This window comes from Cryptomeria japonica, chromosome 4 (genome assembly GCF_030272615.1).
Source record: "Cryptomeria japonica chromosome 4, Sugi_1.0, whole genome shotgun sequence".
In the NCBI taxonomy this organism is placed as follows: Eukaryota; Viridiplantae; Streptophyta; class Pinopsida; order Cupressales; family Cupressaceae; genus Cryptomeria; species Cryptomeria japonica.
In genome coordinates this window covers 652,768,736-652,840,824 of record NC_081408.1, presented here as the reverse complement: position 1 = coordinate 652,840,824, position 72,089 = coordinate 652,768,736, and the positions used below count along the sequence as shown (strand labels likewise).

Below are 72,089 nucleotides of genomic sequence, written 5' to 3'. Positions count from 1 at the left end.
TATTTCAAAGTTTTGAAGACTGTATTTAAATAATATTAATCCATAAATTTTATTGAAAAATAAGATGAACAATTTAAATGAGTCATTTAGGCAAATCAAAATTTAAAGTGTGTTGTTTAAATATTGTATTTACACAGAGAATCAATAAATATCAGAACTAATCTTATAAATTTATGATTATATTCTGAATATCTTGCATTCTAGCATAAAACCTCAAACTTACAATCACTATCTATATTTTTCAATGACTCAACCATCCAATCCAACCAAAAGGTCAAGACAAAATAATCTTTGAATAAACACACCAAATCTCAACCGAAAGTGATAATTTTCACATATCTTATTAATCATGCCATGCTGCTGTTCTTCAGCCGCCCTGATTCCATTATCAGGAGCATTCTATTCGTGTTGCCTGACGTCGTTTCCTTTAATTAGAAAATGACATGATAGTGCACTCAAAAACCCCACTAACACCAAAAGAAATGAAAAATAGTCTCCTACCACGCTCATGGCACACGCCACAAGATTTCCCACTCAACCTCTAAATCCCGTTAGAAATTCAAAAAAACCCTAAAAGACAAGAGATTAGGTGTGAACAGAAGCTAAGAGTTTATCCCTTCTCTGGTAATGGAAGTCAACATCAGTGTCCCCAGAGGAAACGACAAGTGCCCTACATAAGGAGGGCTCAACAAGCGTGGACAACACACTCTATCCTTACATTCTCAAAACTTCACGTAGTTGATAGAAATTGGTATTTAAAAAATGGATGAGAAAGCATTCAGCCCATCTTCTTCTCAGTTAGAATCCATGGAACTGAAGAGAAAGATGAAGGAAGAAGAAGGAGGGCCAATTGTAGAAGTGTCTACACTTCCAAAACCTCAAAATTCAAGTGTTTTCATTACCATGACTTCTTCTTCTCCAAAGATTGAAGATGAGGAAAACATAGATTATCAGAATAGAGCGCAGTGGCTTCGTGCCGCAGTTCTCGGCGCAAACGACGGCTTGATCACCACCGCTTCGCTTATGATGGGCGTTGGCGCGATGAAAAAAGACTCAAAAACGATGGTCATGTCGGGACTGGCGGCGCTGGTGGCGGGCGCATGTAGCATGGCGATAGGCGAATTTATTTCCGTACAAACTCAACGGGACGTCGAATTGGCCAACCTAAAGAGAGAAAAGCAGGCCAAAAAATCACTGAACGAAATGGGACAATCGGGCTTTAGAGGCTCGCCCTTTTCGGGTAGAGCAAGAATGAGCACAATGCCTCCTGGGTCTCCGTTGGTGATTTCAAGGGAAGAAAAAGAGGGGCTTCCAAGCCCAATTCAAGCTGCTTGTGCATCAGCCCTTGCTTTTTCTGTGGGAGCACTGTTGCCCTTGATTTCTACTGCTTTTATCACTGACTATATTATTAGGGTTAGCGTTCTGGCTGGTGTTTCGAGCTTGGCGCTCTTTATGTTTGGCGCCATTGGAGCTTACTTTGGGCGCTCTTCTATTGTGAAGGGGAGTGTGAGAGTGCTGATTGGAGGATGGTTTGGCATGTTAGTCACTTATGGTTTGCTCAGGCTCTTTAGTGCTACTGCAGGAGTTTAACTTCTATACCATAATTTCAGTGTAGTATTTTAAGTAAAAGTTCTAACTTATAATAATGTATAAATAGTCTGTGACGAGAATTCTGCATATAAATTCTAAAAGCAGATTCCTTTTGTGCCCAATAAACTGGTTGGCTTCACATATGCCAACAATTTGTAGGAAATTCTCTACTTTTGATTGAAAAACAAAAAAGTTATGCCTTGTGCCACCTTCTACCTTGTACGAAATCACTCTTTTTGTTTTCTTCTTCTTGTCTCTTTGAATCATATTCTTGCAAGCAGTCCCTTGCATTGCAACATCTGTTTTCTTCCTATAATGCAATGGCATAATGGATGGATGTGTCCGTGCACTGTAAGATTTGCTTCTGGGTTGTGTGGTGTGGATTGGCACTGGAGCTGTGGATAGAAGAAGATAGATATGTAAACAGTCAATGTGGAGAAAGTTTAAAGTGAGCAATTCTTGCCTTCTCACCCATGCGATTCTTTGTTGTTTGTTAATTATTTTTTATCCTGCATGGCCAGTTGCAATTTATAGGCACAGAAGCCTGATATATTCTATTACTGTGCTGAACAATACACTATAAACTATTAACATATATAGCTCGGTTTATATGCTTGATAAGACTATTGTATTATTGTAAGGGTGCTATCTGGATACCATGCTAATTGCCATTTAGTTTTGGATTCATTTGGATGGAATGTCATATATAAATAATATATTATAATATTATATAAACATAAGTTTATTCGTAGTGATAATTTTTTATTTTTATAAATATATTTTTATATTTTTTATCTTATTTTATCTATTTACATATATTTTTATAACTTATTCTTAAGCATATTTTGATATATTTATATTTATTATATATTTAGTGATGCATAAATATTTATTTATTTATTATTCACTTTGATTTTATTTTTTAATGTCTTGTGTCTTTTTTTGTGGGTCCATATTTCACATTCATGGATTTGGCTTTCGAAATTTTAAAATTAAAATTAAAATTTTGGTTAACTTCTAATTACTCTTTTACATATCTTTACATAATTTATTAGTATGTTATTGTATTTAAAGGCATATGATTGCATTAATTTATCATCTTATGTCATCCCATCTTATTTCATCCAATCTTATCCACTCAATCATTCACAAAATGCATGTTAGGAACACTTACGTTGGAGCACTAAAATGAACCTAAATTTGCATTACTCATCCTAAATGCATTTGCATGATGAAATTTGTTTTTTTTGTCATTGAAATCACTATAAAGCGGGTCCTTTTCTAGGAGTGGACCTTAGAGACCACTTGTAATCTAGAATCCTACTAAAAGTATTTATAAATATTTTCAAACCAAATAATAGAGCAGAGAACAACAATTTCAATGACTTTTAAGAACCATCACTATGAACTATATGGGATGATTACCATTGGAAGGGGTCATAGCTATATTTGTGGAAGTGAATTAAACCCACTCAACTAATTATAATTTATGTTTTTTTTTTAAATGATTTTTATCTTTAATTGCACAACTTCTTTTTGTCCTTGATATTCTTATGATACATTTTTCTAATGATAAGGATACATCTTATATTAATGAATATTTTATTCTATCATATCTCATCATTTTATTTCTTCATAGAGTTCATCAGTGATCATACATGCCTATTAGATACACTTATGTCATGTATCCAAGAATTGCATGATGATTGTATGGCTTGTAACCAATGATGACCATCTACTTAGCAATGACTCATCATATGCTAGTATGTATCTAGTATGATGTTTATTGATGATATCATACCTAGTCTCTCACCTATCTATGACATTGTAAAGATTTTCTTGATATATCTCTTACATGTCATGTTGGTCCTATGTCCATATATTCATGTGTTTTAAATACACTACCTTCTTTTTGTGTAGGGGAAAAAGCGAGCCTAGGCTAACATACCCTAATCCTACCTTTTGACACACATTGCGGAATACGAAAGAGCCTAGAGGTATCACACAATTGGCTACTTCTTTTTGTGGAAGAGAGAGCCACGGGCTACCTATTAGGGTTTCTATTCCTTTGTTGTAATTGAAAGATAAAATGATGCAAGTCCAATTCCTAACCCTAAAGTGCAAGTATGAACAAGATTGCAGAATTGAGATTAAACAATGGAAAGCTGTAAACACAAGGACAAGATAAGAATGCAGATGTGTACCCGGAGTTAAAATCTGAGTGGAAATGTTCGGGACAGGGGCGCAGGTGCCACTGTCCTGATTCTGCCCCTGAAACTGCTCCTGAAACTGTTGTTTTACAACTGTCGGAAATGCTGAGAATTGTTGTCTGACAGAGGGACCAGGGTGCCCAGCACCACTGTCCCAGGGACCAGGGCACCCAGCGCCCCTATCCTGGCAGGACCAGGGCACCCCACACCCCTGTCCTGGTCTTTTGCCTTGAATTTCAGTGTATAGCTCAATTTATGTCTGCTTCCGTCGGATCTGCAACTTGCGGCGTTGTCCGAATCTCGAAATCTGCACTTATATCTGAAAAGGTATGGTGGGTGGCTATATAGGGTTTTGCCTTAGTCAAACCCCCCCTTTGGTGATTTCCACCTCCACGAATAGCCAAGTTGTATTGTAAAAGTAGTGTGTGTGCAGACCTTGTGTGTGTGCAAGATCCTAAAATGCAAGTAAGCAAACTAGAGCAACCTAGAAAGTAAACCCTAATTGCTTGTAAATGATAATGTAAATGCTCTAAATCAATATGCAAAGTGATCTAAAGCATGAATACAAATGATATAATGAGGCCTATGCAAAGACATGAAAACAACATGAAATCATACCCAACCCCAAGGGAGGGGTACAATCCAATCTTCAGTCGGTGATCCCCTATTGCTCTTCAATGTCTTCAAAGCCCTAAATGGATGAATGAAATTGATGAATGCTTGATGGATGGATGGATGTTGAATGTTGTTGAAGTCTTCAAAGATTTTCTCTTTCGCTGCATAGAAGGTCCCTTGAAACCAAAATTATGATCCTTTCAAATGAAGAAAGAGAGCTCTTATATATGAAACCCTAGGTCTTAATTTCAACTTTTGGCTGACCTAGAGATTGAATCTCCCACCAATTTCTTGGGGTTAAGCTTTATTTTATGATTGGATTGCGCTCCTAAAATTTTGAGAAAAATGTCAGGGACCGTGTGCACTCCGGGCGCCATGGTCCTGACAACTTTTCACCAAATTTTCAGGGTCGTCAGATATGATGATTTTAGAGAGAATCCCGAAGTTACAGGTGATTTCGAGATGTTTTGACCCCCGAAATCAAGCCCCCAAGTTCAAAATAGGACCTAATTAGGGTTTTTGATTAAATGATGTATTGGAGGAATAAAATGAAAGGGGCACACTTTAATGAAAGGGCACAACTTTATGATGTGGAAGATGATGAAATAGGACCTTAGACCTAATTAATTTGATTAATTAAGTGCTAAAGGGGAAATGCGATGTAAAGTGCAAGATGCGCCAAGGCGGGAGCTAAACCTAGTGTGGAATTGTACCACCCTAGCAAGTGCGTACAATTTAAGATGCTACACTTTTATACATGATGATGAGTAAGGATGATCATTCTTATGGATACTTATAATGCAGATATATTTCTTACCTTCACCTGCATATGAAGATGTGTACCTTTACCCATGCATAGTTGTATACTTTCATATATTAGATAACTCGTCTATGATGATAGTTTTAATGATGACCTTTAGGATTATTGCACTTGGTTTTATGACTAGTGATATGCCCTTTTTACCTTTACATTAGGTCATTACCTCCATATAGTTTATGATATTTGGGCCCTCTCCTCTATCTTGTGCCTCATGGTTTATTGATGATATATTTAGTGATGAGCATAATGATACATATTTATCTTCTTACTATGAGTTTTATGAATCATTGTTTCATAATCATTTGTCTTATGATAGTCACTTAGTGGTAATTAAGTTGTGAATATACATTTAAGATCATTTCTATCTTTAAACTATGCTTCTCTACATAATGATAGTACTTTGATATATGTATTTTCTGATATAGGTGAGTGCAAGACCATGATAAGACAAATAATACTCTTAGGTGGCAATAAAAATACTAAAACTAGACTTACATAATTTTATATAAATAATATACACCTAGGGCAAACCATCACAAGAGGTTGTAGAACTCCTAGCCAACAAGTCACACCCAAGCAAAGTCATAGATTATAAGGGGCATATCTCATTAGGAAATTATATGTATAGGATACAATAGAATGAAACATGAAAAAGTTATAGAATAAACAAATAAAGAAATAGAAAATGTGTGAGAAATATAGTGAGATAAATATGTGAATGTTAAGATGTATAATGGAATGAAAAAACTGTAATATATGTTATATCAATATATCGAAGAATGGGCATGTTCTAGTTAATAAAAAGTGGGTTAGACCAATACCATTACATATCAGTAGAAAAGTTCCACCTAGGGCACATGAGAAATGCACACCTAGCTAAAGACAAAATGCCAAAAAAAAACATGAGAAGATTGACTATGTTGGTAAGATATGTCATAATTGATATTTAATTTTTTTATAATATTTATAACGTTGTATGATTCTTAGTTTTACATTAATCTATAATCGCTCTTCTACTACCAATCCTAGACTAGTTGGCCCACATTCATCTGGTTTGTAATTTAGAGAGTCATCCTACTCAACAAGTTGGGTGAATTTCTTGGTGGAATGGTGTTATTCAGAGAATGGCTCATTTTCTCTGAATTTATGGCAGACGGTTGGTCATGTATTATCGGCAACCATATGAGGCTACCACCCTAGATATCTTCCATGCCACAAAGGATCTTGCAGCTAATACTTTCTCTCCCACCCTACAAGTTAGGTTTTCTCAACTCCACCATTAGAAGAAGACTGTTAATAGCCATGTTGCTTAGGGAGCCCAAGGCATGGCTTCACTAGCTTAAGGTTGGGATAATGTTTCTAAGGGATTTTTCTTAGATCTTAGTGCATGTCACTCCTCACATAGAATCAACAAAATTAAGGAAGGGAAAATGATTCTTTCTGAGATATTGAACATTCTCCAAGTGTTTGTTTGCCACTATGAGAAGGTCTTCACTACTCAAGATTCCTCACCTGAGAGTGATAGGGCTTTGCGGGAATGCATCAATGTTGTTACCTCTTGTCTTTCTAAAGGCCAAAAGGTTTTATGTGATCATTTACTCACCATTGAGGACCTCAAGGAAGTCTCCTTCTCCATGGCCGATGACAAGGCTCCTGGGCACGATGGCTTTCCTTGTGAATTTAATAAACCTCTTTGGCCTTGTATGGGACCTAATTTGCATAAGGCCAGTCTGGAATTATTTCATTCTTAATCCCTTGGTAAGATAATTAATAAAAGAAAAGTTAAGTTCATACCTAAAGCCAGTGACCCTAAAGACATTTGAAACTAGTGGCCTGTCACCCTGCTCAATGTTTCTTATAAGATCATTACCAAGGCCCTAGCATTGAAAATTTATCATGTTCTCCCACAAATTGCCCACCTTAACAAATGAGCTTTATCACATCTAGATTCATTATAGATAACATCATCGCGGTGTGGGAAGGAATAGAGTGGGCTCGCCGATCTAAGTATAATGTCATCTTTGTTAAGATCAACTTGGTAAAGCCTATGACCGAACTGAGTGGCCTTTCATTCTTGCAATGTTGGGAGCTCTTGTTTTTTGCCACCAATTTATCCAATCTGTGAAGATTCTTTTCAGGGATGCTTCTACTTGTATCACCATTAATGGTCACTGGTCCTCTTCTTTTGGGTTATTTAGATATATTTTCCAAGGTTTCCCTATGTCTCCTTCCTTGTATGTGTTGGCCACCAAGATATTTGGGTACTTTCTTACCAATTCCATTTATGTTGGGTGGGATAGGGGCATTTCTCTTCCTCAATCACCTTCTTATCTTGTCAATGGATAGTTTGCAAATGATTATTTTCTCACCCTCATTGAAGATGAGCACAATATTTGGGAGGCTCTCCAATGCCTTGAAACTTTTTCTTTAGCCTCTAGGTTGGCAATTCAATGGCACAAAACCCAATGTTATCAGTAATCCTTCCTTTTGACCCCTCATTGGATGCTTTAGTATGGGTGGAAGTGGATAGGTCATAGTGAAATATTTTAATTTCTATGAACTCCTTTTTCCTTACAAGTATCTCTTCTATATCTCTAGAATGCGGTCTTCACAAAAATAGAGAATAAATTGGCTTACTGGATCACCAAACCACTTTCTTTAGCTAATAAGTTCCAAATTTGCTCGAAGATTTTGGTAGTCACTCATGTTTACTACTCTTCTTGTTGAGCTCCCTCCAAAGCTTCCTATTGTAAACTCAAGAAGCTTCTTAGAGATATTTTATGGGCCTCTTCAGTTGATCACCATGGCTTTCATAGAGTGGCTTGGGAGTTTTATTGTCTCCTGTGGGAGTCCAATGGAATTGGGCTTCTTTCTTATTAGAAGCAAGGTCTTGCCTTATGTGTCAAATGGATCATATGGGCCACCTTTAGCAATGAATCCTAGAAAAAATTTATCTAGCATTGCATCTCTTTAGGATTCTTTGCTAACAAAACTTCCTAGAAGGGGATTGGCTTTCAAACCATTCTCACTATGAAGGATGTTATTCAGATAGCAAACACTTTTATGGCCAAAATAATTTGGTGTGCTTGCGAAGTTGTCAAACCTTTGCTTTGGTGAGATGGATCTAGTATCAGAGATGATCTCTCATTCAACCAGCATAAAATTTAGTGGTCTCCGCTCATTCAAATATAGGGGCTTTGTTAGTCCCAACTGGTGCTGAGAGGGGAGGGGTGAATCAGCACTATACCAGTTTTAGCTCAATTAAAACTTTTACTTTAATTTTGCACTAACTTAATATTCATCAATATAAATAATTACTACAGCAAAATATGCATGCATGAAAAGATACACAGTGATGAAAATATTTATCTCGTGGAAACCAAAAGGGATAAAGCCATGGTGTGAGTGGGAACTCACAAAATTTGTACTTCTCTGGAGTACGCCCACTGAGGAGACATCCCTGTGAGGAGATTACAAAGACACTATTAGGTGCCACCTGATTAAGGGATTTTGATTAAGGCCTGTCAATGCAATTACCCTATTAAAGGTCTTAGGATCATCAATTAAGATGACACCCAGTTAAGGGATTTTTACAATGGGACCTGTTAAAGTCCACCCTATTAAGGGATTTTAGTTGCAATGGTTAGAAAGCAACATAAAGATAATCTGCTTGAGTGGCTATTGATAGCTTGATCAGATCACACTGAAAATCATACTATATATGCATCTATTGTGTCTACTCTACACAACATCGGCTTCCTCAATATACCTTCGGCTCTGCCCTCTATTGATTTACTGATCCTCGGCTCTACACTCTATCGGTCCTCTATCACTCATCTCTTCTCTCTGTTCTTACTCCCCATGTGTTCACTTTCACATTTTCCCTTTTCACAAGAACAACAACAACATCAAAAAATGAGTTATGTGAATTTATTACCCTTTCAATCTATTGCCAACTTTCCCTCCAAAAACATTAGATTCAAAGTTATGTTACCACGCCATAAATCACTCTCCATAAATCATTGCAGGAATCTCTATCAAGACAGTCGTTCATGCTAATAAGTCTGATGGTTGACTGGAGAAGGCTGTCGGTTTAACTGGACAGTAACTGAACATTACCAGTCTGTCAGTTACAAACTCTACCTATGTACCGATCAAAATCTACCATACCGATTACCTTCTGTATATCGATCTGTTCACTGCTTAACCGGTTGACCTCTTCTATGTCAGTCTACTCACTACTTAGCCTGTCTACACATTGCTTAGCCAGTTAACCTCTATATACCGGTCTACTTACTGCCGATAGACTATGAAAACTTAGGAGATGATGTTGCCAACAATGATCGCCATATCATTCACCGGTCATACAAAATGCACCAAAATTCCAACAAACTCCCCCTTTGGCATGTTGGCAATTGACACTCTACTGGTTAAGTTTCATTACGTTGTCATTGATGGCAAAAAATTTTTGGGTTCAGGCTTCATATGGTATACCGGTAGGCACTTCACAGACTCTACACCAGCACCGATAGGATAGAAGATTTCTTTCATCATCGGCAATGCAGGCAGACATGGTACGATAAAGGATATCAGTATTGGAGGCCGACACATCTTGGATCCAGCATCGGCAACTTGTTTAATGCTTATTCATTTATGTTATAAGATCGACATGTATTATGTAATTATATATATCCATGTAAGTCGACATAAGGCATAAATTGTATAAGGTATATATATAGGATATGCATAGATAGAAAAAGCAACTGGCCATACAGAAAAAGAATAAAGTACTTCAGAAGGTTAGGACACTACTCACAGAAATGCTACCATCAGCAACAGTGTCAACTGATGCAGCCATCCATATTCAGTTGGATGAACTCCTCAATCATATTGAAACATCTAGAGTTGATGCATCTGAGTACTTAAGCAAGCTCAAGGATAAAGAGCTTACAGCAAAAATGATAAAGGAAGTACAAAAATCAATTGTTGTTGGCAAGGTAAAACTTGTCAAATTCATTGTTGAGTTGTCCCCTCAACTCAAGCACATTCTTTATTTATTCCAGAAATTGTGTACATTTTCTTTATTTATTAAAGACATCAAAAATAAAACTGATGCAATTGAGAAAGAGATCACCGATCTCTCATCTAAGTTGACCACTGAGCCTACTTCAGTTCAGAATTTTTACAAAAAGCTACAACAGCTCATGGCTCAACAGTTAGAACTGAGGAATGAAGAGCATAAAATTAGGATGGATATAATGACCCTTCAAACATTGTTCCTTCCTCATCTCTCATCAATACAGGAACAGCTCAACCGAGCTACACGCTTATCAACTACACAAGAGGGAAGCACTCTTGATGGCTTGATATCACTCTTATCTGATATTCAAGCACAAAACTCATTAATGGAAATTGTCAAGGACTCACTCTCAGTCGCCCTCACCGACGCCCGAACCAAGTATAAGAATATTTTTGATCAGTTACCGCCTCCAAATGGAAATTAAGTTTTTAATGTTTGTCAAAAAGGGGGAGTAATATTATGATACTACAAAGAGGAAAGTCCAGCAAAGGGGGAGTAATTCTACATTTGGAGAGTAATACAGTTTTGTTAACACAATTTTGAGTATTGTATACAAGGGGAGTATACCGAGTATAATATACAGAGCATTCAGAGCACACAAGTACATAATAGAACCGAACATGCAAAATTCAGAGTTATGTACAGAATAATGATAAGGGGAGTATATTTGCATATACTATTTTATTGACTATGTATATATTGTTAAGTATAGTCATTTTGTCAAGTATATAGTTTTTGAGTTATGACTTTGTAAGTAGTTTTTGTCAAACATCTCAACTAATGTCAAAAGGGGAGATTGTTACTACTTATCAAATTGCCATTAGTTTCATATCCAAAGTCGTACTATATATTCTAGTCGGTTAGTATTACCGAATCATGCAGTCGGTACACACAGAGAAGTCGGTATGAACAGTCTAGTCGGTTACAGAAGAAAGCAGTCACAGAACACAGTATTCACCGAGCTGTTTACCGAGTAAAGTTTCATGGCTACCGAGTGGTAAAGTTAACTTACCGAGTTGATATTCACCGAGTGAAACATTTTACTAGATACATTGAACCTGTACATGCACATGAAAACATGTTACAACATCAAGGCACATCTAACCATTTTTGCATTGAAAATTGCACTAGGAGATTGTGTATGATTACAAGGTCAATCTAACCAATGAGATATTTTATTTAGTTATTCATTCGAAGAATCTTTTTATAAGATCGAAGTAATGAATTAAATCACTGCTGTAAGAGATCTATTTATACAGCATGATTCTAGGGTTAGAAAAGGGGAATGTGTGTGTGTATGCATGAAGGAAGACTGTTACAGAGACACAAAGAGGTCACCAAGAAGGTTATCAATGAACAGTCGAAGAACAGAGTAAATAGAAGGGTTTACCGAGTTTCATTATGGGTTACCGAGGTATGCTACAAGCTAGGTAATCTTATTCAGAGCACATAGAATCTCCTTTAGCATTTCAGATGTAAAGCTGCAGATATTTGTAATGATTTTATTGTAATATTTTGAAGTTGTAAGAGAAACCTTTAACAGGGTAAAAGACTCTAACCAAGTCTATAAATTGTAAATCCTTTAACTAGGTGCTACACTTATATAGTGTTGTAAAATCCTTTAGTAAGGTAGATCTAACTGATCTTGATACTCCTAACAGGGTAAGCTATCAGAAATAGCTAAATGTAGCTCTAACTGAGCATTCTTTGTTATTGCAGTAGTGAAGTTGTGGGTGCCATCCCGACTGCAATTTTTCTCTCTAACCAAGAGTTTCTGCATGACCAAAATATATGTGTTATGGAGTGAATCATGTATGATTGTTATCTATTGATTTTAGTTTTATTTTATGTTACTGCACTATTCTGTCTATGCATAACAGTAAGGTTATTATCAAAGAAAAGTTTTGGAGTACTGATTCACCCCTCCCCTCTTAGTACATTAGCTTTCCATATTGGGCCTAACACCTTGTGCCTCGAAGGAAGTTTAACAGCTTGAGGAAGATCCTAAAACTGGAATCATTGAATATGGCTTTGGAGAAATAGCTTGAGATGGCACTTGAAGATTATGATGCTAAAAGATTGAAGAATTTAAAGTTACAAGATAAGTTTAATTCTACTAAAGAATTTATTCTTGTCCTACAAGAGATATTTTCATTTGTTCAAGCTAGGAGGAAGGAACTTTTGCAAAATCAAGATGACGAAGATGCACTTAAGGAACAATGTCAAAAATTAAGTCAGGAGAAAATGGTTATGAAATATAAAATGCAGATTATGACTATGAGGTTATCCAAGGATATTAAGGATGGAAAGAAAAAGGAAGAAAATCTTGTTGTATCCCTGAAGAACAAATTTGAAGAATGTGGTAGGTTGACTCATGAAAATAAGATATTAAGGTCTAATTTGGTACAATCCCAGAGCAATGAGAAAGAGCTTGAGAGAAAAATGGAAGTACTAAGAGATGATTTAGCTTCTGCAAGTGAGTACAAAGAAAAATTCAAGATCAGCTTAGCACAGCTTGATGAGTTACTGAAGAGACAAAGATAGATTGAGATTCCAAAGGACTTGGATTTGAGCAAGGACAGAGTTCTGGTACTGATAATTAAGATCAAAACCATAAGACACCAGTAAGGCAATTCAATGCTTATAAATTCAATGGTAGATGTTTTGTTTTCAATAGATTTCGTCACATGGCTAGGCAATGTAGAAACAGAGCAAATCAGAACCCTTATTTTGCTCCCGGTAAATGTTCTAAATGAAATAAAATTGGTCATAAGATAGAATATTGCAAAATGAATGTAAAATGCTATGCTTGTGGAAAATTTGGACATATGGCTAATCAGTGCAGGTCAAGTAATTTCACCAGTTTTAGCAAAGCAATTCAAAAGAACAATGTTACATGTTATGCATGCAATAAAGTCGGACATATTGCTAAGTTTTGTAGAAGCAAAAATCCACTGGTTGGAAATGGAGGAATAAATGATAAAGGAAAAGAGAAGGTTAATGGAATCCGGCAAGATCATACTCAAAGATGGGTCAGAAAGACTGAAGAGCAATCATCAGATGGGAACATCCCAGTTACCTATCTGGCAGAAGAGGCAGCTCCTGCACTTGCAGTGAGCTCATCTGGTAACTAAGGCAGATGCCTTAGGGGTAGGAAAATTTCATGAAAGATGATGCATATGCCCTTGGAGGAGATTCTGGAAGATGTTCCAAATATTGGAAAGTATTATCCAGCATTGATATATTCAGAGTGAGATCTATTATCATTCACCGACAGTCATTTATGTCAACATAAAATTAGGTTTTTCTTGATGGATTAAATGTCAATTACACTTCATTATTAATCACCCACCATTCAGAGCAATTTCGGAGCAATTCAGAGTGACTTAGTGCAATCAAAAACTATTCAGAGGCATCAGATTTTATCTTGAACGATCACACCAGCATCTAAAAGGATTTGATAAGAGGTTTTCACCAGCAGAGTTCTAAAGGTATTTTTCTTGAATCATGGAATCGAGATCATCTTCTCCTCCTATTTTTATTGCAAATCCAACTGTAGTAGAAATTAAGGACCGCCCCAAGCTAATTTTAAAACCATATCCACATGTGGCTACCAAGGAAGATTCGGTTGGAGCATTTTCTCACGTCCCGAAGGGAGTGGTATATGTAGAAGATGTTAGGGCTTATATTCATTGTCATATAGAGGACTTAGGTACTTCGTAAATCAAGGGGATGTATATGAATGAACTGATGGGAGAATCTAGTAAAATCAAACCAGCATATAAACACATTGAAGATCTAGGGTTCACTAATATTCTAGATATTTCAGAATTAGAGGATAAGATTGTCAGATGTGTACTAAGAAGAGTACATGGGGAATTCATATGGCTAGACTGACCTTACAAAATCACTAAGGAATCCATTCGGGCAATTATTGGTTTATCATCAACAAGGAAACATCCAAATAAGAAAGTATCAAATGACTTAGTAAGGAAGATCATCGGTGCTACATTAGAAAAGAGATCAATGAAGGTGAACACTATCACCAAGGCTAAAATCAAATTTGGCAGCATGATCATAGGTTACAAGGTAACTCAGTCAAATCAACTGAATTCAGTTTCTAGTTTATGTGTTTTGGCCACTTATAGAATGATGAGAAAAAATATCGAGTTAGATCTTTGTGATTAGATACTTGAGGAGTTATTGATAAATTTAGGGAAGATTAAAGGTGAGAAGAAGGGCACCTTCTGGTATGGAAATCTGTTAGTGTGCTTAATGTTATACTTTCTAAATGATACCCCCGGTTATGGAAGGAAGCAATGGGCTTTTGACATCCCAGTAGGAAGATAGCTTAAGCAATCAATTGTTGCATTGGGAAGTCTTAGATATGACAAGGTATGGGGTTATTTCAAGGCTTTTCAAAAATCTATGAGGTCTAGAATAAAGATACCTGAACAAATTGTAGATAAATACTCTGTCAACATTTGTTTCATGGTTAAGAAGGATGTGACTCTCATGGAGGTAGTCAAGCCCCGGAAGATTTGGATAGAGGAAATGGGATATGAGGTGGATGCATTAATCCTTGATGCTTATACAAAAATTCTGATAGATGCAGAAATAGATGAAGCAGAAAAACCTTGTGGAACAGCACAGCAAAAGACTTTTGAGGTTGAAACTGAGTTCACCCGAAAGAAGAGGGAAAAACAAGAAGGTAAGGTAGGCAAGTTTGTACATAAGGTTTCCAAGGATATCAAGGCACTCATTGATGTTGTCCCGGAGAAAGAGAAAGGATCCGGTAGTTCACATTGAACCTATGGCTACAGATTCTAAGACTGATGATGAGACACCTTTAGCTTTCAAAAGGGTTGTAAGGAAGAAACTGGAAGAATCTAAAGTGGAACCAAAGAGACAATCGATTAGGAAAGTCACCATAAAAGTACCAGCACGGAAGCAGGCACCCAAGGCTACACCATCAATTGCATCTGGTACTGCCAGAAGGAGGAAGGAGAGTGACAGTGAATTGGCACTAGAGACTAGTAATGTAACAATTATTCCTCCTAAGACTTGTGCTGAAATTGTAGATAAAATTACTAAGGATGGGATGCTGAATAAGGTTAAGTCTTATTATAATACATTTATAGTTAATCAACAGAGAGAGGTAGAGGAAGCAATTCTTCTATATTTAGACATCTATAAGAAAGCATTAATTGAAATAGAAAATCAAATACCGACAGAGCTATACAACATATTAGATGATAGAAGGTTATCTGCAATGCAAGAAGACAAACACATTAAGATACAAGACCTCTTAGCTATATGTGTTACTATAACTCCATATGAGATGGAGAAGACAATTGAGGCTGCAGATAGGAAAGTATTTAACAACAAACATAGAATAACTAGCTTTATGTTAGGAAGGATGAATGAGATAATAAAGGAAACAGAGAAGGATTGGATAAAAATTTTGGGAGAGCATAGAGAATTCTTCACTTCATCATAGATTTAAAGACAGATACTCTAGATACATCGGTTGAAGGGAAAGGTAAAGGAATTATGGGTACACCACCCTTAGTTTTGAAGAATATCAAGATAGTGGAAATTGAGCCAAGTGCACAAACAAATATAGAGACATCAGTTAATGCATAGAACATTGTACAAGATATTAACATTCAGGACACTTGTCCTCTAGTTACTAATGTACAAGTTGAGGATATTGTTCCTAGAGAGGAACCGACACTTGCCCAGACTACACCAAGTGGTGAAGCCACCGATGCAAGTGAGGAGGAAATAAAGGATAATTCACCAGAGACAATAGGGGAATCTGGTAGGGAACCAATTGCTAACACATCATTATTAATAATTCACACTTCTCTAGTGAAAAAGAAAAACATCACAAAGATGAGTCTCATAGAAATGATGATGATGGCTGATCAGAAACTGATGAAGTAAGGAACCACAAACAAAGGGATTATAGATCAATCCATAACTGTTTTGCATAGATTGGTCCTAGAATGTAAGATTGAGAATGAAGCAAGCCCTTTCAGCAAGCTTAAGATAATAACAAAACACATCTCTAAATATTTTCAATCATTACAGTTGTATACACCTAAAAATGGTCTGAAGATAATTAATTAAATAAGCAATTATTTAATTAATCCCCCTTCCTAATTTTATTGAATTCATTAGCAATTTGATTAGATTCTCCCATTCATCTACTTATTAATAAATCTAAGGATTTATTTAACAAGTTCATTTCAATAGTTCCCTTTGATTAATTAATTCGAATTAATTAATCCTCCCCCATTTAATCAATTCTTATAATCCCCTAATTAAGTAAAACAAATCAATTTATGAGTTGTTGAAAATTAATTAGTCTTTTCCTATTATTTTAATTTTTAAATTCAAATTACCCACATGCCTCCTAACTTCTAACCACCTAACCTAACCATCCCTCTAACCTAACCCATTCCACCTAACCCTAGGTTTAACTAACCCTATCTTATCTTGTAAATCTTAATCTCCTTATCCTAACTTCCTATGGTGTGGATGTTCTCCCCTTGAGACACATGGCACTCTGGCCACATGTCTCCTCTCTTGGACACTTTCCCTCTCATGAGAAATATTCCTTGACACTTGTCACCATAGAGATGACAAGTGTCTCTCCCTCCAACCTCCTCCAATTTCACCCTTGATATATTTAGACTCAATCTTGACCGTTGATTCATGCCACCTCACCCTTGGCCTTGGAAATCCTATAAATATCCCCCATCTTGGAGCACAAAGGATCCCATCTCATATCAATTTAGGAATTGTTACTATAGGCATATTCATTCTAGCATATCATTTGAGCATTATTATTATAGGCAATTACATCTTAGATCTAGTATAATTTGATCATTTTCTAGCATAATTGTTGAATCATGTAGCTTAATCAATCTCTTTTCTAGTTTAATTGCATCATCATCATAGCTTAATCATGCATATCATTAGCTTAATTAGACTCTTGGATCAATTTAGCATAATCAATCTCATCTAGCTTGCATATCATCATCATTTCAAATCCTTCATCTAGGTGTAGTCAAGTCACTGGGATTGCTTATCTAGATCTGAGAGCAAATCCACACTTGCATATCTTAGGAGGCGATAGGTCGCTTTGTCATGGTTCATCTTTCATTTGTTTTTAATTTTCTAACCATGCTTGTAATGATCTATTGAGTGTTCTTGTTGCAGCTGCAGGTACCACACTTCACAAGCATGACATTTTGGGGCCCACCTTGGGGCCAAAAATCTCATTTTTGGCCTCTTAGCATCATCAAATTTTCAATCTCACAAGTTTCTGGCCGAGTCTAATTCAAAATCTCGTATGAGTTCCTTTGTAGTATCATACGAGTTTCTTTGTGTACTCATACGAGAATGTGAGAATACTCGTACGAGTAGGTGAGAATACTCATATGAAATTCTGCTTATGTGTTTTCAAAATAGATTACATTTTAGGGTTTTCATGCTTCAATTTGGCTATTACTAATGCTAACCCTGGTTTGTTTATAAAATTTTCTAGCAGCCTAACTGGTTTTTGCAAGATGATTGTCAAAGATTACACTTGTCAAAGCTTCATTTCATCAAAACAACATGACTACCAATGTATATGTTTTGCACGTTGCCTAGGGAGAACTCAACCAAACTTTGTGTCTTCTTTAAGTTTTCTAAGCACACTTATTTTGCTAATGGTACATGAACATCTTGTTTTCTATGTTTGAGAAGTTGTCTAAAAGGTAGGAGAGTATGCTCTTGTCCATTTGGATTATTAGAAATCCCGACCCTTGAAGTGCTTCTATGTTTGAGATTTGATTACCTTTAGCGGGCATGTCACAGTGGGAAAAAGTAATCACCCTGTGAGAATGACCCAAGTGAGTACAGCTAGACCTAAGCTTTCCGACTCACTCTAAAAAATAGGCCTATTGGGATTAAAGTCTTAAAGGATGGGATTATTTGAGTTTTCTCTTTTGAGATCTCTCATATTGTACATTTTGTAGGGCCTCATGGTCTCAATCATGCTTGCGTGACTACTTCTTGTTTCGGTACCTTGTTGGGCTATAGGCCTCAATCATTCTTGCACGACTGCAAGGGTTAATTTCAAATGGAAACCCTTACTATGAACCCTGAGACAGAAGCTACCCGATTCACCTCCGAAAGGGGGATAATATTTGTACAAGAGAGATAGTAACTCTCCCAAGACACTTTCCATATAATTCCCCCATTAGCATTTGGATTTGGATAATGTGACATTGAGAATCCATTGCGTGATACTTCATGGTCATATTATGATTATCTATTGGGTGTGTACATAAGTTTGCAAGCAAAGGTTTTCTCTCTCAGCCAACTTCCTTAGGATTTAGTGTGTTGTGCTTGAGGTCACTTATCATATCACATGTTTGTTGTGTCTTCATCCCTGAAATAGAAAATTAGACATCTAAAAAACTGGAAAACAAAAGCAAAACATCAAACTTCACTGATCAAAAATTTGTCCAAACAAAAATTTTGTCTCTGTAGCGTCCTAAAATTGTGACACTTGCAATTTCGACCGCATTTGGGTCTTCACGATGGTGACGCAACACGCAACCTGAATGGAGACCCCGAAACCTGATTATGACACTGAAAACTACATTTTCTTGCACCCTGGCCTGAACCTCCTTTGCAACCTGCTGTCCCGGGAGGTGGGACCAGAGCGCCCAGCGCCCTGGTCCTTCAGGACCAGGGCGTCCAGTGCCCTGGTCCCTGGGTCCTATTTTGGGCCCGGTCTCTTTTGGACTTCGGGTCTTTATGTTTGCAAATTGGAAAATTATCTTTCCTGGTCGGCCTAAGGTCAGGAAAATCAGTCTATCAGCCCTAATTGACAAGTATATAAACTACATTTTCCTCTTTCATTCAATATGATGGAAAAAGTGTGGAAACTATACTCAAGCATTCAAGCATTCAAGCATTCCTTCAAGCAATTGATCATTTCAAGTCTCCATTCAAGGCTAAGTGTTGCATTCAAGACAAGGATTCAACCATTGAAGAGGAGATCACTTACAACATACTACTACAACATACAACATACAACATCTATACCTTCACACATAAGGATACAAACATCCTTACAACAAGGTATTAGTACTTGTTTTACATTACAGACATTTACATTTACAGCATTGATCATTTCTTGGTTAATTCCAAAATTGGGGTTTGACCTAAAGGCAAACCCCTAATCCCTAACCCCCCAATCATCTTCGCTTTTCTGTGTGTAGGTTGCAGGTACGCGGCTGAAATTGAAGATCTGGAATCCTTGTGTAGAGACGAACAGATCCCCCTTCGTTTCGCGGATTTTTCGGAGGACCGTGGCGCTGGGCGCCATCGTCCCAACAACTTTTGCTCAAATTTGTAGGACAGCGCCGTATCAATATTTTACTACTAATTCTAGGTCCGCAGCTTCATACTGTATTCCTATCTCAGTTTATAAGTGAATCTTTCTCACTTTCTATGCATTCCTAGCTTAATTCTTCTATCAACATTCTTTACAAAAGAGGGTAGCCTTGCTGTCATAACCCTTGAAACTCATTTAGCATCCAATCTTGCATTGCATGGGATTGGATCTTGTGGGTTTCAACCCCTCTTTTGAATGTAAAGTCTCTCCCCTAAGTGAAAACCATCAACCCTAGTGAATCTCCCTTCTCTCTCCTTGGAGTTGAAAGAGGGGAGAGCAACTAGGGTTCGATCGCGATTTTCCACTTTACATTTTGGTGAACCCGACGTGAACATCCTTTCTGATTATTCATAGTTAGATCTGAAAATTGGATTCCTTGATTACATTTCCATGTTTGATCTTTTACAAAATTTTAGAGGTTAATTGCATAAAAAACCCTAAATTTTCTTTTTAGTAATTGAACTTGTGAAATGTCTAAATGTTAATGCTTGTTTTAGATCTATCCTTCTATTACAAATTATCAATTCATATCTATGCTTTAATTTTAAAAATTAAGTGGTTAAGTGTCAAAACCCTAATTTTTGAAACCCTCTTGATTCAACCTTTGTCCAACAATTTCACTGATCAAAACATCTCCAAATCAGCTGTAACTTTGGATTCCGCAATAAAATCACAATATCTTTCATCCCTGAAAATTTGGAAAAAAGTTGCAAGGACCGTGTGCACTCCGAGCGCCATCGTCCCCGACATTTTTTTCGAAATTTCGGGAGCTAGATCTTACTATATTTTTCTACTAAAATCCAGAATTTTGGCTGATTTTATCAATTATAACACTTTCAAAATTAAAGTCAAAATTGGTCTAGGGATTGCTTGGATTAAGGCTTCTAATCATTCAAAAATTGTTGAAATTGACATTTGTGTCAAAATTGTGTTTCTTACTATCCTAAATCTGAAAAGTGTGTTGGCATTCATTCGAAATTTCAGTGATTTATTCAAATTTTTGCAATTTGTGACTTTTGAAATTAAGTGCTTAATTACAACAACTTTGATTTCCGCTTTCAGAATTGAATTTTGCGTGAAATTGAGTCAACTTTCAAATTTCAAAACTTGCATTGTTCTTAACATTCCCTCTAAAATCATAAAATTCAAAATTTCAGTTTCCCTCTCTTTTTAAAAATTCAAATTTTGCATTTTTTGACAATCTAGGTAGGGTTCAATTTTGAAATTGCAACTTTAATTTGGCCTATCTACAGATCGTAAAATCACTCAATTTTTTCAGGTTAGCTGTAAAATCATCATAACTTTCATCCCTGCAAATTTCGAAAAAAGTTGCGAGGACCGTGTGCACTCCGAGCGCCACGGTCCCGGACATTTTTTCCGAAATTTCGGGAGATTGTCTTGATTGTATTTAACAACTTAAATCCAGAAGATTGGCTGATTTTACTGAAAATTGCTACCTCTAAAATTCAAAATCTTCTCTCTTTCTTCAGTGCATGAGTTTTACAACAATAAGTCCTACTTACACTATTCCCGTTAGATGAAGCCGTAGAATTAAGTCTTTCCGAGGTTTAATTACCGAGGAGATGGAACCTAATTTGAATAGCCTTTTTAACGAGGACATGGGTAATTCCTCTAATCCTCCTAATGATGAAGAAGCTCTCCATGAGGTTTCTGAAGAACAACTTTCGAAATTGGATAACCAATTTGACGATTTTCGACAATGGATGTCTCAAGAATACCCTGATAGTCAAGCTCTTCCTTTAATTGAGGGTCTAAAACGTATGCTTCAAAGTGATAAGAATGGAATTGATATTTTGTGTGGTATTGCACACATTGTGGATTCGAATGTGATGCCTATGAAGAGTTGTGCTGAAAATTTGGGTTATACACAACCTCCTACTCAAGTCAATCATTCTATTCCTTTGATGACTTCTATTGCTAGCGTACCTACCTTTACATCAAACATAATGGCTACTTCTACACAAGACATTCCTCCTATGATCACCAGTCATGGGGGCAATCCCTCTTCTTCAATTAACCCTCTTCCTTCATTCAATTCGACTTCTTCATTCATTCCTTCAATGAGTGTGCCTATTATATCTCCACAAATGAACATGACGCAAGGGGGCAACTCGTTTAATCATTCCATTCCTCCTTGTAGTGTTCCTCCTATCCAATCATCTCCTATGACTAACTATCATAGTGTCCCACCACCTTACTCTCTACCTTCTTTCAATAACATAACACATCCATCACAATCTAACACATCTAATATGAACTCTTCGACTGAAGCAACCATTAGTAATCTTGCACAAACTGTCTCTTCTTTACAGCAACAAATTGCCTCTATGAATCAATCTAAGTTTAGTGTGCCCACATTTGATGTTGTGAGCCCACTTTCTCTTGACATTGTTCGAGCTATTCCCCCTAAACATGTTGAAATTCCACATTTGGAACTTTATAATGGTAAGGGTGATCCTCTAACACATGTTAAGACTTTTCAAACAATATGTACTGATTTTGCTTATGACCAAAGGTTGCTTGCAAAACTGTTTACTAGAACATTAAGAGACAAAGCCCTACAATGGTATTGCTCGTTGCCTTCTTATTCTATTAATTCTTTCGAACAACTTGCAAATGCTTTCATTCAACAATTTCAAAACAATATAAGTCCTAAAGTGACTTTGATTGATTTAATGCATTGTAAACAAGGTGTTAAAGAAAAAGTGACTGATTTCATTGGTAGATATAAGCATTTGTATGCTCAAATTTCTTTTCCAGTGCTTGACAATGATATTCAAAGAATCTTCATTTCTAATTTACAAAAAGATATTTGAGACAAACTCCTATTTTCTGAGTTTACTTCTTTCCAACAGTTGTGCGCAACTCTTCACAATTATCAACTGACTGTGAGTCAAATGGAACAATCTCATCCTATGGCTCCGAGTGATAAGGGTGATAGCAGTCAACAACCATTTGGGAAGTTTAAACCGAACAGAGATTCCATCAAATTCAATGAAAACATCATCAACAACAATGTGAATGCAGCATTAGGTGTGCCTCCTATTTCTAAATTTTTCAAGAAAGAAAGAAAGTATACTCCTTTGAATGAATCATTGCATAGTATTATGAATAAGTTATTGGAACAAAATGTGCTTACTCTTCCTCCTATAAGACAAATTGATCCTGCAAAGATTACTTCACCTTATTTTGATAACAAAGCTTTTTGTCAATTTCATCGTCAGCCTGGGCATGATACTGAAAAATGTTTTTCTTTAAAGGGTAAAATTTAAGATTTGATTGATAATAATACTATTTCTGTTTCTGGAGTGAATGATAAAGGCAACACATCTGTAGCTCCTCCTAATCAAAATCTTCAGATTTTCACTGATCCATTACCTTCTCATACCTCTAATGCGATTGAGACTAATGATTCCTCTTTTTCATCTGATGGTCTTGTGTCTATGACTCTGAATGTGATTAACTTTGTAGAGCAGCAAGAAAACCCTAAAGAACCTTCCATCACATTTGATTCCAGTGAAACCATTAGGGCACCTGATGGTCCTTTATACATAGTTGCAAAAGTCAGGAATACACCTTGTCGTGGAGTGCTTATTGATCCTTCGTGCATGGTTAATGTTATTACTGAAGAATTTCTTTTTACTTTGCAATTGAATCAAGTGATATATGACAAAATAGATGTGATTGTGAAACTATTTGATGCATTTTCTTCTCCTGCAATTGGTTCTATTACATTGTCTATTGAGGTCCATAACAAATCCCTTGATGTGAACTTTGCTATTATTCCATCTTCCGAACAATTTCGTGTGAAGCTTGGCTATCCTTGGCTATCTTCCATGAAAGCTATTGCTTCTCCTATTCATAAGTGTTTGAAATTTCCCCATAATGGTGAAGTTGTTACTGTCAATCATAGTCTCTTTAAACCAGCTGAAAGAAATTCTAGCGTTCCTATTGATTACTTTTGGCCTAAACAATTCCAATCTCTTCCTCCGCGAAGTGATCATCTTTTCAAATCTTATCAAAAGTGGAAAATAGATATGATCCTATCTCTAAGTGAACCTAGAACACCCAAACTTGACATTCCTATCATTCTTGAGAAGGAAGTTCTTCCTTTGAAAGATAAAACTAATGTCTTTCCTCAAGAAGATTCCCAACCCATCCCTATGGATGTGACTATGCCTATGATTAATAAACTTCCTAAAAGTAGACCTATACCTCCTCGTCATGATGGACTTGGTCTCCTTCCTAAACCAAATATTCCTCCCTTATATGGAGCAGTTCCTCCTCCTTCTTTTTATAGAGAGAAGAGACCTTCTTCTTCTCCTATTATCCAGCCTAAGAGACCACAACCTAAACACCCAAGTGATAAGGATGAGAACATTCCTCTTCCTCAATCTTCTTCACTTCCTACTAAGACTAGAAGAAATCATTCTGCACGTGAACGCCGATGAAAGGATCATCTTAGAGCTCAAGCAACTGCTTCTCAAACTTTGCAATCTCCAAAAACACCTTCAACAAGCATTATTCCATTTTCTCCAAAATCTCCAAAACATAAGATGCATGATGGTCTTGATCCTGTGCGAATTAAAGACCCTATTTTTATAAATCTTGATGATGATATAGATGAAAATGTTATTCATGATGAGAATGCTACTTCTCCTCTTGCTTCTGATAGTGAATATGAACTTGTTGATATTGATAACCATTTATCCAATGAATTTTCTAAAGCACTTATCCTAGCTCCTAGATAAGAACACCGTGGCTTGGGATATGAACATAGCCCTTGTTTGGATCTTGTGATAGCTCCATCTGCTGTGTTGAATGTTCCTCCTCTAGCGTGTTCCCTGCCTTCCCGAAACATTGATCAACAAGATCGGGGGGTAGATGACGTGCTAGACTAGTTACATTAGCATAGCAGATTCTCTCCTCCTCTCTTGTGTTACTTCTTCTATACGTTACTCTCATTCTTCTATTTGTTGTCCTTAGTGTTGTCTACTTGAGGACGATGCAAAGCATTGAGATCTCTCGATCTCTCTCATGTTGACTCAAAAGACACATGTGTTCCCTTCTTCTAGGTGACCTTCCTTGATTGGGGAATGAAGAACAATTATGCATACATACATATGATATACATGAATTATCATACAGCATACTGACCCTGAGGAAAGTGAAGTCACCTCGTGCTTTCTATTTTGTGTCTATTATCCTTGGGCTTATCTCACACTTGGGGGCTAAATCCTTGTGATAACGTGCTCCTTTCTCATTTCTTATATGTATCACTACCTTAAAGCAATCACCCCCGGTGAGGCGTGTGCGATCGCTTTAACGTAGGGGGGCATACATCCCGTTCATATCTTTTCAAGATACTTGAAAATTTCTTGGCAAATTTAACCTTGCCTTGAAAATTTTTGATATCTTTCTTGCATGACTCATAGTGAGGGAACCTTACTACTGACAGTCATGGTTCTCCCATGTGATCTTCCCTTTTACTTTGTCAATCAAAGTCGTAAGATCCTTAGTCCACTGGGGGCTTGGTGTATCTTGCCTCCTTGACGTGGTGAAAGTCTTTCAATATTGTTTCCTTGTACTTTACCGGAAGTATGAGCATACGCCTATACTCCCGCTAAAGTGGGGGCTAAATGTAGCATCCTAAAATTGCGACACTTGCAATTTTGACCGCATTTGGGTCTTCACGATGGCGACGCAACACGCAACCTGAATGGAGACCCCGAAACCTGATTATGACACTGAAAACTGCATTTTCTTGCACCCTGGCCTGAACCTCCTTTGCACCCTGCTGTCCCGGGAGGTGGGACCAGAGCGCCCAGCGCCCTGGTCCCTGGGTCCTATTTTGGGCCCGGTCTCTTTTGGACTTCGGGTCTTTATGTTTGCAAATTGGAAAATTATCTTTCCTGGTCGGCCTAAGGTTGGGAAAATCAGTCTATCAGCCCTAATTGACAAGTATATAAACTACATTTTCCTCTTTCATTTGATATGATGGAAAAAGCGTGGAAACTATACTCAAGTATTCAAGCATTCAAGCATTCCTTCAAGCAATTGATCATTTCAAGTCTCCATTCAAGGCTAAGTGTTGCATTCAAGACAAGGATTCAACCATTGAAGAGGAGATCACTTACAACATACTACTACAACATACAACATACAACATCTATACCTTCATACATAAGGATACAAACATCCTTACAACAAGGTATTAGTACTTGTTTTACATTACAGACATTTACATTTACAGCATTGCTCATTTCTTGGTTAATTCCAAAACCGGGGTTTGACCTAAAGGCAAACCCCTAATCCCTAACCCCCCAATCGTCTTCGCTTTTCTGTGTGTAGGTTGCAGGTACACGGCTGAAATTGAAGATCTGGAATCCTTGTGCAGAGACGAACAGATCCCCCTTCGTTTCGTGGATTTTTCGAAGGATCGTGGCGCCGGGCGCCATCGTCCCGACAACTTTTGCTCAAATTTGCAGGACAGTGCCGTATCGACATTTTACTGCTAATTCCAGGTCCGCAACTTCATACTGTATTCCTATCTCAGTTTATAAGTGAATCTTTCTCACTTTCTATGCATTCCTAGCTTAATTCTTCTATCAACGTTCTTTACAAAAGAGGGTAGCCTTGCTGTCATAACCCTTGAAACTCATTTAGCATCCAATCTTGCATTGCATGGGATTGGATCTTGTGGGTTTCAACCCCTCTTTTGAATGTAAAGTCTCTCCCCTAAGTGAAAACCATCAACCCTAGTGAATCTCCCTTCTCTCTCCTTGGAGTTGAAAGAGGGGAGAGCAACTAGGGTTCGATCGCGATTTTCTGCTTTACAGTCTCTATTCTGTCCTAAGTCGTACGAGCTTTCTAGTTTGTCATATGAAAAATCTAGTTTATCATTTGGTTTGGTGAGAACTATCATACGAATCAGTTTAATAGAGGATTTTGTGTTATCTTTTTTCGTTTGGTTCTGTGAGAAAGCTCGTACGAGTTTATGTCTTTGTCATGCGAGATTTCTAGTTTGTCGTATGGACCTGTCTAAATTGTCGTCCAGGGTTGTCTAACCTATCGTACGAATTTTTGTCTCTATCATTCCTGAGTTGTCTTCTTGCATGTCTTTTTTCAGATTTGTCATGTTTTCAGTGGTCAATTTACAGTGAGCATAAACACTCGATATATGTCATTTTGTTCTTAGATTATCTTCTTGGTTCACTTGGTCAAGCTATCATCTGTCAAAATTAGATTCTAGAAATAGACACCTCAAAGATTTTCAAGTATTCACCTTCAACAAGTTCAAGATCTAAACATCTCAAAGTGCATTATCACCCTCTTTGATAAACTGATCATTCAAAACATAGTTTCTCATCAGGATCTATCATCCTCTATCATGAAACTACAATGTTTGGTCAAGACAACCTTGTCCCACATCATAGGATATATCATTCCTATTGGACTTTATTTTATCAAAAACATCATCATTGCACTCCAAAACCAAAAATCAAAAAACTTACAAACTTTTAAACACTTGAATCATCTTTTTGTGTCAAAACACTCTATCATATCTACATTGACAGTTGATCACTTATCAAAACAACTCTTAGATGATCGACTCCTTGCACAATATCCAACACATGTGTATACCTATTTTAACTAGAGTGAAAAGACATAAGATCGCTGAAACGGAAACAAAAACTTTTGAGATAGTTGAAGATCATAGAAACATGGCATACCAGAAGAAGACATAACAAGCCAACATATCAGAGAAATAAAACAAGTCCAAAATCAAAATCCAACTATGTCAAAACCTCACAAGGATTCAAATACATCTCTGAAGAAAGGAGGCTCTTTTATGCAACTCTTAAAGAGAACCCTAAGGGATTTTGCTGAGGAAGATCAAAATCGTGCACCTATGTCTAGCAATGGCTCATCCCCCCATAAGAAAATTGACTCTCCAAAGGCATCTATTCCTACACCTCTTGAAAGCTTGCAAGAACCTTCCATAGCATCCTCACCAAACAATACACCCAAGAATGAAATTCCCCAAGGGATATCCATAATGGCCATCAAACCTATTTCAGAGGATCATAGTCAAAGCCCATCTCCTTCATATCTAAGCATTGATTCCTTGCAACATCCCCATAACGCTCCCTTGCAAATTGAATTCCTCATTCATAGAACACTCGTTAAACGTGTCCTAATAGATGGGGGAGTTGGCTTAAACATTTTCTCATTAAGTCATCTATGCTCTAGGTTATTTCAAAGAGGAAGTTGATCCCCAGAAAAATATCACATTCAAAGCAAAATATGATGAAGAAGAGCCTTCCTCTAAAGGGATTGTGGTATTACGCATCTGAGTTGGACCTTTGCAGAAAGACATGGCATGCCAATTTCTAGACTTGGACTTACCATACAACATACTCTTGGGAAGACCTTGGATACATGACATACAGGCTATTCCATCAATATGTCATCAGTGCCTGAAATTTCCATACAATGGGCAGGAAATCATGATCTCAACAAATTCAAATCCATTCCAGTGTTGTAGAAATCTGAAACTAGCCCCAGAGGTTATGGTTCCACATAAAAGAGAGGCATCATCTTCAAGCACACAATCCAAGGAACAATCATTTGCATCAATTTTGTCAAGCATGGAAAAAAAAATGCAGTTAAGAGATTGAGGGAACAAAGAATATTCACTATCATGGAAAAAAAACAAGAGCAATTTGAAATTGAAAGGGAAGAAGAAGATGTAGGTGTCAATGTAGTTCATGCGTATGTAGGGAAAACGTTAGGAACTAGATCACTTAAATTAGAATCACATTCACTTTATTTGGACTTAATCAAGGACAATCAGGAGCTACTTGTGAGAGGTCATTCTGATGAGAGTATTTTTCTGGACATTGAAAGGCATAATGAAATCTCTGACATCTCTATCATGACTCCTAATATCTTTGAAGTAATTCAACCTGAGGATCCTTTACCCTTAATCCATCCTGGACCTATGGACTGGGAAAATGAAAAACATACTACCATTGATACCTTTCCTAATAACCATGTCATATCCTTATATCTTAATGAAATCAAACCCACAACAACTTCCACCAGGGATTTTGCTAACGTATCTTCAAGTCAAGTGGGTGCCAAATCTCCTAGTCACAAAAGTGAAAATAAAGAAAACAATATCAGGTCTACTACTGAAAACCATTCATTAGCAACATTAGATCGCGAAAAAGTAAAAAGAAAGGATGCATCTAACAATGAAAACCTCCTCGAGGCACTGGAAGATGGGAGATTTGACACCTTACTTAAATTTTATCAAGAGAGGTCATCTATCCTGATAGAATCGATAGAAGAAATTAACATTGGTGCAACTGACCTATATCCAGTAACTTCTCTATCAGAACATGAAGTGCAGCAATATTTAGAACCCTTCAAAAGATGGAAAATCAATTTTACCTAGTCATATGCAGACATTCCAGGGTTAGATCCATATCTTATAATACATCACCCGAATATCAGTCCAGGAGCAGGCATCAATAATGGAACATAGCATGGATCAAGATCAAGCATTTTGTTCATCACACCAAAAGGTCATACAATTTTAAAAGTGTACAAATTAATTTTTCCATGCACCAACAATACAGTATAATATGAAGCTTTGGTTATAGGTATCAAAATAGCTATAGAATGAAACATTACACAACTTCAAGTCTTTGGAGACTCTCATATCATCATCAATCAAATCAATGACAATTATCAAACAAAGGATAAAAGGCTAATGCCTTATAAGAATATGGTTGATGATGTCAAGAAATATTTTGTAGAAATAACTTTTCAGTAGATTCCAAGGAATGACAACAAAGTAGCAGATGCCATGGTAACACTTGCTTCTCTATTGCAGACACGGGAAAATCAAGAGCATTATGAATTTCTTATGGAAGAGTTGTTTTACCCTACACATAATTGTCCTGATTCCCAGACTATCTGTCACCTTGTTGGGCATGATTTCTCCCGCTATGACCAAACTTACACATACCTAAAAGACAATATCCTCTCTCTTGAATTTTCAAAGAACCAAAAGATAAACTTTATTCGCCAATCCTCCCATTATACTCTTGTCGTGGATACCATTTTTAAACGAGGTCTGGACGGTACTCTTTTAAGATGTCTCGAACAAGAAGAATCTGAGAAGGCCTTAAATGAATTCCATAACGGCATTTGTGGCACTCATTCAAGTGATCTTACCCTTTCGAAAAAACTCATATGCTTGGGCTATTATTGGCCAACTATGGAACGAGATTCTTTTCAAATAGCTAAAACATGCAAACAATGTCAGATCCATGGGAATTTGATTCATGCACCAGCACAAGAAATTCATGCTTTGGCAAAATCTTGGCCTTTCTACCAATGGGATCTTGATCTAGTAGGAAAGGGAAAGATAAATCCTTCTCCATCCAATGATCACAAATCCATCCTTGTAGCTACAGAATATTTCACAAAATGGATTGAGGGAGTACCTCTCATCAATATCACCGAAAAATAAATTGCTACATTTAACTTTAACTAGATCATCTGTCGCTATGGAATATGCATGACAATTATCACTGATAATGGGCGACCATTCAAGAATCAAGATGTTCAAGAGCTATGTGACAAATTCAAGATAAAACACATATTTTCAACACCCTACTATCCACAAGGGAATGGGAAAGTAGAGGCATCAAACAAAACCATTCTAAAAATCCTCAAAAAGATCATGAATGATGCTGGAAGAGATTGGCATATTCAATTGAACCCTACTCTATGGGCCTACCGTGCCAGTATCCGCACACCAACAGGTCCCACACCTTCTCTCTTATCTATGGATTAGAATCAATACTACCAATAGAAGTAGAGATACCTTCTCTACGTGTATTGTTAAAAGGCCTTATCCCAGATGAAGAACAATGAGTATCTAGATTGCAAGAGTTAGAATTGATCCATGAACGAAGAAAAAATGTCTTTGATCATTTGAAGGTATATCAGAAAAAAATGCGTCACAGTTACAATCACAAGGTCAAACCGGGAGATTTTCAAGTTGGGTAACTAGTACTAAAAGAAAATCCACACAACCAAGAAAATTGAGAAAAGAAAGGGAAGTTTGAACCAAACTGGTTAGGTCCATTTGTAGTCACAGAATTATTTGGGTCAGGAGCATATCAACTATCAACACAGGATGAAGATCAGCTCGAGGAACCCATCAATAGCATGCATCTGAAGAAGTTTTATATCTGAAAAAGCAGAAAATCCAAAAACAGTGAAAAAGCAAAAAAAACAGAAAAATTTAAAAAAATAATGGAAAATCAGAAAATACAAAAACAGCGGAAAAAATGAGAAAATGAGAAAAAGTGCAATAAAAATAGATGGTGAAAACCTGGCAAACATGCGCTATCTGTCAGCTAGCTCTTCCATCTATTAGTTCATGCATCCTTTCGCTTGCATTCATTTTTACATCAACGATATTCATCTCCATAGTGAACCTTTGTACACACACTGGCATCGCAGCTAATTTCTCACCATGGTTTGGATCATTGGGTATATCATAGTGACTTTGTTCCTAGGCTTGGGGCAAAATCTTGCACCTAGTTGGGAGCAAAATTTTTTATCATTTTGAGCTTAATCAAACAGGTAGAACAATAGTTAGGCAACTCTTGTCAAGCAAAAACTGAGACACATTCGACATTGAACATGAGATCAAATTGTCCACCATCAAACTATCACATGTCAGTCTAAGCACATCACACACTTTTTCAATGGATGATATCTTTTGGATAATACTTTTAACACTTTGGTTCAACTTTTCTATCTTGATTTCTAAGTGACTCCATGATGTCTCTGACTAGAGAAACAAGGAAGGAACATGATTTTTTTGGTCTATTGTCTGTAAATTAATCATTAATATGTGCAAATTTGTCTCAGGACATGATCATCGGAGTATCATCGAAGATATTTCTGATTTGCATATAGCAATGGTTAATACTGTCTGTTTTACGCAAGCAACACTCAGGTCATCTTGGTTCAATTATACCTCGATGTTTGTGCTAACTTGCAATATCAAAATCCAGGAAAGAAGTGCTCAAGTCATCATGGTTTAATTATACCATCGATGTTTGCACTCACTTCCCACATTTTAAAAAGCTCAATGATGACAAAACGCAATAACTCAGTGATTGGTCTGATCATAGCTTTGCATTTGCATTTGCATTTAGCTTGCATTTCATTCTTGCATGGGATCCCACAAGCTCATCTTATCCAAGGTTAAATCTATCACAGGAATCATCAAAGCATCATCATAAGTGTATACACAATCAGAATGATGACTCATCTCTCTCTCCAGATATTGTCGACATAGCGCAAATCTTATGCTACCCCCTCAACAGAACCAACATCAGGTTATTTGAATCTTCCTGCAACCTGATATCAAAAAAATGTCAGTTCTTTATCCAATCAACCTTATCAATTCTATCATTTGATTGCATCTAATATATTCGATCATGTCTTACACAAGATGTATCTTTCTTGGAACCAGACATTCTTATCAAGTCTTATACAGGATATACTGTTCTTGAAACCAGATGCTTTGATCATCTTTGTCTTATACAGGAGGTGTCATTCCTAAAACCAGACTAAATCTCGATCTTATCAATCTAATCAATCAAGCTTTATCAATCATCACATCGGGAACCGCATCACTTTAATCAAAGAACTCTCACTTTCATCAATCAATGTTGCAGAAATTGAATCAATTCTCATCGAGAAATCAATTTCGCAAACATTCAAACACTCCAAAAAATCAACTATCTCAATTGATCTCTCGAGGGGGCATCATCATACCGCAATTTATCAATCAATGTCTGGGGCATCCTATTGAACCAATACCATCATCAAAATGAGATTATTATTTGAATCAACGTGTCATCACACCTCACTTCAAAGAGGGGCAAAATGTATACACCTAAAAATGGTCTGAAGATAATTAATTAAATAAGCAATTGTTTAATTAATCCCCCTTCCTAATTTTATTGAATTCATTAGCAATTTGATTAAATTCTCCCATTTATCTACTTATTAATAAATATAAGGATTTATTTAATAGGTTCATTTCAATAGTTCCCTTTGATTATTTAATTCAAATTAATTAATCCTCCCCCATTTAATCAATTCTTCTAATCCCTTAATTAATTAAAACAAATCAATTTATGAGTTGTTGAAAATTAATTAGTCTTTTCCTATTATTTTAATTTTTAAATTCAAATTACCCACATGCCTCCTAACTTCTAACCACCTAACCTAACCATCCCTCTAACCTAACCCATTCCACCTAACCCTGGGTTTAAGTAACCCTATCTTATCTTGCACATCCTAACCTCCTTATCCTAACTTCCTATGGTGTGGATATTCTCCCCTTGAGACAAATGGCACTTTGGCCACATGTCTCCTCTCTTGGACACTTGCCCTCTCATGAGCAAGATTCCTTGACACTTGTCACCACAGAGATGACAAGTGTCCCTCCCTCCAATCTCTACTCCATCCTCCTCCAATTTCACCCTTGATATCTTCAGACTCAATCTTGACCATTGATTCATGCCACCTCACCCTTGGCCTTGGAAATTCTATAAAAATCAACCATCTTGGAGCACAAAGGATTCCATCTCATATCAATTTAGGCATTGTTACTATAGGCATATTCATTCTAGCATATCATTTGAGCATTGTTATTATAGGCAATTACATCTTAGATCTAGTATAGTTTGATCATTTTCTAGCATAATTGTTAAATCATGTAGCTTAATCAATCTCTTTTCTAGTTTAATTACATCATAATCATAGCTTAATCATGCATATCATTAGCTTAATTATACTCTTGGATCAATTTAGCATAATCAGTCTCATCTAGCTTGTATATCATCATCATTTCAAATCCTTCGCCTAGGTGTAGTCAAGTCACTAGGATTACTTATCCAAATCTGAGAGCAAATCCACACTCACATCTCTTAGGAGGCAATAGGTCTCTTTGTCATGGTTCATCTTTCATTTTATTTTAATTTTCTAACCATGCTTGTAATGATCTATTGAGTGTTTGTGTTGCATCTATAGGTACCACAACAGCAAATCTCTAACCGTCTAGCACTTGAAAAATTCACTTTGGCTAAGAAAGCCGCTTTTGATCAGATCATTGACAGAGAAAAGAAAAAGATTGAGGAGAAGTTAATTTTGATAGAAAATTATTTGAAACAAAGTACTAATATATGTAGGGTATGTTGCAATATAGAAATTCTTACAACAAAAGTGGATGAAAAGATAAAAGAGGTACAAGACAAAATTGCTAATATTGCTAACTCTTTTGATGGACTAATTTCACTAACCACATCTATAGATTGACAAATTATAACTTTGGAGAATCAAATTTCTTCTCTTGAAAAAGAAAGAGATAAGATCATTTAGAGAGCCAAAAGTCTTAGAGGTTTGGTGAGTCCAAGATTGGATTCACTTAGTGTTCATAAGAGGGAATGCATGGATATACTTGGCAAGCCCACACCAGCAGAAGTTAATGAGAAAGAATCACTTGCATATTTACTGAGTGGACTTGTATCTATCTCTAGCACACTCAAAACTAGATGGGATACTTATGTGGAGCTATTAGAGAAAGCTTACCCAGAAATATTGAAATTGGTCAAGCTCCGGTAAGACATTTTTTTGGGAGATATTCAATGTATAGTTATCATTCTTTGATATTTCTTTTTATAATTTTTGGGCATTGATGTCAAAGGGGGAGTAGTATACATGTGAAAAATAATGAAGGGTTGCATACATTAGAGGGAGTTACAGAATTTTGGAATTTTGGATTATTGGAGCATTTTGCATATTCAGCTCAGGGGAAGCAAGGTAGGATGAAACCAGCAGTTGAAACCATGAACATTTTCACATGACTGTTGCCATCAATGCCAAAGGGGGAGATTGCTTTCAATTGACACTCTACTGGTTAAGTTTCATTATGTTGTCATTGATGGCAACATGTTTTTGGGTTCAGGCTTCATATGGTATATCGACAGGCACTTCACAAATATCGGTATTGGAGGCCGACACATCTTGGATTTGGCATTGGCAACTTGTTTAGTGCCTATTCATTTATGTTATAAGGCCAGCATGTATTATGTAATTATATATATCCATGTAAGTCGACATAAGGCATAAATTTGTATAGGGTATATATATAGGATATGCATAAATAGAAAAAGGATGGACGTATAAGGTTATGGATGTAATGTAATGTGAAATATATCAGAGAGACTATGTATGTGAGGAATTTATTGTAAGGATTATTCCGGTACTGAGGTTTTAACCAAAATAAATAGAGCTTAAACCAGAACTATATTCTGGCATAGGAGATGCTATACTAAGCAGTTCACTATTCTCTGGATTGTAGTCTGGATTATTATGTAGTTAGTGAGACTCCTTTTGTGATGAGCAATGTGCTCTAGGTTGTAAGCCTTCCTGCAAGTGCAGGCCCAACATATATTGTAATATCTTTTCATATGGCCAATGAATTGATATTTTGGCTCACAAATCCCATCGTCATTTTTCCTCATTGAGGTTTTCCACATAAGTCTGTGTTATGGTTCTCATTTATATGTTTGGCTTATTGGTTGCATTACTTCTTTCAATTTTGTTTATACTAGTATACTGGTTGGTGTATGTTTGTTTTTTTAAATCTGAAATCTTTTATTATGGTATAACACTAATTCACCCCCCCCCCTATCAGTGTTATTGGTTTCCAACATGGTATTGGTGGCAAATACTACAAAATCGTGCCAGTTCTGGCCCCTATTTCTGACCCCTGTAACTCACAATGTACAAGTCTCCAAAATTCCCCCTTTTGCCATCAATGGCAAAGACTATACAAAAGAATTTTTCAAATTAAAGAAAAAAGGTCCTTGAAATTTTCTTGAGCTAATTTCAATGTGGATTCCCATGAATATTTTACCTATTTCATGGTGGTGAAGTGTCCATGCATAACTGCAACAAAAACCTCCATATCATCAACTGTCTTGTAGTCAAGTTCACTTATGAGGTGGTCTGCTTCTTTAATAGTCATTTACATGAAGTTAATAACTGGTGCTAGATAGCATTGTATCTCTAACAAGCTAAGACCTTGTTTGTCCTCTTCTTCTTTCAACCTTTTGATTTCATGATTGAGTTGTTTGACCTTGCTAGTGAAATTTGATGCTTAACTGGTGAGAGGATCAAAAGAGATTATCAGATCTTGAATTTCTTATTGAGTCTGATTTCTTTTGTCTTCTAGATCTCTAATGAAAATGGTAAAACTTGAAGATTTGACCAATAATTGACCAACTTTCTGAAGTATATTTCTGGCTTCTTTTGTTAGGGTGGAGAGGGCAACTTTTCCAACTAATATTTATTCCATTAAATTTTCTCCTCTCTTGGATTCATATTGCCTTACTGCAACCTTCTCTAGATCGCCTGCCTCTGAACCGATTGTTGTAACCAGAGTACTTAATTGATCAATGATGGGGGCAGTATTATCAATAGCAATGTCAAGAATTAGGTCAGAGAGAATTGTCTTGGCAGAATTGATAATTATTGCCTTCTTTTTATTTGCTCTTAACTTAGCCTTTTCAACTTGAATTTTGTTAGTTTTTCTGAAACCTTCATCAGCTGCTTGGGAGTCATTTTCTTTATATCAATGACTAATTCTCCCTCTTCTTCCTCCTTTGTTTCATCTTCCTTTTTTTGCAGTCTCAACTTTTGAACTAGCTATTGTGATTATTTTTACGTTCTTCTTTTCACTTTCATTTTCTAAGTCTAACTTCCTCTTTGTCGGGGGAGTATTCATCATTGCTTTCTTATCCTCTATTTTCTTCTCTTCCTCTTTGCCTTCTTCTGACAGAATAGGATTTGGTGTTAATGAGGTTATGTGAGGTGTATCCTCATAAGGAATGTCTTCAACTATGGCTTCATCTTGACCGGGAAGCTTAGTTTGATCAGCTTCCTTCACTGGTGTAGTGTGAACTGGCTGCTCAACATCCTTTGTCAAATTGGGAATGTCTAACACAACATTTCCTATAATCTCATTAACTAAGAAGACATCAAAACCTTTAGTGGAGTCTTTTTCCTTACCTTTTTCTTTGTCAAGGACAGTTGTACCTTGATCCTGTTTTGTTTCCTTTTCTATTTCTTCTTCAGCTTCCTTTTGCTATTTCATGATTTTCTTCCACAAGGCAACACCTTCTTGATGAACTGCTTCAACTTCACCTATTGCCACTTTCCCTGTTCTATTTCTTATCTTGAAATGTTGAATGCATGCTTTAGCCACTAGTGAATCTTGATCAAGGTCTAAATCATGTTGCACTTCCATGAGTGCTTATATTATGTGTTCTTTCTCAACAGCCAGAGTTTTTTTCCATCTCCCTTCAATTTGATCTTGCAAATCTGAGGGGATTAATCCATATAATTCACTGGGAGTCCTACAAAACTTATGCAAGTTCCAGATCAGGGCTTCTTCAATTTTCTTTTTTTCTTCTTCATTACTGAGGGAATATGTTCTTCCAACACCATACAAACCTCCAAATTCTTTGATCCCATGGACCAATTCATCAACTATTGGAGCTTTGTTTCTTCCACTCCTTCTAACCTCTTTAATTTCTACATCTAATTGGGTGTCGGTGATATTACCATCTTTCTCATCCTTTTTTAGCTATGTATCAACTTTTCCTTCACTCTTCTTCTTTCTAGTATAAGTCACTCCTATCAGTCTATCTTTACTTGGGGAGGATACAAGAGTACCTAAATCCTTTTCTTTTGTATATGTTACTGGCTTGGTTGTTGCAGTCCACTTGGGTTTTGTCTTTGACACTTTCTTCTTTCCACCTGTTAATTCTTCATCTTTATTAGGGTTGACCCCTGATTGTACACTAGCACTGGTGGAGGTAGTGGCACCCGATGCTTCACCTCCATATTTCTTGTCAAGAGTGTCAATCATTATTCTTACTTTCCTTTTCATGATTGGCACCTAAAGTTCCTATTTTATTTTGGAGCTTGCCTCCTCATAGGTTCCAAATCTCTTTGCCTTCGAGTCTACTGGTTTGGACAGTACCATATTGACATGAATTTTAACAATATCTGTTGCAACCTCATAGCCCATAGGTGGAATCCAAAAAGTTTTGGGTTGAACCACTTGAATGATACAACAATTTGTGTCTACAAGAAAGCAAATGTTGTCTTTGTATTTTTGTACTATACCGGTTGGAATTCTTTCCCTCTTATGCATCCTAATTTGAAATTCCTTAAAGTATCCCCACATTGTTTCACCAAACCTATCTCCTAGATACCTAATCAGTTCACCTTTCTAAAACATGATAGGTTTCTCTTCAAACCATACTACTTTACCCTTATCGGGGAAAAAAATTTGTACATAAAAAAATATACATAGCAGTAGTGAGCCATATTTGAAAGATTGCTTCTTGTCCTTCTTAATTCTTTCCATGTTCACCATAAATTGGATTTTAATCATCTCACAAATATCATATGTTGCATCCTCCTTGGGCATCATGTATGGCACCACTCGGCACACTATTCATCTGGCTTGATTGATAAACCTTGTAACCCAGCACTGCAGAAGAAAATCTTACTTCAGCATGCTCAATATGGGTGATTTTTATTTCTCTACTATCACATTGAGATTTGATTAACCGGATGACTTCAGATGATGAAATCATTCTTAGGGTTAATGCTACACTGGTTGCACTAAACCCTGTAACTCTTCGAATCACATCCTTTGTGATCTTGATTGGTGCTTGAGTTTCCAACCACAAGAATTTACCATGAACTCTACTCAATACATACCTAACCCAGTCATCATGAAACTGATCAGGAAAATTGACAACATAAGATAAACCCTTGGTCTTCAGAAGTAGATATTCTGCCTTCAATTAATCATTAACACAGAACCCTTTAAACTTATTCTGAATGAATTGTCTCCAAGTTCTTCGAGCTTGCAGTAAATGTAGGAATGCATGTCTTCAACTAATAATACACCGAAGGGAATAGATGATAAGGCATTAGTCATGTTGATCTCACCAGCTTTCATCGGATGCATCTTGAACTCAGGTTGGGGTTCTTTGATCACTTCAACCAACACAGGAGTTGATATCGGCGCTACCATGATGACCTTCAAACAAAATTTTCTCAAACGGGGTTTGAATACCTTTTTTCTCATAAATACCAACCACCACTATCACTCTTCTTGAACTTTCTGCACAAAATTTACTAACAAGATCTCAATCGCCTTTGATCGCACAAGAGCTCAAGAAAGTTCACAAGAAATCAGTGTAAATGAAAATGTGTCGACATTTCCTTATTTATTCATTGAGATTTATCAGCGTAATGATACAATGATTATTTTTGAAACTTACAACTTAAAGTACACTGATTTTCCATTTACCGGTTGTTTGTTACCGATATCAAAACACAAACAATTAGCTCACAGGGCATATCTCAAACAAGAACTTTAGACTAACTTTTATGAATCTCAACTATGCAAATAGACATAACTTTATATTGGTAAAGGGGGAAAAAAAATTTACCTTCTGTGCTCCCCCTGGGCGTCAGTATGCCTAGTTAGAAGAGGAACTATCATCACCGATGGATGATGACTTGGTTTCAGAATGACCTTCTCCTTATTTTCTTTCTTCCTTCTTGATCCATGTTTTTTTCATTTCATTTCTCACTTCTTCAATTGTCTTCTTTCCTTTCATGTCATTTTTCTCTTTCTTCTTGCTAAACCGGTTCTTGTCTTCAAACCGGTTATAGGATCAGATCTTGCACTCTCTGGCTAAGTGACCGATCTTATGGCAATTGAAACATGCCATACCAGTTGTCCTCCATGGTCCTAAATTATTTCTCTGACCCATTCTTATTCTGCAATTTTTTGCAACATGACCAAAATTACCACGCGTGGAATAGGTGGCATTGAACTCATTACTCCTTTTATTAGGACTGGCCGGTTTGAACGGTGATCTTGATACATTTGACTTGAACTTGCATTCTTCATATTTGTGTCCAAACTTATTGCATGTGAAGCAATGTCTATTAAATCTTCTTCTATTTGACATACTGCTAGATTGATATCTACACTCATAAGTAGTGTGGCCATACTTATGACAATTATGGTAGTAACCATCAAAGTTGAAAATCTTCTTTTGACTAACCGGTTTATTTTTATAGTCATTAGTCTTATGACTTAATTTACCACAATGATTACAATATGATAGTTCTGATACTTAATGTTAAGTACATATGCCAAGCTAATAAGATGAGAGGGGGGGGGTGAATCATACAAACTTAATCTTCCATAAAAACAGCAGATTCAACCTCGGTAACATATACTTCAGCAATATAACCAAAACTGCTAAATATGCAAACTCATAAGCATATAAACATCATAACACTCATAACACTAGATTTAACATGGAAACCCAAATAGAGAAAAACCACTATGGGATTTCAGATCCACTAAGAAATATACTCTTCTAGAGTATGCTCGGTTAAAAGCAAATCTTGTTAAAGATTACAAACACATTGCTAGATGTGACTCGGTTAAGGGATTTCCCTTAGATCTGTTAGGATCTTCACCTTGTTAGAAGTGACCTTGTTAAAGGATTTCAAACACTCAATAAGAATGTCATCTTGCTAGAGGGTTTTACAAATAAGACTGTTAAGTCCACTCAGTTAAGAGATTTTCTATCACTTTACAAAATAATAGTAATAAAAATCTATCTGCAACTTCACATCTAAAAATGCTAAAACAGATTCTTATTTGCTCAATACAATAGGACTTATCTTGTCCATCTGTTGGGCTCTATACTCTGTTATTCAAATAGGTCTTCAAGCTTCTGTGCTTGGTAATCACTATGTAGCATCCCTGTGCATACACTTGTCCACATACATTATTTATCAACAGTTCCTTATTTATAAACAATTTGCCAACCGCTTAATCTCCTTGATCACATTTCCCATGATCAATCATAGCCATCATATCTTCAAACTTGACCAAGTTCAATGTATCTTTTGATCTGAAAACATTTTACCCCACCTTGGAACTTGCATACATTTCTTGGAACTTGTGCTAGGGTATTGCGGTTCAATATGAGTTGTAGATCTTCCTACCGATCTTCCTTTGCCATAGATTCTTTAACAAACTTCATGCACGGCATACCAATCATTTAATCATAGCCAGCTCATCAGCTTCCTTCATTAAATAATGCTTTTATTCATTCAATGCATTCTATTATTACTCGGTTGCAACTCGGTAAACACTAAACTTCACTCAGTAGACATACAGCCTTCATTAACTGATAGCGATAACCTTAGGGTTTACCGACTAGGTTCTTTGCTCGGTAACATAGTATATTATTAACCTTACAATCAATAACATATGTAGGATATCAAAACAATCTAAACATCATGATCTCATCATTGTCTAACTCGGTAATAGCTACCCATTGAATAACTTATTCCTCCCCTTATTCATCACATTCTTTCTATGTCTTTTATCGACATCTTTATACTCATCAAATCATACTTCTTAAGATATGGCAACATCATATTGAATTAGAAAATCAATTTCTTGACATCAATGAAAAAATAATAATATTAATATAGTAAACATCCTTAATCAATTATATCCACAATCATCAACAACCTTCTCAATATCCTTATTGAAATGCCAACAATCTCTCTTTGTATGTTATAATGCCAACAATCTCCCCCTTTGGCATTGATGGCAAAACCAATTGATTTGACCTAATTGATTTGGATTGCTGTGAGATTCTAAAATGCTGAAATGCTCTCCTCCTATCATCAATCTTCTCCCCCATACATTAGTCTTCTCCCCTTTTCTTCAGTCTTCTCCCCCTTTGACAACAATGCCAAAAAAGTAAAGAACTAAAACATAATTTCTTCCTATATGAAGTGATTTCTTGCTGTTATGTGTCAACTTAGTCTCGGTCAGAGCATTTTGACTTCAATTCCTGTTCCCTGTATTGTTTCCTGCACACCTTTAGAAAACATCCTAAAGTGTGTAAATCAGCATCAACTCTTAAAAGATATTCTATAGAGTCATCAAATTGATGCATTCACTGAACTCGGTCAATGAATGGAAGATAGGGGTAGGACCCCTAACTTACTTCTGAGATACTCAAAAGTGTCCCTTGGTAGTGGCTTGGTGAAGATATCTGCTATTTGTTCCTTTGTGCTAACATACTCCAACACCACTTTCTTCTTTTGAGCTTCTTCTCTAAGATAATGATATTTGATAGAGATGTGCTTTGTCTTAGAGTGCATAACAGGATTCTTTGAAATGTTAATGGCACTAGTATTGTCACAGAATATAGTTACTGGCTCAGTAACTTTCTCATTTATACTTTCCAATAGTTATTTGATCCATGCTATGTTGGTACAATTCAATGCTGCAACAACGTATTCAGCTTCTGTTGTTGACTGTGAAACACATCCTTGTTTCTTGCTAAGCCAACTCACTAGTCTTTCTCCTAAAAAGAAAGCTCCTCCACTTGTGCTTTTTCTGTCATCAATGTTGCCTGCCCAATCAGCATCAGTCTAAACTTTTAAATTAAAAACATTTCCTTTCTGATATACTAAGCCATAATCCTCAGTGCCTTTCAAGTATCTAAAAATTCTCTTGATTGCTATCATGTGTGTTTCCTTGGGATCTGTAGAAAATATTGCAACTATACCTACTGCATGTGCTATGTCTGGTCTGCTATGAACAACATATTGTAGCTTTTCAATCATGGATCGGTAAAGTGTCTCATCAACAGATGCAGATGCATCATTCTTTGATAATTTGCAGTTGGTAGTCATAGGAGTACTTACTGGTTTTGAATCCTCCATTCCAAATTTCTTCAAGATTTCTTTTATGTACTTGGTTTGAGTAATGAAAATCCCATCTTTCATTTGCAGTATTTGTAAACCTATAAAATACTTTATCTCACTGATTAATGACATCTCAAATTCCTTGCTCATTTCATTTCCAAAGTTCTTGCATAGAGAGTCATTTCCACAAAAGATAATATCATCAACAAATATGGCTGAGATCAGTATTCCATTTTCATCATTCTTCATGTACATATTGTTGTTTTCACTTATTCTTATAAAATCAATCTTGATTAAATAAGAGTGTAATCTCTCATACCATGCTCTAGGTGCTTGTTTCAGACCATATAAAGCTTTGTTCAATTTACATACCTGATCTTTATTCTTGTCTTCAACAAATCCTTCAGGTTGTTCAATAAAAACTTCTTCTTCTAATATACCATTCAGAAATGCAGATTTGACATCCATTAGATATACCTTGAAATTCTTGTAAGCAGCATATGCCAACAATGTTCTTACTCCTTCAAGTCTTGCCACAGGTGCAAAAGTCTCACTATAATCAATTCCTTCTTCTTGGGCATAACCTTTGCAAACTAATCTTGCTTTATTTCAAATGACCTCACCTTTTTCATTCAACTTGTTTTTGAAAATCCACTTTCTACCGATTACATTTTTGTCCTTCGATCTTGGGACCAGTGTCCATGTGTCATTCTTCTTGATTTGATCAATCTCTTCTATCATAGCATTTATCCAATCTTCACTATTAAATGCCTCTTTCACTATCCTTGGTTCAAATTTAGATATCAGACATGTGTTCTGTCTCAGTTTGTTCCTTGTCATCATTGGATCATCTTTATCTCCTATAATTTGACTTGATGCATGATGTCTTCTGACATACTTGGCTAATACAGGCTCAGTAGGCTCTGTATGATCTTCTTCATCACTCGGTAACTGGATATTATCTTCATTTCCTTCTACAGTTTTCTCAGTAGGACTTGTCGGTTGAACATAGACAAATTCATCATAATCTTCTAGTTCTTTGAAGTTTCCTTCATCATTTCTTTCTACAAATTCATCAATTTTCACATTTGCACTTTCTACTACTTTTTTAGATGATTTGATCAGACATTTAAATTCTTTACTTCTAGAAGAATAACCAAGAAATGTTCCTTCTTCACTTTTCTGATCAAACTTGCCATTTCTATCATCTTTGTGAACATAGCATCTACTTCCAAAGATTTTAAAATAACTTACATTAGGTTTCTTGTCATACCAGATCTCATATGGTGCCTTCAAAGTTCCTTTCTTCAGTTGTACTCGATTCAGGGTGTAAACTGTTGTGCTTATTGCTTCTCTCCAAAATGTTTGTGGCACTTTCTTTTCAATCATCAGGGTTCTGGCACAATCCACAATAGATCTGTTTCTTCTCTCAGCTATCCCATTTTGCTGTGGAGTTCTCGGTGTAGAGACTTGTCTTTTATACCATGATCATTGCAGAATAAGTTGAATTCATCAGATGTGAACTCTCATCCTCTGTCTAATCTAAGACATTTCAGTTGTCTTCCTGTTTCATTTTCAACTCTTGCCTTGTACCATTTAAACATTTGAAAAGCTTCTGATTTTTCTTTTAAAAACATAGCTGACATCATCCTTGAGTAATCATCCACAAATAATATGAAATATTTATCACCATAATAACTTTGAACTTTCATAGGACCACAAAGATCAGTGTGCACAAGATCTGAAATTCCCTTAGAAGTGTAGGACTTACTTGTAAAGCTTGATCTTGTCATTTTACCCATCTGGTATCCTCGGCACATAGCATTCTCAGGTTTTTCAAGACTTAGTAGACCTCTTACTCGGTGCTTCTTGCTTCTTTTGATTGGATTATCAAAATTTACATGACAAAACCTTTTATACCATAACCAGGTATCATCTATCTTTGCATATAGACACTTGTTCTGAGTTGAGTCAAGGTGAAATGTGTTACCTTTTGTTTGTGTCCCAGTAGCAGCTAACTTTCCATGCTTGTCATGAACTTTGACAATTCCTTTCTGAAATTCTATTTGATAACCTATATTGTTTAGCGATGCTACACTCAACAAATTGTATTTCAAACCTTCAACCCAATAAACATCATTGCATCTTGCATTGTCAAGAAGTGTTATAGATCCTTTACCTTTTATCGGGCATGGTGCATCATTACCAAATCTTACATAACAAACTTATGTTTATCACATGTCATGTGATGTGAGCATCCACTATCTATGATCCAAGAATTATTAGTATTTAAGTGAGATATTAGGGCTTTTTCTTCATACCTTTCTTCATCTGATCCATCTTTGATAGCCACATAAACTACTTCCTCTGTATCAGTTTCATCTGATTTATCATCATTTGATTCCTCATCAATTATTAGGCATGACTTTCTATCTCTTCTTCTAAAGTCTCGGTGTCCTCTATAATGATTATCTTTCTATCTGTCATCTCGATAATCTCTCTTTTCAGTAGAATCTTTGTCGGGATAGTTAGAAGCCATATGTCCTATCTTATCACAATTGAAACATTTCAAAGGTAATTTTCCTTTATACTTACCTTTGCCTCTCGGTAACCTTCTGGCTAATAGTGCTTCAAACTCTTCTTGCTTTCTGATTTCCTCATATAGTTTGTGCACTTTTTCCATGTTCTTGCGAAATCTTTCACTTGCTCCACTATGATCCCCTTCAGTGTACTTACTCATTCTATCATTGTAATCATCAGATTCACCAATATGAAAAGAACTAAATGCATACTCAAGTTTATTTACCGATGACCCACTATTATCAAAGTTACTTAACTCAAATGCATGTAGCTTACCAATAGTAGCATCTAAAGAAACTAGCATATTGGGTATAGACCTTAATTCATTGATTGCAGAGACTCGGATTGCATAAGCTGGTACAAGGGTTCTTAACAACTTACTTGTTATATCCTTTTCTTCAATAGTTTCGCTTGCTCCTTTGATTTGATTGACAATCTCCTTTAGTCTTGTATTGTACTGGGTTATGTTCTCACCTTCATTCATCCTCATAGATTCAAGTTGTCCTCTTAGACTATCCACTTTTGCTCTTTGAACATGTTCATCTCCACCATACACAAATATTAGCTTGTCCCACATTGCCTTTGCATCATTGCAGCCTTCTAGATCATTAAACTCTGAGTCAGTCAATGCAAATGTTATTTCAATCATTGCTTGAATATGTTCTTGCTTTGCCTTTATCTCTTCTATTATCAATGGATAGGTGCTTGGTGTAATGAAATCATTCTCCAGATAATATACAGCATATTCTCCAACTCCTGATAGGTCCAGCTTCATCCTTTTCTGCCATGTAGAGAAACTTGACTTGTTCAGCTTCGGTGCATCTGTCTTGTACATCTTTGGATCTTTGCCTCAAGTACCTTTAAACTTTTCTTTCAGAGTCCAAAGCTCTGATACCAATTGATATTTATGATACTTAATGTTAAGTATAGATGCCAAGCTAATAAGATGAGAGGGGGGGGTGAATCATACAAACTTAATTTTCCATAAAAACAACAGATTCAACCTCAGTAACATATACTTCAGCAATATAACCAAAACTGCTAAACATGCAAACTCATAAGCATATAAACATCACAACACTCATAACACCAGATTTAACGTGGAAACCCAAATAGGGAAAAACCACTATGGGATTTTGGACCCACTAAGAAATATACTTTTCTAGAGTATGCTTGGCTAAAAGCAAATCCTATTAAAGATTACAAACACATTGCTAGATGTGACCCGGTTAAGGGATTTCCCTCAGATCTGTTAGGATCTTCACCTTGTTAGAAGTGATTGTTAAAGGATTTCAAACACTCAATTAGAATGTCACCTTGCTAGAGGGTTTTACCAATAAGACTATTAAGTCCACTCGGTTAAGATATTTTCTGTCACTTTACAAAATAACAGTAATAAAAATCTATCTGCAACTTCACATCTAAAAATGCTAAAGCAGATTCTTATTTGCTCAATACAATAGGACTTATCTTGTCCATCTGCTAGGCTCTATACTATGTTATTCAAATAGGTCTTCAAGCTTCTGTGCTCGGTAATCACTATGTAGCATCCATGTGCATACACTTGCCCGCATACATTGTTTATCAACAGTTCCTTATTTATAAACAATTTGCCAACCGCTTAATCTCCTTGATCACATTTCCCATGATCAATCATAGCCATCGGATCTTCAAACTTGACCAGGTTCAATGTATCTTTTGATCTAAAAAAGTTTTACCCCACCTTGGAACTTGCATACATTTCTTGGAACTTGTGCTAGGGTATTGCGGTTCAATATGAGTTGTAGATCTTCCTACCGATTTTCCATTGCCATAGATTCTTTAACCAACTTCATGCACAGCATACCAATCATTTAATCATAGCCAGCTCATCAGCTTCCTTCATTAAATAATGCTTTTATTCATTTAATGCATTCTGTTATTACTTGGTTGCAACTCGGTAAATACTAAACTTCACTCGGTAGACATACCACCTTCATTAGCCGATAGCGATAACCTTAGGGTTTATCGACTAGGTTCCTTAGGGTTTACCGACTAGGTTCTTTGCTCGGTAACATAGTGTAGTATTAACCTTACAATCAATAACATATGTAGGATATCAAAACAATCTAAACATCATGATCTCATCATTGTCTAACTCAGTAATAGTTGCCCATTGAATAACGTATTCCTCCCCTTATTCATCACATTCTTTTTGTGTCTTTTACCGACATCTTTATACTCATCAAATCATACTTCTTAAGATATGGCAACATCATACTAAATTAGAAAATAAATTTCTTGACATCAATGACAAAATAATAATATTAAGACAGTAAACATCCTTAATCAGTTATATCCATAATCATCAACAACCTTCTCAATATCCTTATTGAAATGCCAACAATCTCTCTTTGTCTGTTATAATGCCAACGCAATAGGATTTACAAAACTTCATACCTTTCACTTCTGAATGGTTCCTTTTATCATCCTTCATCTTTTTGGATTTAGATGATTCTCCAATTTCTATAGGACCTGAACTGGGGTAACCAAGACCGGTTGTTTCCTTTGTTCTTCTCATTTTCAATTTTCAACTCACTCTTGATTTGTTCAATCTCTTTCATCATCTTCTCCTTTTTCTTTTGTGTTGTCATACAGATGCTTATGTATATATTCATTCTCATGAGTGAGAATTTGGATTTCTTCATCTTTCTCGATCATGATTGCATCATTTTCTCTCAAGGCATCTTCAGCAAGCCTCCTGGCTCTTTTAGCTTTTGACAGATCTTCTTCTGCCTCTCCTTTTCTTTCATTAGCACTTCTGCTGGCTTCCAGTATCTCAGTCATTCTTAGGGCCTGGCCTTCATGTTCTCTTTTGAGATGTGTGATTTCTTCAGTCGGCTTCTTGTTCTTTTCCATGAGTTCTGAGACTACTTCAGTTTCTTCAGTCCACTCTATTCAGAGAGTTGATCTATGATGTCCTGACTCTCATTTATCTATTGAGCTAATTCCTTTCTTTTGCAAGAGATTTTCTCAATCTCTCTTTCAGCTAAGAAATGATTTCAATTGCTTCATCAATTTTCTTTTGATACTGGTATTCTTCCATGATCTTTATCCTCAAGTTGTCAAGCTTCACTTCAGAGGAATATGGCTCCGATACCAATTGTTAGTCCCAACCAGTGCTGAGAGGGGAAGCGTGAATCAGAACTATATTGGTTTTAGCTCAATTAAAACTTTTACTTTAAGTTTTCACTAACTTAACATTCATCAATATAAATAATTAATGTAGAAGAATATGCATGCATGAAAAGATACACAGTGACAACAAGATTTATCTCGTGGAAACCCAAATAAGAGAAAACCACGGTGTGAGTGGGAACTCACAAAATTTGTACTTTTCTAGAGTACACTCAATGAGAAGCCATCCCTGTTAGGAGATTACAAAGACACTATTAGGTGCTACTTGATTAAGGGATTTTGATTAAGGTCTGTCAGTGCCTTTACCCTGTTAAAGGTAGCCTTGTTAAAGGTCTTAGGATCATCAATTAAGATGACACCTAGCTAAGGGGTTTTTACAATGGGACCTGTTAAAGTCCACCCTATTAAGGGATTTTAGTTGCAATTGTTAGAAAGAAACATAAATATTGTAAGGCCCTACCCCGACTCATCCTAGCATTTTAGTGATTTTCATGTTGAGACTATTATGGATGCTTTATTTTTATGCAGTATGGATTTAGAACTTATATGATTCCATGATTTGGATAACATTGATATATATTGATGCTTCATTTCTATGCACTATAGATATAGAACTCTATATGATTCTAGAATAGGATAACTTTGTGATGATGTATGTCATTATTGGATTTGCAAGACTTTACTATGATGATAGAAATAGGATGCATGTCTTATGTATGCATCAAAATTATGAGGATTATGATAATTACTTATGTGGATTTATTTTGATACAAGATATATTGATTTTGTTAATGTCCATTGTATGTAGAGTGTTTGACGTGTATTCTTATTCATGTGCTTAAATATTATATGAGGTTATTTGGAGGTACTAATGTGTAATTGAGATGTGCAGGAAAATTATCCATGTGACCATGGAAATATTATGGAGAACCAAACCTAGACCTATGTATGATTGTAAAACCAGGGGTTGTCTATTTGGAGATACAACACCCCGTATGTATCATATTTTATTTGTTAAAGTAAATGATGTACGTGTGTTAAATTGAATTTATTAATTTGTGTAAATCCAACAAGAGACAAATTTCATGTGTAGTTTTGTAATGTATTTTATTGTGTCACTTGACACGTGTTGATTTATGTCTTGATTTTTGACTTGTCCCTTGGAGGGAGTTGTTTCAACCATAGCTTTTTCAAACATTTGAATGGGTTTCTAAATTTTCCTTGGGTAGAGAGTCTTTGGAGTGGTCAACATAGGTTTGACCCAAAACATTTAACTTTAGATGGGTTTATAAGGGGTCAAATGGACTCCTAGGGGTAGTTTAAAGGTGTTTCCTAAAGTCCATAAGGTATACCTATGGGTTAGGAGTATTTTTAGGCATGTGTCTACTCCCATGTGACTATTTAGTCACCTCAAAAAGTGGGTTTCCTAAGGTGAGCGAAAATTGAAATTAGAAGGTGCCATCTAGGTTAGAGAACCTTCCTTTTTTATGAGAGATCCTTTTCCACTTTTTCTTGCTTTTTCCTTTTTTCAGTTTTAGAAACCTATGAGAACACTCACTGAGGTCTTTTTAGGCAAGGATGAGAGATTTTGTGGGTAATCACCCACTCTCCATTTTTGGAGATCAAGCAATTTTTAAAAATACAGTTTTGGGATAGAATTTTGGGGCTAAGTGTAGAAGGAAGATTTGTGGATTTGGGCTGCTCATCCTCAAACTAGTTCTAGCAAACCTTTGGGCAGATTGAAGGTTGGTTCATCTTCTTCCTTTGTTTCTTTTAAAGTTTCATGTTTATGTTGGAAAGATTGTTTGAATGAAAAAGTTGTTGTCTTGTATTTTCTTTTGTAAAAAAATTATTATACATCCTTTCTTTTATTCTTTTGTGCATTTCCTGTGATTTGGGAGTAACCAAGGCCTTCTACTCTTGGGAGAGTAGGATGGTCTTGCAGGTGGTAGGAGTTTGACAGCCCTCGAGTGAGAGACTCTCATTGGAGAGCGAACTCAAGGGGTCTATATGTGACCCTTGATGCATGGCCTGGTTTATGCATTTGGGGGTCATAAGGGGAGAAAGTATAGCTTGAATGCCTTGGGGGGAATAAGGATGTGGGGTTAATGAACTTGTGATATATCTCTGTTTGTCATGAGGTGGCTTTGTGATCTACCATTCTTGCAGTCTCCTCAGGGTATTTGGCCCACTACCACCCATGTAAAATCATCACATTTGGTGATGAAGTGTAGCCTTGGTTGGGAAAGTGTTGTTGTGTGTTTTTCTCTTGCTTGTTGTGTTTGAATGTGTGTAACCTATCTAGGGCTTGGTTCTCCAAGCTCAGGGGTGGCTTCTAGTAAGCCTAGGCTGGGAGGTGAGCACTCCATGGTCAAGCCTTATGATTTATTTACAGGTTGCTTGGAATGGAAGGAAAAAGTCAAGCTAGGAGTTGCTGGTTTTTGTACTTGTTTTGCAGAAAGAGAATAAGAAAAGGGATGCTATATTTTCAGCTGCAGAAATGTGAATAAAAGTTGCATGTTGTATTTAGTTTTTAAAAAAAGAGAAAATGTATCTATTTTATTTACAGTCCTCATTTAATAGAAATGAGGGACTAGTTGGGTATCTCACCCATTTGTATTGTTGGCTATATTGTATTTTAAATACACTTCAAAGAAATGCATTATTTTTATTAAGTATTATTTTGTTGCAAAAATGAAATGTTTATCTTGGATTAAGTTTCCTATAGTTAATGAAACAATATTTGTTGTATGCATGTTAGTTTTGAAAATAAAGGTTCATTTTATCTCCTTATGCATTTGAAATATTGGAAAAGAATGAAATAGAAAAGCATGTATGTTAGTAAGCTGGAAATAAAACATTTAGTCCTATTTAAGGAAGTTCTAAATGCAAATATAGTTAATTAGCCATTTAGTATGAGCACTAATGTTGCATGCGGTAGTTTAAGTAATTATGTTATTTTTCTCTTTTATTTATTCGCAGAAAATAAATCTAAAATTAACATGTCTATCTCTAAGATTTATTTCAATGATTTCTAGTCTAATATAGTTGCTAATTAAATTTAATTAATGTTGTCATTCTCTCCTTTATTTATTGCAGAATCAAAATTTAATAATTGCAATATAGGTTTATGTCTAGATCTAAAAGAGGAAATAAAAAAAATATTAGACTAATGCTATGCTACAATTTATTTTATTAGTTTCCTGCAAGTTTCTAAAACAAATATATATAACATTATTTATCTATGAAAATCCATATTAAACCTACCCTTGATATAACAAAAAAAGAGATTTTAATTTTAATTTTTTTTAATATGTAAACTGGGGGAGCCTCCCCCCCGCGGCACTGTGGGCGGTAACCCCTAGTGGTGGCCGTAGCTGCCACTGTGGGCCGCAACCCACAGTTAGGGAGGCTTCGCCCCCCCTGTGGGCGGCGCCCCACAGCGACGGCGTAGCCGGGCTGTGGAACGTGACTCACAGTGGCGGCCAAGGCCGCCACTGTGGGCTGCAACCCGCAGGCATGGCTACGGTCGTCCCTGCAGGGAGCCCCCATAGTCACCACCGCCTCCCCCCTGCATAGAACCTCTGCCTTTGACCTCCCCGTCCTACGTGATCACTTCGGCCTCCCCGCCCCTTCCTTCACACCTACACACACACACGTTTTGAAATGTGTTAGAAAAATATACAACCCTAACCCAAATGTGGGTTAGGGTAGAATTAATATAAGGAAGAATAAATATAAAAAAATGGGGGTTAAGTTATAACAAAAGAAAATTAGGTTATCATGGTTTTATAATAAATTTAATTAGGTTATATGGATATTAATTTTTATAATAATGTTTGTTTACAAAATAAATATCTTCATATATAACTACATATACATATACATATACAAATACATACATACATACATACATACATATATATATATATATAAAGTTTAAAATATGAATGCATAAATTTAATTTGAGTGTAATTATTTTAATTAAACATTCATATTTTATATATATATGTTATACAAACATTTAAATATGATGTTTTAAATTTTAAATTATTTTGGAGTTTAATCTTTTAGGAAATTTATAATGACTTTGTAAGTTATGTTGACTTTAGGGGATTATTTAGTCCACCTAAATTTAGGCTATTTCGGACTAAATTTTATAGGGAAATTTACATTATGGATTTAATTGACCCTTTAGTCGAATTAGTTTGACCACATTTTAATTATTGTTAAAATAAAATATAGGCATTAATAATCTAAGTGCTAGGACTAATTTATTTAGTTCCTAAAAGGAATTAATGGTTATTAGAGATTAATATTATCTTTGTCAATTAATTCAGAGATTTTTGGTTAAATTAATTTATTGATTAAAATTGATGAGATAATAAATAATTCTTTTAGTATTTTGCATTTAATTTAAATTATTTTCGCTTACTTGAGTTAGTGGTAGAGTTAACTCAAACTCAGTTACGACAAAACTTGTTAGTGCATTTCATATTAGCAAATTTAATGTCATTAGGTTGTTATTCAAAAAAAAAAAAATTATCCTATTCGTGCCCAAAAGTTTGGGCATGACAAAGATGATCTGTTGAAGTGGCTATTAATAGCTTGATCAGATCACACTGAAAATCATACTATATCTACATCAGTCGTGTCTGCTCTGTACAACACTGATTTCCTGAATATACCTTCAACTCTGCCCTCTGTCGATTTTCTGATCCTCAGCTCTACACTCTGTCAATCCTTTGTCACTCAGCTCTGCTCTCTGTTCTTACTCCCCCTGTGTTCACTTTCACATTTTCCCATTTCACAAGAACAGCAACAACATCAAAAAATGAGTTATGTGAATTTATTACCCTTTTGATCTATCACCAACTTTCCCTCCAAAAACATTAGATTCAAAATTTTGTTACCACGCCATAAATCACTCTCCAGAAATCATTGCAGAAATCTCTGTCAAGATAGTCGTTCATACTGATAAGTCTGTCAGTTGACTAGAGAAGACTATCAGTTTAACTAGATGTTAACTAAATGTTACTAGTCTGTCGGTTACAGACTCTACCGGTGTACTAATCAAAATCTACCATACCGATTACCTTATGTATACCAATCTATTCACTACTTAGCCAATTGACCTCTTCTATGTCGGTCTACTCACTGCTTAGCGTATCTACACATTGCTTATCCATTTAACCTTTGTATACTGGTCTACTTACTACCGATGGATTGTGAAAACTTAGGAGATGATGTTGCCAACAATGACAACCATATCATTCACTGGTCATACAAAATGCACCAGAATGCCAACAGGCTTCCCCTGACCTAAATTCTTGGAATTTGTACTTTGCACTTTCATAAGTATACATTTTTGCTCCACATGACTCTTTTTATAGAGCTACGAGTCTCCACTCGTGGGAAGATATGAAAACCCAGTTCCATCTTGGTCATCTAGATCGACAGACATTTGACTTTGTCATATTTTCTCTACCTCTAAATATGCTACACAAGTTGGGTATTTATTTTATGAAGCACTAGTGGAAAGATTGGCATTGGTTTTCTAATACTCTATTTTGTAGTTACAAACCCTGGATGGGATACCATTGGCTCACTCTACATCTACCTATGGTGCCAAATTTGAATCTTTGATGGCATCTACAATCCTCCCAAATGGTTTGGAGTCACAAATTCCACAATATTTAGTTTGTTATCCTAAAAACCAAACATTCTTATTTTGCTTGGTGTGTTCTTTTTCAAGGCTTTCCTTTGGGTTCTCATCTAAGGCATATGGGTATCCTTGACCCATCTTTCCCTTTATGTGGTCATCTTGAAACTTTCATTCACCTCTTTTGGTTTTGTCACCAATCGTAGAACTTTTGGAATTAGATTCATATTTTTTTTACCTTTCCAACCATAGCGTTTTTCTTGGCATGTGACCCTTTTGAGGGATTCACCTTGTATCCCTTTCAAATTTTCCCAAATTTGGCATGCTTTCAAGGTGGAAATCCTTTGACAATTTGAAAAGATAGAAATATTGTTTTGTTTTCTCGTAGCTATATATTGATATTCATGTCTCACTTTTTACTTAAGCTTGTATATGTAATATTGTTATGTTATAGATTTAAGTGCAGGCCAACAAGGTTGCACTAGAGGTGTCCCACCTTTAGGCCCTTCCTGTTGGCATATGTGTAGAGCATGATGACATGATGATATTGTATGTTGTCATTGATGTCAATATGCTGAAGTATGAACCAGTATGTTGTAGTAAACAAACTGGCAAGAGAACCGGTATGATGATGTAAACCGGTATTTGTGAAAAAGTGAAGCGGTATGTTTGTTCAAGGTGAACCGATATGTTGGAATGAGAACCGATAAATGGAAGTTTTGTATTGGGGTTTCATTTGGCATGACTACCGGTTGGTAGTCTCAGCTTCAGGGTTTCTGGTTGATTCATTCCAAGATTGTGTGATTCAACCGATGACATCTTGTGATGAGTTAGCATTGTAATGAAGACTAGATAAGTGTTGCCACGTCAACCTTGTGCACATGAAGGATTTCCTTGAGGATCTTGCATGGAGATTGATCCTATCTACCTTGGGAATGTTTGAAATCTATAAATGGTGAAGAGTGCGTGATGAGTTATTAGCTTCCTGAAGTGGAAAAGAATGAACGTTGGAGAACATCTTGATATTTGTTCAAGACTGTTGTATTCGATGCAGTGTGATTAATGGTCAGGATTGAATTGACTGGATTGTAAAAACCTAAATGTTTAGGGTTTAGGGTTTATGCTACCAACCTATCTATTTCCTATAAGGTCGATGATGTTTCTCATTCTGAAGTTGTTGGAAAATGTTATGTGTGTATCCCAGTGAGTGATACTTGATTCTTTCCAGACCAGAGAAGTGTGTTGATACCTACAGAGTGTGATTGCAGAAGAAAAGGAGCTAAAGTGGATTTGTCTTGGCATTGAGTGTTGTTATCAGATCAGGGTATTACCTGTTGACTTCTAACCATTTCAGCAGTTGGAAAATCCCTTAACCGAGTAGCTTTAATAGGCTTTTGTGTAAATCCTTTAACAAGGTGACTCAATTTCAATGAGTTCTTCAAATCCTCTTGCAAGGTGACCTTTAACAAGGTTCTAACCTTTAACCGGGTATTTAGCCATCCCTTAACTGGGCAATCCCTAGTAGGATCGGTTCCTAGCAGAACCTATTGTAATAGTATTTAACCGAAATAGGATCCTAACATAGTGGACTTCAAAAGAGTTCAAGAATAGCTTGTGGGTATTTTCCCAGTTGGTTTTCCACGTGAAAAATCAGTGTGCCATGTGTGATGCCTTTCATGTGATGGTTTAGTGTTTTATGTCAAACTGGTAAAATATGTTGAACTAGCAATCATTATATTTTTTATGATAGATTACTTGCTCATGCTTAAGGGTGAAGTGGAAATGAGGTATTAGACTGTATGAAAAGCTAAGGGTTACCGGTTTATGTCTTTCACATTCTCACTGTGTTTTATCAGTAGTAATCTAGTTTAGACTGGTGTTAGTGCTTGTCAGTCAAAGTGCAGTGTTTGCAGTCAAACCGGTTCAGGAAAATTGATTTTTGTCTGTACTAATTCACCCCCCCTCTCAGTACTAGTTTGGTACTTACTATTCATCATTTATTCATCAATTGGTACCAGAGCATCTTCCAAGTCCTCTATGTTGTAAGCTTAACCACTTGAGGAAAAGATCCTACTCTAATGATGAAGAAGGAAGGTCCAAAGTTCAACAGAGACAACTTTAAAATATGGAAGGACAGAATGAAGATATACATCAGAAGCATGGGTGCTCAACACTGGAGCTATGTTGAGAATGCTTATGTTATCCCTACCAGTACTCTCACCGATGATTAAAAGAGAGAGATTCAGGTGAATGGGAAAGTCATGGAAGCCCCAATAAGCAATCTATCTAACATTGAGTTTATTGATTTTCAGGATAAAGACAATCCCAAGGAAGTATGGGATGCTCTTGAGAATATCTATGGTGGTGATGAGCATGTGAAAAAAGCTAAGGAAGAGAGACTTAGGGGAAAGTTTGAAGACATGTGGATGGTTGAAGGAGAGACCATTCAACAATATGGAATAAGAATCAAAACTATTGTTGGAGACATAGAGAGTGCAGGTGGTATAATAGATGATTCCACTATTGTTAGCAAAGTCTTGAGATCCTTATTACCAGTCTATGCAATAAGGGTTGCTACTATTTACGAGTTGAGGTCTATAGACAAGACAAAGGTATCCCTAGACTCCATCATTGCTAAGTTGATAGCTTATGAGATAAATAATTATGATGGTAGTATTCAGAAGACTGAATCAGCCTTTAGAGCATCTACTGCACCATCTAGAAAGGGCAAAGAAGCTAGTACCAGTGGTGAACCAAGACAAAGCAGAGAAATGGATGATGAGGAGATCCTGATGGAATTTGAAGCTATTCTTGCCATGAGACTTCCTAAGGGAACTGGTAAATACAAAGGTAAGCTCCCTTTGAAATGCTTTTCTTGCAATAGGATAGGACACATTGTTGTAAACTATCCTAATGGTGATAACAAGGACAAACTGGACAAGTTGAAGAAGTTCAAAGGAGGAAACAGGAGAAACTATTTTGTAGCAGTTGATGAAGGTGTCACTGATGAGGAATCAAAAGATGAAGAAAGTGAAAACATTGTGTTTGTAGCAGTTAAGGAAGATGTGTTAGATAAGAAGGCTCTTGTCTCCCGCTTTGATAATTCCAATGAGTGGATTATTGACAGTGGCTATTCTCACCATATGACTGGTGACCGGAGTGAGTTTCTATCTCTGGAAGAGTATGATGGTGGTGTGGTTTGTTTTGGTAATGATGCACCATGTATGGTAAAAGTCAGAGGGTCCATCTCTCTTAATGGAAAAAGTAGTGTTGATAATGTGTATTGGGTAGAAGGTCTCAGACACAACCTTTTGAGTGTTGCCTAGCTAAATGATAATGGACTCACTCTGGAATTTAGAGATGGAGTGTGTAAAATAAAAGGTAAGAGTGGTGAACTGATTGCCACCGGTATGAAGACAAAAGGTAACCTATTTCAACTGAATGCAAATATCAGTACATGTCTAATGGCTAAGTTTGATGATAGCTAGATATGGCATAGGAGACTCTGTCATGTAAACTTTGATAATATTGTGAAGGCCGGTAAGATCAAGGTAGTTGGAGGATTGTCTATGCTGAGAAAATCGGAGAATCCTTTGTGCACAGAGTGTCAACTGGGGCAAATGTCTTCCTCAACCTTCAAAGGTAAATCTTTCACTGCAAACAATTTACTTGATCTTGTGCATACCGATTTGTGTGGTCCTATTAAAACTAGGAGTGTGTAGGGAGATAGGTATTTTATGATTCTTACTAATGATTTCTCAAGAATGATGTGGGTCACATTCTTGAAGGACAAGTTTGAATCCTTTGGAAAGTTCAGCCTTCAAAGCACTAGTTGAAAAAGAAAGCAGTAAGAGGATTAAGTGCCTAAGAACTGATCAAGGAGGAGAATTCACTTCCAGTGAATTCAACAAGTATTGTGAAGAGAATGGAATCAAGAGGCAACTATCTGCCCCCGGGACTCCATGGCAGAATGGCCTAGTAGAGAGAAACAACTGGACTGTAGTTGAAGCAGCCAGAACAATGCTGATCCAAGGAAAAGTAGCTCACACTTTTTGGAGAGAAGCGGTGAGCACTGCAGTCTACATAATGAACCGGGTACTCATCAAGAAAGGTAAGGATAAAACTCCTTATGAGTATTGGACTGGTAAGACACCAGTGGTAAGCTACTTTAGAGTGTTTGGTAGCAAATGTTATATCAAGAGGAGTGAACATCAAAGCAAGTTTGATGCAAATTTTGATGAGGGAATATTCCTAGGGTATTCCACAAAAAGCAAAGCTCTCAAATGTTTCAACAATAGGACTTAGAGAATTGTTGAAAGCATCAATGTTAGAGTTGATGAAACCTCTAAGAAACCTAAGGAAACCAGTAGTGAGAAAGTAGGAAAGGAACCGGTAGTAACCTTCTAGGAACCAGTTGCAAAATAGCCTAGCACCAGTAACAGTGCTCCTACACCGGTAGATGTTGATGCTGATGAAGATGAGGATGAAGAAGAAAAGCAAGAGGAAACAACTAAAAACATTCCTAGGTATGTAAAGTTGAATCATGATCCAAAGCAAATCATAGGAGATAAGGATGTCGGAATTCTTACAAGAAGAAAGGTCAAAGAAAACTCTTGCATGATCTCTGGATTTGAGCCTAAAACATTCAAAGAGGTACATAAAGATAAATACTGGATCAAGGCAATGGAAGAGGAACTTGACGAGATAGAAAAGAATGGTACATGGTCTTTGGTACCTAGACCTGAGCATAAAAATGTCATAGGCACCAAATGGGTTTTCAGAAATAAGTTGAAGGAAGATGGCACAGTGGTAAGAAACAAAGCCAGATTGGTGTGCAAAGGATATGCTCAAGAAGAAGGAGAAGACTATGGAGAAACCTTTGCTCCAGTAGCCAGATTGGAAGGAGTTTGTATGCTTCTTGCATATGCAGCCTTCAAGGGATTCAAAGTATATCGAATGGATGTAAAATCTGCATTCCTGAATGGAATACTAGAAGAGGAGGTGTATATAGAGCAACCAGATGGGTTTTCCCTATCAGAAGACAGTGACATGGTGTGTAGGCTACATAAAGCCTTGTATGGACTAAAGCAGGTGCCTAGAGCATGGTATGAACACTTGCACTCCCATCTTGTGAAGATAGCAATATCTATCTAAAGTCAGAAGGAGATCAGATTCTAATATGTGAGGTTTTTGTTGATGACATAATTTTTGGAGATGACAAGATGAGTCAAGATTTTGTAGATGAGATGAAAAAGGAATTTGAAATGTCACTTATAGGGGAGATTAAGCTCTTCATTGGACTTCAGATTCAACAAATGAAAGATGGAATCTTTATCACTCAGTCCAAGTATGTCAAAGAGGTGTTGAAGACCTTTGGCATGGAAGACAGCAAACGGGTTGGTACATCGATGGTGACCGGTTGTAAATTATCAAAAGAGGATGACTCTGTGTTGGTAAATGAGAAGGAATATTGATCAATGATTGGTAAATTGCACTATGTAGTACATAGCAAACCGAACATTGCACATGCAATGGGTATTACTGCACGGTTCCAGAAAAGCCAAAGAGAATCCCACTTGGTAGTAGTCAAGCAGATTCTGAGATATCTGAAGGGAACTATTGACTATGGATTATGGTATTCATATAGTAATGATTTCAACCTGAAAGTGTTTATAGATGCTGATTGGGCTGGTAATATGGACGACTGAAAGAGCACAATTGGTGGTGCAATCTTTCTTGGTGGTAGACTAGTCTCATGGATGAGTAAGAAGCAGAGTTGTATCTCTTAGTCTACAATAGAAGCAAAGCATGTTGTAGCATTTATGAACTACACCCAGATAATTTGGATGAAGCATGTATTAAATGGCTTCAAAGTTACTGTATCTGAACCGGTAAGTATATTTTGTGACAACACAAGTGCAATTAACATCTCCAAGAATCCAACTTTACATGCTAGAACCAAGCACTTTGATCTCAAGTATCATTTCTTGAGGGAAAAGGTTCAGAACAAAGAGGTTGTATTAGAACATGTTTCTAGTAAGGAGCACTTAGCAGACATATTCACCAAGCCTCTACCAAAGGCTAACTTTACCTATTTGAGAGGTGAATTAGGGGTGTTGCCCCTTCAAGAGGTCAACTAAACGTGTGTGCTCCACATCAGTCAGGTCTTACATAGATATATCTTTTTCAGGATTGGTGTGTTGAAGGATGCTACTCCTTAGGGGGAGCAGCATAGTGGAACACAGATGTGTATGCCTCCACTTTGGCATTATTGTCAAAGGGGGAGAAGATGTGAAGAGGAGAATATATCTGCAGTATTGGGGAGAAGATGTGAAGCAGAAGGAGAAATATATCTTTGTATATTGCCATCAATGCCAAAGGGGGATATTGTTGGCATATGTGCAGAGCATGATGATGTCATGCCCAACTTTTGGGCACGAACGGAAAAAAAAAAATTTGAAATAATGCAACTTTGGTTTGGTCTTAACTATATTTGTATAAATCGGGTAATTAAATTTCAATTGGGAACAAGGTTTACTAAGTTATCAACGAGCTAATATCTCTCCCAAAAGGATTAACACTAAGCTTCATTAATAAATAATTAGAATCTCAAGTATAAGGATTACTTCCGAATTTAAACTTTCTTTATGAAATTTGTTTTATCATTCCTAACCTTCTAGGATTTCTAAATTTATTTATCCTTGTAATTTAAAACACCTTATTTAAATGAATTTCCCGTAATTTAAAAAAATACTATATAATCTTAAAACTTAAATGGCCCTCAAATAATATTGCTATATATATTATTTTTTTGAGACTAATCCACCAGGTATAAAAATCCTCTTATAAAGTTTCTTCTACATTGCCCAAAGTTTAATAAAAAAAATACTCAATCTTAATATTACATCTAACAAATTTATTTACTCATAATTACTAAAATTAGTCCACTCCTATATATATATATATGTATATATATATATATATATATATATATATATATATATATATATATATATATATATATATATATATATATATATATATATATACATACACATATATTTATTCACATGTACATTTTATTTAATGATGTAATTCAAAGAGGGGGTTTATATTAAGTTTATAAATACACCCTAGAGAGAGGGGTGGAGCTTATATTTTACTATTAAAATTATCCCATTTAAATATTTCATCTCCCTCCACACTCACATGTTTATTTTAAAACTGTGTGTGTGCTTGCCCTAACCCGAACTAGGGTTAGGGCGAATTTTGTTATTACCGAAGCCTTCCTTCCCCTTTTTTTTTTATCTTTGAAACCTGAGTGTTTGTGTGTGAGTGTAGGGCGTGTCGGCGGCCATGGGAGGGGCGCGCAGGCCGAACCCGCAGCCGAACCCTCCCCCGTTATTATTTTTTTTTAAGTGTTTGATTGGGTTATCGCGGCGAAGAAGGGCCGAGCGGGGGAAGTTCGCATTACCCCGCGGCGTTTGTATTTTTTTCTTTGTTTGAAACCCGAGCGTGGAGTGTTTAACTTCTAACGCAGCGTAGCGGGGGGGGAGTAAAGGGGAGGTGGAGCGGGGAACGGCCACCGCAGCTGCGGCACCGCCGGCTGCGGACGGCGCCGCCGTAGGCTGCGGCTTCCGCAGGCTACGGCATCGCCGCCCGTAGTCTGCGGGTGCCGCAGGCTGCGGCCGCCGCCGCCGGGTGCTGCGGCCCCACGTTAACCTAGCAGATTTTTGTTAAACATTTTTTTTTGTTTAAACGTTTTTTTTTTTCTTTGGTGTATATTTCGTTTTCAAGCAATGTCACAGCATTCGAAATTTAATAATATGGTTTTTGTTTAATAACATTTATATATATATATATATATATATATATATATATATGTATATATATATATATGTATATATATATATATTTTTTTTATTTTTTTTATATGAAAATACAATTTGGTAAAATAAAATGCATAAAGTTTTCTGTTTGAAACTTGCAGATGTTTTTTTTTTGTAAAGGAATTAAATATATATATATATATAGATATATATATATATATATCATATTATCAGTTTTCTTCCCTTTTTTGTGGTAATTATCAGATTCTGGAAATGAATTTTTTTTTTGAAACAGATTCTTCAAATGATACTTAGTGTTTAAAAATGTATATATATATTTATGCATGGTTATTTGTCACTCAACTAAGCCTATATTTGTTTGAAAACAACTAACATTGCATGTTTTTTAGCAACTAATAATGCAACCTTTTTGAGTAACAAAATAAACCTAAATCTAAATGTAATATTTTCTTTCCTTGTAACTAAATACTAAAACTAATTGCTAAATGTATTTTTTTGAAAGGAATAAATTATTGTAACAAGTTTCATTTTCTGCAAATAATGGGAAATAAATGACTGTTTTATTTTTAAATTAAGTTTACAGTAGCATAGTTTCATTTACTTGCAGAATACAAGAAAATAAAATGCATTTACTTCTCTTCCTTTGTAAACATGAAATTTTTCATACAATCTAATACATTACTTCTTTCATTTGCAACTACTAAAATAGGGAAAACATCAAATATTTCATTATCAAGTAGATATCAAGTAAATTATGGGTACAAAATAAACATGAATACAAATGGGTTGAAAACCCAACAATCTTTTTTTTTTTTCTCTCCATAGTAACTTGAAAATAATTACAACTCTTTCTCTTTCTTGAAAGTAAATACTACAAATGCTCACATTCTCCTTTTAGACACTACAACATTGAATCTTTCCATTTCTCTTTTTTTTTTTTAAAACACTTTTTTTTTTTTTCTGCAGCATAAAATAGCAACATAGTCCTTTAATCCTTCTTTTCCCATTCCCATGCAACCTGCAATAAAACACATTTTTGACCATGGGAAGCTCACCTCCCAGCCTAGGCTTACTAGAAGCCACCCCCGAGCTTGGAGAACCAAGCACTAGACGGGTTACAAACAAGCAAACTCTACACAAACAATAGGAAAACACTCAACATACAAATTTCCCTTCCCAAGCTACACTTTCACCACATTCATGGTGACTCTTCCATGGGTGGAAGTGGACCAAGTACCAATGGGGAGATTTGCAAGCCAAAAACAATACAAGCCACCTCATGGCAATACAAATGCAACAAATACTTCCACAATCCTTATGCCCCCCAAAAAGGCTCAAGGCCATATTTACTCCCCTTATGACCCCCAAATGCATACACAAGGCTATGCAACAAGGGTCACAAGGGACAACCTTGAGATCACTCTCCATAAGGAGAGCCTCTCACCCATGGCTGTCATACTCCTTCCACCCCAAGATCTTCCTACCCTCCCAAGAGTAGGAGATCTTGGACACTCCCAAAACAACAAGGACACAAACAAAACACATAGAAAAGAAAACTCCACATTCTTAACTTCAACAAAAACTTCATAAAACACATTCTTTACAAGCAACTCTTTTCTTTTACAAAACAACATAAACTAACACTTACAACATAACAAGAGGAGATAAGAAGAAACCAACCTTATTCTGCCAATAGGTTTGCTAAAATTAGTTGGGGATGAGCTGCCCAATTCCACACTAACTTTCTCCAAATTCCACCAAAAGTGCTAAATCTCCTACTAACTTTTTCAAAACAAGCATAATCTCCAAGAATGGAGAGTGGGTGATTACACACTAAGTCTCCAAATTCTTGCCTAAGAAGGCCTCTCACACACTTCCCAACCCCTTGGGTGAGGTGTGAGTTCCCATTGGTTGCCCTTCCCAAACTCTTACACATTACCAAAATTGGAAAGGGAAAAGGTGGAAGAAGATGGGGAAGAGAGTTTGACATCTAAAAGGAAGGTTCTCTATCCTAGGAAGAACTTTCTAAGTTGAATTTTCGTTCATCTTGGAAACACCACTTTTTGAAGTGACTAAATAGTCACATGGGAGAAGCCACAAGTTGCAAAATACCCTTAACCCATAGGTATACCCTTTGGACCTTTGGAAAAGCCTAAAAACTTACCCTAGGAGTCCATTAAACCCTTTGGAAACTCAACTGAAGTTTACCTACGGGTCAAACTTGAGTTGACCACTCCCAAGACTCCCTACCCAAGGCAAATTTGGGACCACACTCATGTTTTTGAATGGCTTTGGTAGAAACAAAACTCCCTCCAAGAGACAAGTCAAAATCAATGACACTTAATTAGCACGTGTCAAGTGACCCAATAAAAATACAATATAAAAATCACACATGGAATTTGTCTCTTGTAGGATTACACATATACATATAAATTAATTTTTTTTTTACACTCAAGCATCATACACTTCACAAATAAAACACATTACAATGGGGTGTTGTCTCTCCAAATAGACAACTCCCGGCTTAACAAACGCACATTGGTCTAGGCTTGGTTCTCCATATAAATTCCATGGTCGCATGGATAATTTTCCTGTGCATCTCAATTAACACATTAGTAATTCCAAATAATCACATTTATACATAATCAAATACATGGATTCCATTGCACATCAAACACTCATACATTAGGCAACAATAATTCAATATCTCATTTGTTTCAAATTCAATTTCACATAAGCAATTAACATAATTTCCCAAAATTGAACCATTCATAAATAAGCATCATTTTTCTATCATCAAAATGAAGTCCTGCAAATTTCCAATAATGACATTCACCATCATAATGTAACTCTATTCTAGTAACATATCTAAAGTTTCATAATCATCACGCATGAAATAAAGCATCAACATATGTCAGTGTGATCCAAATCATGGAATCATATAAGTTCTAAGTCTTTCACATTTTCACTGTGTTTTACTGATAGTAATATGGTTTAGACCGGTGTTAGTGCTTGCCAGTCAAAGTGCAGTGTTTGTAGTCAAACCAGTTCAGGAAAATTGATTTTTTCTTGTACTGGTTCACCCCTCCCCTCTCAGTACCAGTTTGGTACTTACTATTCATCATTTATTCATAACTTCTATATCATTGGGGAAATACCCCTTGTACAATTTATAGAGTGTCTCTAGATCCTTTCAATATTACCTTTGATGATCCTCTAGCCTCCTGGATCAATCTCTACCCTATGGCCATCGATGTGGGCATATCTCTCTTTTGCTTGCTATTCTTAGACCCTATGGTCTCAATCTCCCTGTTGCCACTCTGGTGGTGGCAGTGCTTTCTTTTAGGAGTGGCTAAATTTTGCCCCATTTTGTGGTTTCAACCCCCTAGGGTTAGGGTTTATCAAATGGGTTGGAAGGGTTTAAACTTTGTACGCCTTAGTGGAAGGTCCCTCATATTTTTCTAATTTGTAGTTGATTGGTTATAGCATGTTGCAAATATTTAAGTCATTGTTTGGAAGGGTTCTTATCATATGTTGACCTGCCCTATGTACTAAGCCTTTGATTTTGGGTTGGTAGCATTTTGTAGGAGGGGTATAATGGAGCTCAAAGGTGGCCCTACCACCCCATGTAGCTCAAAGCTAGCCCCGCCAATCCATGTTGGTATAATAAAAGAAAATTATTGTTGTGGGTTAGCAAGATGTGTGCTGACAGGTAGAGAATCTTACCCTGTGTGGCTTTTTCTTGAGGAATTTTCTTCAATGGGATAGAGAGGTACACCAAAATGCTAATAGTAAATCAACCTTGCAAGGGCCATGGGATAGTGAATAAAATTGTTGCAAAGAAGGAATTATCTGGTGAGAAATGCTTAAAAGACAAAGAAAGATTCACCCTGCAAGGGTGTAAAATCGCAGGAAGAAATGAAGTGGGATAGAAGGGTGGATGTAAAATGATTTCCCCACCACCCCACAAGCATAATATAAAGAAGATGATCACCCCATGGGGCAGCAAGATAATAAAGGCAATGAGGAAATGGGTAGCCTTGCTACCCTGCAAGATTATGAAAAACAAAGAATTTTCCTATGGGATAGCAGAAGAAGGAAATAAAGGGGGTTGTGTCCCCGCTATATCGAGATATGGAAAGTGTTAGATAGATGGCCCAATGGAGTGGCTAGTATGGAAAAATACAAGGCCCCGCTATCCAGTGGGTGGAAAAATAATGCGTGAAGTGGCAAAAATTTTGTCAAAGGCAGAACTTTAGGACTTAATGAAAATTGAAGGTAGCGAAGGATGAATTAATAAGTGCCATGTCAGCAATCAAGAAGGTCAGTGATGTGATCTCAGTTGTTAATTCTTTGATCAGCAGTGGAGTTTAAATCTTGAAGCCACCAACCTATCAAGCCTACACGTATGAATTAATGGCATCTTCTCTATGAATGATAAAAGTAGCTTCTAAGGAAAAATTTCATACCTTGCGTTCAAAGAGCAACCAAAGAGTGATTAAGGAGCAAGCCAAGGTTTTTCTGGTATAATAGTGTTTTGGTGTAGTAGCATGTGAATATTTGTTGTGTGGATCATGTAGAGTAATTTTAATGGTTGTTTGTGTGTTCGAGGTTGATAAGCCAACATATGGGAATCATGTGGATATCTTGTTTTGGTCCGCTTAGTTGTTTCTGGATTAGATTGAGCCGACTTGGGTAACACATTCCATGTTGCATGTTATGTGGTTTTTAGGCCGACATGGAATTGATCTAATTTGATGATGCAGATATATTAGTCTGATTGATATGATCATTTAACAAGGCAGTGATGATGGAGGAAGCATGTATGAGTGATTGTGCGCAATTTCACTTGCACGGTTGAGAGATTTATGCTCCGATATGTGATAGAGCAATGTGTAGAATGGTGGCAAAAAATTATTTGTGCTTAATCAAAACTGCATTTTGGCATTTGTAGATGCTATTCATCAGTTCATTCAATTAGTTATCATTTTTAATCTTTTGTAGGATAGTGAGTCCTCCAGGGTTGTAGCCCTCTTCTTTATAATTGAGCAATGAGCTTTATGTAGTGTACATGAATGCATGTGCATTCCCCTTGTAATATTATTATACTCCTAATCATAGTATTATAATATTGTTGGTCTCATTACCACTATGGTTTTTCCCTTAACTAGGTTTCCATGTAAAAATCTTGGGGTTATGGTATTGTTGATCTTGGATTTTGAGTTTTTGCATTTACTTTACTTCATTTGCACAAAGTGACTGCATGATCATGTTATTAAAGTTGAATTTTCTAAACATTGATTCACCCCCCCCCCTTCAGTGTTTCCCTAATTCCAACAATTGGTACCAGAGCTAAGTTCCTTAGAAGGAGCCTAACAACTTGAGAGTGATCTGGGAAGGTGTCTTAATGGATTCCAGTGGTCTAAGACAGCAACTTCTTATTGCACTTGATGATCTTGATTAGTCCAAAGCCAAAGTCTGAGAATAGAAAATGAATCTCAAGGATGTTGAAAAATTCATTGGGACATTAAAGGAGCAATTGAATAAGTCCAAGGAAAAGAGAAAAGAACTTGTTGATTAGCTTTAGGAGAAATAAAGTCAAAGCATTGATGAAGAAGCCTTGAAAGAAAAGACAAAAGAATGTGGCAGACTTGCAAGAGTTAATGCACTTCATAAGAATGAGATGGAAGCCATTGCGATGAAATTAGAAAAGGAGATTGAAGACCAGAAGAAGAATGAGGAAAGATTGACTCAGTCACTAAAGGATAGATCCGATGAGTGTTGCAAACTAAATCATGAAAATGACATGCTAAAGCTTGAATTGATACAATCCAAAAATAATGAGCAAGATCTTGAAAGATGGATCATAATTTTGAGAGATGAAATTACCATTACTAATGAATACAAAGAAAAAATCAATGCTATCTCAGCTAAACTAGATGAAATGCTAAAAATTCAGAAGAACGAAGTGATTTGGGAGGACTTGGATTTGAGAAAGGAGAAAGCTTCAAATCTGGTCAAAGCAATCAGCAGAAGAAAAAGATATCTCTAGTAAGACAACCTAATGCTTATAAATTCAATGGTGAATTCTTTGTTTGCAACAAATTTGGTCATATGGCAAGTCAACATAGAAATAGAGCAAATCAAAATAATTAATCATTCACCATCAATGTTTCAATTGCAATAAATATAGTCACAAGTCAATTGAATGCAGAAGTATGGTGAATAGGAGAAATGTGAGATGCTATGCTTGTGGAATATTTTGACATATTTTTTAACCAATGCAGATTAAAGGGAAATTAAAATAATTTTAGGCCTAATCAGAGGAACATCATTTTTTTCTATGCTTGCAACAAAACCGGTCACATTGCAAAATATTGTAGAAGCAAGAATATGAGCAAGAATTCTCCGACGGACAAGAACAAATCTAATGCTAAGGGAAAAGAGTAGGTTAAAGAAATCAATGAGTAGTACAAGAAGAAATAGGTCAATAAGAGAGACTTTGAGGCAAGATATGGGTCTGCACCCGATTCTGGTGTTGGGACCTTATCCGACAACTAAGCTAAGGCATCTGGCCTTGGGGGCGGCTTTCAAGAAAATCTTTTAAACCGCCTATCTGATATTTGTGCCTAATTCTAGTAGGTTACAGAGGTATATATGATAATTGCAGATATATAATGAATGTCTGGAAGAATCTAAAGGTTTCCAGAAGATCTTAGCGAAATGAAGGGTATCCAAAAGTGTTAGGGTTAAGTGCATTTATTGCAGTGAAAAGTTAGGTATATAAAGGATAAAAGGTGAGTTAATCATTCATTTCTCACTTTGTATTCAAAGCAGAAGACCAGAAGAGCACAGTAAAGGAGAATTTGTAGAGATTATGAAGTGAGATCCAGATTTGGTGTGCGAACTTGAATCTGATTGAAAGGTATTTAACAGTGAAACTCATTTTCTGGTTGAAGTTTGAAATTTGAATTTGTTAAGATGGTTACATCTGGCACTGCAACTCCTTTGGTCGTTGAAATCACTGAGCGTGCATGTCTAAACTTTAAAAATCATCCATTCATTTCGATGGAAGATGATCCTGAGAGTGCATTTTCATCTTTCCCCTACAGAGTGTGGCATATTGAATATATTAGGGTATATATGCACTACCCCATTGAGGAATTGGGAAACACATAAATGTTGAATATGTATAACAATCAACTAGTAGACAAGAGTTTGATACTGAAACCAGAATTTCAAGATTTGGAAAACAAGGGTTTTGAGCAGTTCATCAGATTTTTTATGTTTTATGAACATGAATGGATCATGTACATCTAGAGTCGATTTCATGATGAATTTTTTTGGTTGGATAATCCCCACAAAATCACGAAGATAGTCATTTAGACCTAACTGGATTGTGTGCAACCGGAGAGATGCCATCCCTGAAAGTTGTGAAGAATGAAATTATGATCAATGCAACTGGATCAAAATTTGACAAACGGGCGATGACAATCAACGACATTCTGGAACATGACATCAGGCTTGCATCAATGGTCATTGGGTACAAAATCTATTTTTCTAGCAAAGAAAATTATGTTTCTGGTACTACTATTTATACTACATATAAGATGATGATAGAGAACAAGAAATATGATCTTTGTGAATTTCTCCGAAGTGACCTTATCAAAAATACTAAGAAGATCAAAGAAAATAAGAAACATCCTTTTAAATTTAGGACACTACTTCTATGTATATTTTTCTAATTTAGGAAGGAGGTTCCGGGTGTTGGTCAGGTGGAATGGGAATTTGATAGACCTGTAGGAGTTCAGATATGGGAACACTTGTACAATTTTGGTGACTCCAAAGTCTGAAGCAATAATCTATGGGATTATTTCAACAACTTTCAAAATAAAATGCATGATTGGGAAAGGATACCTAAGTCTATTGTAGAGAAATATCAAGATACCATTTGCTTCATCGTTGACACTAATCAATGTTTGATGGAAGCTATAGAGCCCCAAACCATATAGATCATGCCTATGGGCTATGAGGTTGAAGAACAGATTTAGGAGCTATACGCACAACATATGTTGAGAAAACTGAAGGGCCCTAATGAGGAAAGATTCAAGACATACAAGGAGAAAAGTTTAAAACTTCATCAATGGTTTAATAAATCGATAATTTAGAAAAATATTTGGAAAGACCTAGACGCCTTTGTAGAAAGTATGGGAATAACTAAAGAAGTTCTCTAGAAAGCTAGAGAAGAAAATATTCTCTAAGGATCAATCTATGAAGAAGGAAGAAAAACTAGAAGCATCTAATCCCAAGCCAATGCAAGTTAGAAGTACAGCTCCCTCCTTCAGTCCTGAAAAATCAACTAGCCAACCTAAATCTTCAATCAAGTCATCTGGTGATGAAAAGAAGAGAAAGGCAGAAAGATTTGTGACTATGGATGAAGAAGAGATGGAATCTGATCAATTTGTGAAGGAAGTGAAGGCCCAAACTCCTAAAGTTACCAAGATCTCAAAGGACAAAGCCTACTGGTAAAACAAGATCTGGTAAGAAATCTATGGCATCTGAGTTTGATGGAGCCTTGAAACAAGGAAAATTTACTATTATTCCTCCTATGACATTAGAGCAGATTGTAAATGAAGTTGTAAAGAATAGTAATTTGAAACCACTATCTAAGAGGTATGACAATTTTGATGACTCTAGTAAGAGGACTCTAGAAGAGGCAACTTTAGAATAACTTAATGTGTATAGTAAAGCATTGATTAAACTAATGTCAATCATACCCAAGAGATTGTATGACATTTTGGATACAAGAGGACAAACAGCTAGTAACAGAGATGAGAGACTAAAGGAATATGTATTGGTCAAGTTATGTCCAGTCATCACTATAGAGGAGATAGATATATTGTTGAAACTAACAAAGATAGAATTTAGGAGAAAACATCAGGTAAATAAAATCATGTTCAGAAAGATCGATGAAGTTGTCAAGGAGACAGAAAATATTTTGACAAAAATTTTGTTAAACAACCAGTATGAGGTAAATAAGGCTAAAGGGTAGGAAGAAATTCATCTGGAAGAACATAACACATCATCACAAGTCAATAAGGAAGCCGACCAAAAAGTAGATGACACTTCTCAGCATGCAAAAGTCAATGTGCAAGAAGAAGTTGGAGAAGAGGACATGAGGAAAGCAGAGGAAGGAGAGGACAAGGTTGAGAATCCTTCGACTATTGCAGCTGATCCTCCAGCCACTGAAAAGAATGCAGAAAAAGAAAAAGTGGAAGTCAAGGTTGAAGTCAAGACTGAAGAAAAAGACACTGCAGAGAAAGTAAAGGGAAAGATAGACATTGATGATCCAAAATTCATTCAAGAAATTATCAACCTGGATTCTTTGTCCCCAATTCAAAAGCTTCAACTTGCATCATTTGCACAAGCCAAATCCAGCGAAGATCATTTGAAGTTCCATGCTAAGGATAATATGTTGCTAAACTTAGCAACTGGTGTTCTTCAGAAGGTGCTGCCCTCATTTCAAAAAGATATTTCATATACTCCATCTGGGTGATTAAAGAGTTTGATTAATTTTGTAGACAAACATTTTGAGTCTTTTGAAAGGTTAGTTGAAGAAAAATTCCTAAATAAATTTAATGCAAAAAGGATTCAAAACTTGAAAAGAATGATTGCCAAAGATAAAGCCACATTAGGAGAATGTGTGAAGAGCATGCAAGATGCATTGTCTATAGGTGAAAACTTGTACAAATCATGTCTATCTCTTAACAAGTTTAGTTTAGATATTGAGAAGAAGTCTAAGGTTCATGAGATTGAGAGTGAACGTATATCTCAGTCAGTTGATTCCCTGAAAACGTCACTGAGTAGTCATGAGAATCAGGTAACTTCTGTACTTGATAAAATCAGAAGTCTGAACAATGACCAAGAGAAAATCATTGGGAGAGTTAGTGAAGTTAGGAGTCTTATTACTCCTAAGTTGGGCATTATGCAAAGTGCTTTCAAAAATGCTCAAGATACTTTAGCTAGTAGTGATTTGAATGATGTAAAGATAGCAAAGGCACAAGCCTA

General features: G+C 36.2%; 1 protein-coding gene across 1 annotated transcript; it reads left to right on the top strand.

The window, feature by feature from the left end:
- Positions 1-762: 762 nt before the first annotated feature.
- LOC131047711 (vacuolar iron transporter homolog 1-like) lies at positions 763-1,590 on the top strand. The gene is made up of 2 exons (XM_057981511.2): positions 763-1,240; positions 1,298-1,590. The coding sequence occupies exons 1-2, from the start codon at positions 763-765 to the stop codon at positions 1,588-1,590; spliced, it is 771 nt and encodes a 256-aa protein (XP_057837494.2).
- Positions 1,591-72,089: the final 70,499 nt, after the last annotated feature.

Bases quoted from the DNA above. Each gene is read 5' to 3' on its own strand.
- LOC131047711 (XM_057981511.2), top strand. From the start codon at position 763: ATGGATGAGAAAGCATTCAGCCCATCTTCTTCTCAGTTAGAATCCATG. The intron at 1,241-1,297 runs GTAGAGCAAGAA...TTTCAAGGGAAG, and splicing joins TAGAGGCTCGCCCTTTTCGG to AAAAAGAGGGGCTTCCAAGC.